The 56,322-nt window shown below is 40.1% G+C and overlaps 6 protein-coding genes across 6 annotated transcripts; 5 read left to right on the top strand and 1 right to left on the bottom strand.

Moving 5' to 3' along the window:
* Positions 1-3,241: 3,241 nt before the first annotated feature.
* On the top strand, positions 3,242-25,546 carry LOC310953970 (peroxisomal N(1)-acetyl-spermine/spermidine oxidase-like; the record flags this gene model as incomplete). The annotated part of the gene is made up of 10 exons (XM_083923240.1): positions 3,242-3,389; positions 3,813-3,989; positions 4,373-4,503; positions 4,640-4,827; positions 21,166-21,347; positions 21,692-21,861; positions 24,664-24,749; positions 24,862-24,974; positions 25,115-25,269; positions 25,373-25,546. The coding sequence occupies 10 exons, from the start codon at positions 3,242-3,244 to the stop codon at positions 25,544-25,546; spliced, it is 1,524 nt and encodes a 507-aa protein (XP_083779366.1).
* Positions 25,547-26,813: 1,267 nt separating this feature from the next.
* LOC310953577 (peroxisomal N(1)-acetyl-spermine/spermidine oxidase-like) lies at positions 26,814-32,615 on the top strand. Its single transcript, XM_083922652.1, has 10 exons — positions 26,814-27,043; positions 27,624-27,800; positions 28,332-28,462; positions 28,586-28,773; positions 30,019-30,200; positions 30,382-30,551; positions 31,369-31,454; positions 31,567-31,679; positions 31,820-31,974; positions 32,081-32,615. Exons 1-10 carry the CDS (start codon positions 26,872-26,874, stop codon positions 32,231-32,233), a joined length of 1,527 nt encoding a protein of 508 aa, XP_083778778.1. The 5' UTR covers positions 26,814-26,871; the 3' UTR covers positions 32,234-32,615.
* Positions 32,616-34,249: 1,634 nt separating this feature from the next.
* On the top strand, positions 34,250-39,255 carry mtg1 (mitochondrial ribosome-associated GTPase 1). Its single transcript, XM_083922397.1, has 12 exons — positions 34,250-34,275; positions 34,378-34,493; positions 34,652-34,718; positions 35,813-35,915; positions 35,997-36,083; positions 36,178-36,234; positions 37,168-37,258; positions 37,356-37,417; positions 37,488-37,584; positions 37,723-37,804; positions 37,891-38,003; positions 38,194-39,255. The coding sequence occupies exons 2-12, from the start codon at positions 34,391-34,393 to the stop codon at positions 38,289-38,291; spliced, it is 960 nt and encodes a 319-aa protein (XP_083778523.1). The 5' UTR covers positions 34,250-34,275; positions 34,378-34,390; the 3' UTR covers positions 38,292-39,255.
* A 430-nt stretch (positions 39,256-39,685) lies between these two features.
* sprn (shadow of prion protein) lies at positions 39,686-40,153 on the bottom strand (the record flags this gene model as incomplete). The annotated part of the gene is made up of 1 exon (XM_083922810.1): positions 39,686-40,153. One exon carries the CDS (start codon positions 40,151-40,153, stop codon positions 39,686-39,688), a length of 468 nt encoding a protein of 155 aa, XP_083778936.1.
* Positions 40,154-41,838: 1,685 nt separating this feature from the next.
* echs1 (enoyl CoA hydratase, short chain, 1, mitochondrial) lies at positions 41,839-48,097 on the top strand. The gene is made up of 8 exons (XM_083923554.1): positions 41,839-41,986; positions 44,647-44,844; positions 44,923-45,050; positions 45,784-45,883; positions 45,998-46,102; positions 47,232-47,351; positions 47,457-47,524; positions 47,622-48,097. The coding sequence occupies exons 1-8, from the start codon at positions 41,902-41,904 to the stop codon at positions 47,685-47,687; spliced, it is 870 nt and encodes a 289-aa protein (XP_083779680.1). The 5' UTR covers positions 41,839-41,901; the 3' UTR covers positions 47,688-48,097.
* A 2,363-nt stretch (positions 48,098-50,460) lies between these two features.
* fuom (fucose mutarotase) lies at positions 50,461-52,890 on the top strand. Its single transcript, XM_083922986.1, has 6 exons — positions 50,461-50,777; positions 51,008-51,076; positions 51,897-51,967; positions 52,073-52,171; positions 52,265-52,338; positions 52,575-52,890. Exons 1-6 carry the CDS (start codon positions 50,693-50,695, stop codon positions 52,639-52,641), a joined length of 465 nt encoding a protein of 154 aa, XP_083779112.1. The 5' UTR covers positions 50,461-50,692; the 3' UTR covers positions 52,642-52,890.
* The last annotated feature ends 3,432 nt before the right edge of the window (positions 52,891-56,322 follow it).

Below are 56,322 nucleotides of genomic sequence, written 5' to 3'. Positions count from 1 at the left end.
CATCCAATATACGGAACCGAACCACACCTTGCTTCACAGACAGACGTGAGGTTGTTGTGTCCAGGGCGGTAGGCTATTTGTGAGTATGGCTGTGAGTACGGACCCAGAGATAGTTATAAAAGGGTGAGGGTTATCAGGTATAGCAGCTACACGCCGGCTCCATAATGCTGGATTTCATCATGTGCGGATACTTGAAGCGACTGCAAGAAGCGGAGGGAGAATAAAAACGATAAAAACCGTCAGATTGGCTGGGTGACTTCATGTGCAATGAGCCTATAAGGGTTTTTCTTTCTTACAGTCTGTTAGGTGATCACAAAAATAAATGTTCTCACAACCTCTCACTGGTATTTATTTAGACGTGCAGATAACTCCCTGCACACTCTGCCCCTGCCTCCTACTGCGGTCAAGTGAGCCGTCACTTGTTTCTCCGAAGTCAAGCCAGCCGCACGTATACTCGTAGTGCGCCCGTATTGTGATATTTATGGTCAATTAATGGAAACTGCTCAGAGTGACTTCCGGTTTTCAGAATAAAGTTTGACACAACCAGGCTGCATACAATTCACCTAACTTATCACTGTGGAATATCAGAATCAGTATTTCATGTGGAGTAAAATATTACATTATCTTAAAAAAATAATTAAAATGACCTCCTCGAGTGCGCACTTTAGATTCGCTTCATTTTATTTCATGGAGGAAGAGCGAAAGAAAACAGTTGGGGGGTGGGAGGGGTGGTTACAAAAACTTCCGGGCAGTTAATTGCTTGTGTTTGGTTTTGCTATATATTTTATTTTTATTTATTTTTTAACTTTCACGTGGCAGTGATAAAGACAGGATGTTTACTGTTAACTGGACGGGACTCTCATCTCTCACACCACTTTTCACCGTAGCCCACTGCTTGCAATTGTAGCTGTAGCGTACAACATCTAAAACTACTTGCAATGCTTCACTTAACCCATCCAAACCCCTATACAGTAGTAAAAGAAGACCCATCTTTTTGCTATATCCTTTTTACAGAAAGGGGATTTGATTCCTGAAGTTTATACTTTCAATTAAAAAAGGTTCACATCTGTGGGTAGTCCTACACCTGCTGCCCAACTGTAGTTCTTTGTAGCTTTTAGTCTCTCGTGGGTGCACAGTGCTGCAGGCTTAAGCATCAGGCCGTAGTTATAGTGAACACCATCACCAGCCACGTTAGATTATAGGTGACCTACTTGAAAGTGTAGTAATTTTTGCCTTTTTGCATCAATGCTTAGTGGAGATGTCTTTATTTATGTAAAGGACAACACATTCCAGGCACAAGGTGAGAATTCAAACAAATGTAATACAATACAATATAGTAAGACTCTCAGACATCTTGTATTGTTTTCAAATATTTATGTTATCCCTGAGTCAACATATGTAGCCCATAGGCATGATTTACTCTAACTTATGTGTCACCTTAGCATCAATGATGCATTAATTCATTTAAAAAATATATATATATAAATCCATGGACTTGAATAATTCATATGTGTTATAGGAAGATTTAATTTATTATTATTATTATTATTATTATTATTATTATTATATTGAGATTTATGATCAAACATTTCTGCACGTTCAAAATATATTGCACAATTTAATGAAAATAAAGTCATGTGCCTTGTGATAGACTGGCATGTTGTGTGTACCCCGCGTCACGCCCGATCGTCTCTAGCCGCCCAATAGGGACAATCTGTTGAAGATGGATGGATGTAGTGCTTTCCCCAAAAATGTATTACGTTCATACTTCTCATCCAATGGATTTTAAAGGGGAACCCCACTGATTTTACACGTCAAAGTATGTTTACAGGCCTTGGATTATACTGTATAAGACAAGTTCCCTAAAGCTTTTTGTGAGTGGGAGCTGCACGATGTCTGATAAATTGAAAGTGATGTCTTTTGAGAGTGCAACGCTAAATCAGAGTAGCCTACGCTTTTAACTTTTACGCTTTTTTAAAATGGTCAAATTGGTAAAATGCTAACACAAAAATCAGCTAATTTGCAGAAAGTTGCATTTAATATATGCAATGATAACCTGTATATGTAGTGTAAGTTTTCAAGTGGTGAAAAATCATGCATTAAGGAAACAAGGGTAAAACAATCGTACAATATAAATGCTACAATTGCTAAAATGACTCAAATCCCAGATCATGTCTTTATGGTTGTTGTTCTTTTTTTAACTTTCAGGACAAATAATATTTCTTGGATAGGTTTAGGTAATGTGGTTAGGTTTAGCAAATGATCTTGGGTTGGGTTAAAATACTGACATGCGTGGCATTTATAAAGAATGTTACATAAGAAAGTAGACTATGTAGGCTAATCTTTTTTTTTAAAGTTCATGTAGACTTTTAGTTTAACACAGGACAAAACACTTGTATCCCTGTGTTTGCTTGACAAATTCACCACACTAACCTTAATCCTTATACAGAGTTTCAGCATTTTAATAGTCCCTGTACCATTGACCATTATCTTACACCACAGTTGAGCAGTTGAGAGCGATGCAGATGGGTGATCCAGCTTACCAACAGAAATAATAACATCGTTCACACTAACTAATAAGCAGGGACACATTTAAAATGTTGGTGTTTACAATAGTGAAATGGTCTATAACCATCTAAAACTTTAAAGCCATCTGGGTCTCATATGGCTCTAAGGAGCTTTCAATACAGTATTAATCTATTTCTTTCCTGATAATTATGTATTCAGTTTTTAACTCTAGAGCAAGCCCATAAATGAAGAGTCCGTGTCCTGTCTCCTGATTTACATGTGTCACATACAGTACTGTACAGACTGTCGGTAAGATCTGCTTGAGGTTTGTTTGTTGAAGAATGTTCTTGTTTTCTCATGTTAATCATGTTTGATGAATGAATTAACACTCAGGTAAGAATGTCATTGTTGATACTGATATACAGGTATTTGATAGCATGGAAATATATCTGTTCTGTTACATGAGCGAGTGGCGGTCACAAAACTCTCTGTATGAAGCACGGACTATATGTTGACAGGCGGGGATATACCTTACAGGTGTGGCCTTGTAACTGCTGTAGTTTAAAGTCTGTCAGCCCTTGGGTCTCCCTACTGGGATGGGGCCCCAAGCAGCTGCCTGCTGGGCGCAGCCACTCCCTCTGTCTCCCTCTGCACAGTTCCTCTCACAACAGTATTGACAGTTGTCGGCCTAGGAACCAGTAGTCTATGCAGTCGTGCTGAACCAGTTATGGCTATGAGTGTGAACGCTAAAATAGTTACAATAGGATGTGGGATATCAGGTATAGCAGCGGCACATCGGCTTTTAAACGCTGGATTTCATCATGTGCGGATACTTGAAGCAACTGCAAGAAGTGGAGGGAGAATAAAAACTGGCAGATTTGGTGAGAGTCAATTTGAAGCAACTATATCTACAACTAGAACTACTGCAATATGTCTTCACTGTATATTTTTTCCAACCATCATGCAGGAACTTTTGGTTTACATTACTCTTACTGTAACATATGTTTACGTTCCCTCATGTTGAGATCTGCAGGAGCATAAACGGGTGCTATTATAATGCAATGTATTAGTTGCAGCCTTTTATTTTCTAACAAAAACTATAAAGTGTATTCTTCTGTGGGGATTTCCTATCTTACAGATCCAAATATTTTCTCACCTAGCCCATGTTCCACATTTTTACTCTTTTCTAGTCCATGTGACTAACTGATAAATACAAGGATTATGCAAAGGGTATTCCTCTAAAATAACCCATCTTACTATCAATAACTATCCCTTTCTTTTCACTTACTATCTTGCATCTGCAGGTAATCATTTTGTTGAGATAGGTGCAAACTGGATCCATGGACCCTCCGAGGAGAACCCAGTGTTTCGTCTGGCCCGTCAGTACGGGCTGCTGGATCCAGAGGCCCTCACCCCAGAGAACCAGGCCATGGACGTGGGAGGACATCCCCCCTTGGTTCCTGGCATTTTCAGCAGTTCAGGTCACTAGATGTTTGGGGCAAAGGCTCCTTCCCTGCTTTCTACTCCATTACGTTCAGTTTGTTTCACATTTTGCCATGATGATACACACAGACACACAGACACACACACACACACACATACAGAATTGTGCTGAACTGCAGTAGTCATGTGTGTCCTCCCCCTGCAGGCATAAAAGATAATTAAAGCCGTCTACACAAGTCTTAATCAAGTCTTAAGTCAAAGTCACATATAAAGGAAGTTGAATATTGAGTGTTCCTAGGCTTGAGTTCCTAAGAGATATTTTAAGTGGCTTGTGCTAAACTGAAATGACAACAACAAATGAGTATGTAACCTGATGACATTTCCCTAAATCAGTATTCTGTGGCTTGTGTAACGTGTGCAGGTCAGAAGCTGAATACTGAGGACTTCTATCCTGCTCTGGAGATGTTTGCTGAGCTGATGTATGAAAGTTCAGAATTTGGGAGTGAAAGAGCAGAGCCCTGGGCCTGCGTGGGAAATTTTGTACGGTCTGAGGTACATCTCTCTCATGGACTAATACAATAATACTGACAGTGTGTTTGTCAGCAATATCTGAGACGTTCCTGCTCAGACACTAAACTGCATATTGCAATAATAAATAGTTTGTTTTGTTGATTGTTGTGTGGCGCAGGCTCAACAACGAGCAGCAGAGAAGTGGAAAGATCTTGATCCGACCACCAGATCTCTGCGACTGTGTATGATCAGTAACATGTTGAAGGTGGAGTGCTGTGTTAATGGGGCTCACAGCATGGATGAGGTGGGCCTGGAGGCCTTTGGCCTATACAAAACTCTGCCTGGACTGGACTGTACATTGCCAGGGTTCGTACTACAATACTGCATACATATAGTACAGAAATTATATATAATAATATAGATTTATTTTAGATTTGTATAATACATTTCTTTAGAGCATTATTTCTCTACATTTACATATAGTACCTAAGTACATTATTCAGTTGTTATTAACAGATTGTTTCAGCACACATGTGCGTGTCTGATTGACTGAAACACCTCTTTCTTTCAGTGGGTATGAAGGTCTAATCAAGAACTTGATGTCGGAGCTCCCCAGGGGTTTAGTGACCTACAATCAGCCCGTTCGCTGTGTCCACTGGAGCAACACAGAGAAGAGAGAAAACCCTGTGATGATTGAGTGTGATGACGGGGAGAGGATCGCTGCTGATCATGTTATTGTCACAGTACCTCTAGGTAACCTTTGACCTTTAACATTTTCAAACAGTTAGTGTTGCCAAGAATATTATGATGTTTATAATTATATACTGTATATAATATTATATATGAAGTTATTGTAAATTTGCTCATACAAAATACTATAGTTAAGTTTCTGTTTCTAATATAAACATTGAATAACTGAATCCTGGCCTGTTTTCTTTCAAATTTCTCTAATTCTGCACATTAATCATAGTTAAACATAATACCACAGATGTGATGAATGATAAAAATGTGAATTTCTGGTGTAGTTTTAATGAGGGATAAGATTCTTGATAGTCAGCATTGAACAACACTTGTTCTGGTTTGCTCTGTTTCATCAGGATACCTAAAGAAGCACCATTCAGCCCTGTTCCACCCTCCTCTCCCTCTACACAAGCTGCACTCAGTCCAGAGACTAGGTTTTGGAACAAACAATAAAATATTTGTGGAGTTTGATTCACCGTGGTGGGACTCTGACTGTGAGGTCATCTACTTTGTGTGGGAAGATGAGGTAAGACATGCAGTTAATGTATAAAGCTGTCCATTTACTGTAAAGTGTACATGGACTCAATTTGATAAAATACTTAAACCTGCGTTTGGATTGTCATGATTCAGGATGTCATGGTGGACCAGGTGCCAGATATACAGAGATCCTGGATAAAGAAGTTGTTTGGCTTCACTGTGCTCAAACCCACTGAAAGGTCGACAACCACACATGCTGATGTTTTCCTGCCTTGTTTTTGTTGTATTTAATGGAAATAAATTGGTGAATTAATTGATTTAATGCTGTCCTGTCTGTTGTTTAACTTTCAGATACGGCCATGTTTTGTGTGGCTGGATTGCGGGACACGAGTCAGAGTATATGGAGACACTGTCTGAACAAGAGGTGACACACACCATCACACAACTCATCCACAGATTTACAGGTCAGTTTAAATGAGTCACAAGGATTGGACAACAGTACTTTATTACATTGCCATAACTTTTTTTCTCCATTCAAATAAACCATCATCTTCTTAGCCAAGGCAGAGTCGAAGGAGATGTGTTTTTAGCCTGCAGCTGAAGATCTTTCAATTTTCGGCTGTCCATGATCAGAATCTGAAGCTCGTTCCACCATTTGGGAGCCCGGACAGCAAACAGTGGTGACTTAGACCCTCGCAGTGAGGAAGGAGCAAGCAGAGTGGAGGTCTTGGGTGGGAGAGACCTTCCCCTGACGGAAAAGTAACCCAGTCTTATCTAGGTTGAATTTCAGGTGGTGTACAGAAATCCACTGAGAGATGTCACTCAAGCCAAGCAGGGATGTGAGATGTGTTTTGGACTGGGGAAAAGAGAGAATAAGTTGGGTGTCATCTGCATAGCTGTTCAATTATGTGAGTGAATAACAGAACTGAGAGAGTTGATTTACAGAGAAAAGAGGAGAGGACCCAGGATAGAACTTGAGGGACCTCAGTAGTAAGAGGACAAGGTTCTGACACAGATTCTCTCCAGAGCCTGAGAGTGTTTTTACACTTGACAGTACAATGTAAATTTGGCTGCCTTTTTTGCAGCTTGGTCCGCAAATTCAGACAGACCAAGGTATATTGCAGGCCTGATTTAGCTTGCTAATGTGATGGCTCGGACACTACACATATTGGCAGCTCAATTTCCATGTAAATAGAGTTGATGTGGCATGGCGTGACTTGGGCGGGGGTGTCGATGAAGTGAACTGTTGTATGTCCCCACAGCCAGGAGTTTTAAAAGCAGGAAACAGTTGATCACAGAGACAAGAGACTGCAAAATATCGACCATTGTGATAAGCACCTGAAAAGCTTGTGAGATGCAGGAAAGACGTGAATTATCGGATCACAGGGCCAACTTCTTGCGACACATACAGTAAGCCCAACTTTGTGCTTAACATCATGTCACATGTTTACAGCCATCTTTTGGGAAAGGAAGGAATATTACGCCTCGGATTCACATACACAGGACGTCAAATTGTATATATATGTTTGTATTATATAAACCCCTTGAGTCACCTCAAACCTGAAGGGATCTGGTGGTTAACCGTGTCATACGCTGCAGAAAGGTCTAAAAGGACTGAGGCTGCCTTAGCATTGTGAAGTCGCTCAGTTACAGCCATTCTAAAAATGTCTAAAATGTAATTTTAGGATAATCTCTGTCAGCATTCGCAGACTAACTGTGTGTGTTTTTAGGAAACCCTACAATTACCCCAAGGAGAGTTCTGCGCTCCCAGTGGTTTCATGACCCCTGGACATGTGGATCTTACACTTCCGCAGCAGTAGGTTGTTCAGCGCAGGACCTGGAGAACATGATGGAGCCTCTTCCTTCGAAGGGATCCCAATCAGAAGTACCTACATGTTCATACTCAAACACAAAAGTGTTAAAGGTTTAAGACTCTTTATTCTAACTATTGTTCTGTTTCAGCCCCTGCAGGTGTTGTTTGCTGGAGAGGCGACTCATCCCTGCTACTTCTCCACCGTCCACGGAGCTGTTCTCACTGGGTGGAGGGAAGCTGACAGACTCATCTCTCACTACTCAACCATCAGTTTGCCTGAGCCGACCAAGTCTTCCAACTTATCCACATTTTAAGCGTCATGGATGAAATCATGTACGAAGGAGGATTGTGTGGAAGAAAGGTGTCGCTTGCTGGTGAAAACATTTGGGGTTGTAGCCATAAAGTTGAGTCCTTTTAAGATAAGGGTTTGCCTTTACCACCCTGCTCGCCAGACGTAACATTCTCCTTAAATGGAAACATGTTCCTCCACCGACTCATAATAGCTGGATCTGTGAAATTTTACAGTGTATCTGGTTGGAGAGGTTGAGGTTTTCACAGAGGGGATCTTTGGAGGCATACCTGTTGCTGTGTTAAGGTCTGCAAAAATCAATAACACACACACACACACACACACACACACACACACACACACACACACACACACAAAATCGGGCCGATGAACATGCGATGTGACGTGACGTAGTTTGACAAGGAAAGAAAAGATCAATAGTCATGTCTGACTGAGTAGTTTAATGTTTACCTTAATGATAGGAAAGTGCATCACATACACAAGCAGCTAGAATGAGACATTAGAATAGTCTGTAGCCAATAAACACTGTCATGCACCTACCCGATGTTAAGTGGACCAGGTTGAATTCACTGCTTGTCTCTTGAAATTTTTACGGTTTTCTCCCCCGACCGACAAGTAAGTCTGCTTTTAAGTTGTGTAAGTAAGTTATGTGGTGGCAATTACAATTTACATGTCTTGGGTTTTAAAACACAGGACAAAACACATTCTTTATCTCCTTGTGATGCAGAAGTTCTCTATCTGAGTATACAATGTTCAGCTCTGTGTATCTTGCAAGATAAATTCCTATCCTGTGATACAAGTACGACAAAGGTTATTGCCTGTAATGTGACTAATGATAATGCCTTAAATGCTGATTTAGTGTTCATGTTTGGTATAAAATGACAACTGCCTTTCAGCCCGGGGTCTGTGTTTGTGTATGCGGAGCACAGTCCTTTTCTGCAGAAAATGCTTAGAGACATAAAACCATTGAGAAGAGTCTCTAATCTTTGTTGATGGATTTTTCCCTAACAGTTATCACTTGTCAGTGTGTGGACCATAGACTGCATAAAAAATGGATGTAGCCTGTACGTCGAGGTCCATTCTCTCAACTTGATCCAGTCGTCCTCTCATATGGAAATCTTCACGATCGTGTCAGACTTTGACTCCACCTCATTTCCTCTTACCAAAAAAGGGCATTGATGTGAAATTGGGGGGAGGGAGATACATCCATCTGGCTGACAGCCAGACTGACTAGCCTTCAAAGAGAAGTGAGGGCCAGTGGCTAGCCCCATGTTGGGCTAAATAAAGTAATTCTGATTCTGATAACCACCCAAGAGGCTGCGCCCCTAATTATTCATAAATGTTAACCTCCAATAAAATAAAAACTAGCCTGGTACAAAAAAAAGTATCCCCCTCAGTGTTGCCATGAAAGTATGACCTAAACATACATAATAGAATGTTTTTTGTTTTTTTTACCAGGCCTTAAATAGGTAATGATTCTGTGAAACTGCTCTATCATGAAACCTGCGCCTAGGGGCCACTCAGCGAACTTCCGTATTGGATCAACCAGGAAATTGCTGTGATTGTTTCCCTGTGCGGACACGTCAGGATTTTTTGGCTACAATGGTGGTAATGCAGCCAAATAAAAGCCTATTGTTAGGGGCTATTTTAATCAATATTCTGTTTTTTTTATTATTATTTGTCGGCACTGAGTTCCAGGGCTATAGCCCTGGATGCCTAGGTCTAACAATATGCCTGTGTGGGAGCCCTAAAGCCTGGAGCCCTTAAAATCAGATACCAACAATTTTGTAAGTTGCCTTAGTGACCATATGCTGTTCAATGCAAGGGCGATATATATCGTCACCGTAGCTCCCTCACTACAGTGACGCAGCGGCCAAAGAGGCTGGAGGAGGAAAAGGCGCAGCTGAGCCGTCATCTCCTGCTCCTTGTCGCCGCCAAGCAGAAGGGAGAGGTCAAGCTGCCTCGCCGCCACACTACGGCGTGAGAGAGTGCTGCCTGCGAAGAGGCCTCTCCGTGACAGATTTCCAAAAAAACTGGGCTTCAGACCCATCCTGGATCTCTGTTCCCTGAACACGTGTATCGGTCGCAAAGCGTTCCGTATGCTAACTATAAAGAGGCTGCTGGAAATCATCCAACCAGACGACTGGTTCTCAACCCTCAACTTGAAGGACGCTTATTTTCACGTCGAGGTGCCACCAAAACACAGGAAGTTCCTGCGTTTTGCGTTCCAGGGAACAGCCTACGAATACAACAGGCTCCCATTTGGCTATTCCCTGGCCCCTCGTATGTTCAGCAAATGTGTGGATGCAGCGCTACAACCGCTGGACAGCCAGGGGATGAGGGTTTTCTTTTATCTGGATGACCTCATTGTGATGGCTGGGTCCAAACAATGGGCCATTTTTCACACAGCTCAGTTTATATACTTCACCTGACCAAGTTGGGATTTGCCATCAACTGGACGAAGAGCACCCCCCCAACCAAGCCAGGGATTGTAGTTGATTCTGGTAGCCTGAGGGGCCGTTCTGTCGGAGTCCAGACAGATGGCTCTACAGCAAGAGATTTTCAAGCTGCAACAGGGTCCTCGTGTGCAGGCATTGGGACACATGGCTGCAGTTCCACTAGGACTGCTGCACATGCGTCGCCTGCAGAGATGGTTTCGGCTGCTGACAGTCCTCATATAGGTCGGTTTTCATGAAGGGGGTGGGGGGGGGCACCTGTCTGGGGAGGGCGATAGGTGGTGTGTGGCCTCGTCACATCAACCTCCTCGAGTTACAGGCATTGTTCCTGGTTCTCCATCACTTCAGTCACCTATTAAAGGGGAGACACGTGTTGGTGAGGACCAACAATTGCACCACAGTCGCTTACATAAACAGACAGGGCGGTGTACATTCCGAAGCCCTGTTAGCGATGGCAGAGAACCTGTGGTCATGTGCTTCAGAGCACCTGCAATCTCTGAGAGCCGTCCACGTTCCAGGAATCGAGAACGGTGGGCCGACCTCATGTCAAGGGGCAGCCCCCTGGAAGATGAGTGGAGACTGCAAGTGGTACAGCAGATCTGGACACGATTCGGGAAGGCAACCGTGGACCTGTTTGCCAACAGGTCGAACACCTACTGTCCCCACTGGATCTCCCTGAGCCCGCAGGACCACCCACCCTTGGGGGTGGACGCGTTTGCACATGCACCATGGCCAAGAAGGCTACTCTATGCCTTTGCCCCCCTCCATCTCATCCCCCAGCTACTGGAGAGAGTGAGAGTGGAGCAGCTAAGGGTCATTCTGGTGTCTCCCGACCGGCAATCGGCTCTATGATGGCAGCTCCACCATGGCCCATCCCGCATTTCCGGTGGGCACTGTCACAGGAGGCAGGCGCTATACAGGCACTGCCGATCCTTGGCCAGCCACCTCAAGTGTGGCCCCTGAAAGGGACAGGCAAATGCGAGCTGGGCTTACTGCGGAGGTGAAAACCATCCAAGCGGCTAGGGCTGGATCCACCATTGCCTGTTACAAGGCTAAGTGGTTGGGTTTCCAGCACTGGTGCGAAGAGAGGGAAGTGGACCCACTGACATGTTGGGTGGGGGACACTCTTTCCTTTCTACAGCTTTTGGTTGATAGAGGGCTGTCTCACACGGCTGTTAAGGATTACGCTGCAGCCATCTCATCATGCCACGAGGGGTTGGGCGGAGGTCCAGTCTTCGCCCGTCCTCTTGTAAAACAGTTCCTGCAGGGGGTCAGAAGGCTACGACCAGTGGCACACACTTCTGTACCACAGTGGGAATAGCCATTGGTGGCCAAAGCTCTCACGAGGGAGACCCTTATGATCCTTTGGAACGCTCCTCCTTAAAGGTGTTGTCGTCCGAGACAGTGTTGCTGCTCGCTCTGGTGTCAGCCAAGAGAGTGAGCGATTTGTGTGCCCTGTCAGTCCACCCGAGTTGTTTACTCCTTAGCAGGGACCGCAGTCGTGCCATCCTTAAACAGAACCCCTCCTTTGTTCCTAAGAACATAAGAGACTAATTTCGGTCCAGAATCATCCAACTGGAGGCTTTTCACCCTCCCCCTCATGAGGATTCAAGGGAGGCGAAACTGCATCTCCTATGCCCTGTCAATGCGTTGACATATTATGTCAACCGAACGGCCACTGTCAGGAACACTGACCAGTTGTTTGTGTGTTATCATTAAGGGACGGCTGGCAGAGCCCTGTCCAAGAAACGCTTGGCGAGGTGGCTGTGTGAATGTATCTTCTCAGCCTACAGTCAAGGGGATCAGAGTCGCCCACTATAGTCCTGGAGCACTCCACAAGAAGTGTGGCCACCTCTACGGCCTTGTTCAGCGGTGCAAGTGTTGAGGACATACGTAGGATGGCATCGTGGTCTTTACCCTACCTGTTCATAAGGTTCTATCTCATGGACGTGTCAGGATCATTCTCCATCTATGCTCACTGTAGGGTCACAGGACCTGTGAGTGGACGGATGTGTCAAATGCTTTATACTTGATCACCACGGGGTGTCATGCATCGCATTGGACTGTGCTCTGCTGGATGCGGTCAATGAGATAGTCTACGGTTTAGACCCCTGCAAGGTTAGACCACAACATTAAACTTGAACTTGATGTGCTTCTATGACTGTAAATATTTTAAGTATTTTCTTCAGATAGTAGCACACTTTAACAGTAGGCTACAAAATTCAGTCAGAAATTACATTTGAAGTTAATTTGAAAAATTACAGAGCCTGTGAAGGAACAGGTACTGTGCCCTAAAAAACTGGGAGCAGGTAGGTTGAAAAGTAAGGGTTTTATTCACCCAAAAATATTTACAGTATTTAAGATGGGTAACAAAACCAAGCTTAAGCATAAAATAAGATAACTGTATATACTTAACAAAAGTCCAACCAGAACAGAACATAGTAACAGTCGGTTAAATCAAAAAAATGTTTTTTCTTGCAAAGCTTCAAACATCATGAAGGAATTTTTCTTTTAACTTTACTCCTCATATGGTTGATATCCCTCAGGTTGATATCTGACAGGTACGTAAACAAATAATATTGTAATTCAATGTATTAGTTACAGCCTTTTATTTCATTACTACTTCTACTCTACTTCTACTTATCACTGTCTTCTATTCTTTTATTTTCTAACAACAACTATTAAGTGTATTCTTCCGTGGGGATTTCCTTTCTTACAGATCCAAATATTTTCTCACCTATCTAATGTTTTACATGTTTTGATCTTTCTAGTTCTATGTCTGTTGTAGACAATGTACTTACTGATAAATACAAGAATTAGCCTATGCAAAGGGTAGCCTGAACTGTTAACTGATTAACCACCTGAAGTTTGTTTGTTGAACAAAGTTAGTTGTTTATAATGTACATAGTGTTTGCTGTGAGCCAACATTGGCACCACAACCTCCTGAAAACAACCCAGTGTTGGGATCAGGATGTAGAGTCACACCTCTGCGCTCCCTGTGGAGCACTTTTCAGCTCAGTATCCAATAAAAATCGCTGTGTGCCTCACGGTCATCTAAATTAATTAAATAAAAAATTAACAGAAGAGGAGCTACACAGCAAAACTTGATACAAATCAACACCAAATCTGCAATAATGCAACAAAATCAGAAAATGAAATGTCGACTTTTAAACATAAGATCTCTGACATCTAAAGCTGTATTAGTAAATGACAATAACTATATTGATTTACTCTGTCTGACTGAAATATGCCTGTGTCATGAGGAATATGTTAGCCTAAATGAATCCACTCCTCCCAGTTATATTAATACTCATATTCCTCGAGGCAGTGGCCGAGGAGGAGGTGTTGCAGCTATTTTTGACTCAGGCTTATTAATCAATACTAAACCTAAACTAAATTATAATTCATTTGAAAGTCTTGTTCTTTGTCTTTCACATTCAACCTGGAAAACCGTGCAGCCAATAATACTTGTTATAGTGCACCGTGCTGCTGGTCTGTACTCTGAATTTCTATCTGAATTCTCAGAATTCTCAATTTAGTCCTAAAAAATCTGATTAAGTAATCATTGTAGGAGATTTTAATATTCACATGGACGTTGATGATAATAGCCTTAGTACTGCGTTTATCTCTCTATTAGATGTCCATCCTCCATAGAGCTGGGTCTGTCTGACGTTCCTGCCTGTAATAAGGAAGGTTTTCGTTGCCACCGTACTCTACGGGCGAATTGTTGGGTCTATGTAAATCATAAATAAGTCATAGAGTGTGGCCTTTACCTGCTCTGTTAAGTGTCCTGAGATAACTTTTGTTATGATTTTATTTAATTAACACTCAGACAAGAATGGCGATGTTAATAGCAAACAAAAAGGCCATATGTTTGCAATGTTTTTTATGTGAAATCATGTGTAATTGAATTATTTACAGGTATAAGAATATGTAGGCCTATTTGCTGAACTGTAAGGTAATTCATTGCTCTCTCTTAAAGAGTTTATTCTGTATTAGATAGCCATTGTTTTTTTCAGATTATTTATACCATCAAGTGATCCTATAATGAGAAGCGAACAGCTCTGTATGTTGTAAAGTAATTTGTTTGTGCTATTTTTTGAAGCAAACCTGATAGCGGTCTACTTTTATCTTGTTTGCATCGCAGAATGTGCCCTGGGGTCTAGTTGAAAATAAGAGAGAACAAAAGTGTTTGGGTTTTGTCCAGCAATGGTGTTTCTTTTTCATTTTGGGTAACCAGCCGAGCTCTCAAGGTTGTTAGGGCTTACTGATGTCCCTAGTGGTGGTTTAAAGGGAGCAACAAAACATCTGTTGCTGTGCGCCATCTAGTGGGGTGTACTACATAGCCCGATTAGTGTGTTAGCTAGGTATGTTGCGCTCAAAGCCTGGGTTAACTGTGTCACAAAAAGTTGTTCTCTTTTAGCGTTGCTGTATCCCCATGGTAACTTGTGCTCTCAACCGAGTCGGGTTAGGGGGAGGTTTTCAGCTAAAACTTAGAGCTGAAAGAGACGTAGAAGTTTGTGTTAGATCGGCATCTTAAAGCTAAGAGCAGCTACCTAGACTTCCTTTAGGAGAGATACAGGTTCTCATCAGAGGGTATTCAATATTTGATCGTCCTTGTTGGACCTCATGTTGGCAACGCTACACAAAGGAGCCGTGCACTGTGTTGTGCAGTGTCTGTTTCACTGTGATCCTTTGCCACGGGTACATATTATCATGCATGCAGTTGGTGATGCCGATAATCTGAGCAAAAATACGGTGTGCTGTGCTATCAGCGAAGTTGTAGCAGCGCTCAATATGTTTATGGTGTTTCCATTTATGTGTAGTTTTTAAAAATCCAATTCTTATATCATTTAGAAAACTTATATACTAAACATTATGGAATTATGGCAAGTGTGATGTATAACACATTTGCATTTATGACATTCTACAGTTCTCCGATCCATTTATTGGATTTGACAAACTCAGGTGCAGCTGTACGCTTCATAATGTTCCCCACATCTAGATAGGGTAAAAGACCAGATAAAAAACAGGCGGGAGTTTAACCCCAGCCTCTGACACTTGAGTCCAACAGTAATCCAGAACCCCACCATCTGTCTGTTACTGAACACACACTTTCTCAGCGACCCAGCATTTTTAAGGTGGAGTGTTTTCTTTCATGTTGCTTGTACGTGAGTTGACGTCGTGAAGGTCTTGAATCATATGAGCCACCTTAAATAAACAACAACAACATATGTAACCCAAAGCAATTTCAGTCAAAAACAACTGGACTGGTTGTTTGTCTAGGAAGACGTTTCACCTCTCATCCAAGAGGCTTCATCAGTTCATGTACGCATCTGACCAGGCTGGGACTGGTCCAACTAACTGGTGTGGAGATCCAGGTATTTAACCTCTCACAAGGCCGATGATGTCACTTGTGAGAGGTTAAATACCTGGATCTCCACACCAGTTAGTTGGACCAGTCCCAGCCTGGTCAGATGCGTACATGAACTGATGAAGCCTCTTGGATGAGAGGTGAAACGTCTTCCTAGACAAACAACCAGTCCAGTTGTTTTTGACTGAAATTGCTTTGAGGATAACGATGACCTGGACGAATGAGAACATTCACAGGAACATATGTAACCCCAGTCCCATGTAGCTAGGAAATATTGACTGACAAATAATTGGGGTGTTGTAGTACTGTGGGATGGGGCCTGAGTACGTCTGGAGATGGCGCTACCTGTGATAACTGAGATAGTAAAAAGTAAAAGTTCACTTTAACGTATCTTATATTTATCTAAAAAGTATCAGCCTTGTAATTACAACACAGGATTTGGTTGAAAAAACAAAACTTATTTATTACTACATTATGAATTGGATTTGCAAGTTCACTGTTGATCTTTAAATATGCATTAACAGTATTGAAAAACTCTCATATAATACTCTGGAAGGTTTGATACACAAATGACCCCCGATGGACCCAATGGGAGAATCTTAAATCAAATTGACCAGGAAAACTCAAATGTCCACAGCCCACACTCACAAACACATTCACACAGGGCTATTAAAGTGCACTTTTGCCGTAAAATCATCCTATGGTCCTTTCGTATATAAACTATTAACAGAGAAATCCCGGAGAGTCACTAACAGTCGCTAACACCCGGACATGGCTAACACTGATTAGCTTGGGGCATTACGGTGACTTCATGAGCTGCTATTTATAAACAACATAAACATTTTAATGCCTGTATTTGAATAAAGTTAAGGACCATAAGGCTACACACACATTTTAATAATGGTGCGATCTTGAAGTGTGCATAAAATAAACTCAAGCGAGCCGTGTGATGTTCAAGTTAAAACTGTTCAGACTAAAGAAAATCTCCAAGATCTCCCAGACCGCACATAGGTGGAGTCCAACAACTATAATAACACTTGTTGTGTCTCTACATCTCACTCATGGCTGCTACAGTGTCACACTCTCATTAATCCAGCCTACTGATTTTTGTTTAGCCTCCTATCTTGAACTTATAATTCTTATTCAGACGTTACATAACTTTCATGACCACAAATATAAAATGGCCAGGGATTGAATTGTTTTTTTTGTTCGTAAATTAATGTAGAATGGTTGGAGCAAAGTCTCATAGGAAATGGGAACTGCGTATCGCTCCAATGATCGCTCCGTGTTTATCCAATGAACGAATGGGGATGAATGAGCGTCTGTCAGACGGAGAGAAAGGGGTAAGGTTGAGGTAGTGGATTTTTTTACAGTCGAAAAGGAATCGGATTTACGTGTTTGATTTGCTCAGTTACACCTGATGGAGGGCAAGAAGAGAAAGGAGAAAGGAGGGGCTGAAAAGGACAGGATGAAGAAGAAGCTGATGCTGGAGGAGAGTGCATCAAAATGGTCAAAAATCACAGATTTATTACGAAACAACATGGCGTCAACTAGTGATGCAGGTGATTCGACAGGAAAACGGTTAGCTCAACCTTTGACATTGTTGAGAATCAGCAAAACATTTGAGCTGAGTTCTTCATAGTTCTGCGAGCTTTACACACACAAACACACACACACACACACACACACACACACACACACACACACACGCACAAACACACACACACGCACACACAGACGCACACAAACAAACAAACAAACAAACAGAGAGAGAGGTCATTTAACCCGCGTCAGAATAACAGCAGTCTCAGTACAGATCAGTGCGCTCTCGTGTGTGCAGTCCAAATTGCCCTGGTGGATTTTCGTGTCCCATCCCGCGTCTGGACGTGAGGTCCTACTCTCCATCAGCACTTCTGACGCCGACGGATCAGCATCCGGCACACAGTTAATCTCAACAGTATTTGCAGCTGTCAGCGTCACAAGTGCTGAACCAGTTATGGCTATGAGTGTGAACGCTAAAATAATTATAATAGGATGCGGAATATCAGGTATAGCAGCGGCCAACCGGCTTTTAAACGCTGGATTTCATCATGTGCGGATACTTGAAGCGACTGCGAGAAGCGGAGGGAGAATAAAAACCGGCAGATTGGGTGAGAGTCAATGTGAAGCAACTAGAACTACTGCAGTTTGTCTTTCAGTCTGTTGAATTACAAAAGTGATTTGTCTTCACTTATATTTTTTCCAACCATCATGCAGGAAGCTTTGGTTTAACTACTTTAACATTTGTTTACATTCCCTCATGTTGAGATCTACAGGGGCTTAAACGTATGTTATTATAATGCAATGTATTAGTTACAGCCTAGTTACAGCTAGTGTATTCTTCTGTGGGGATTTCTTACCAATCCAAATGTTTTCTCACTTAGACCCCAATTGATCTATTATTATTTTTATCATCATCATTACTATTATTATTATTAATATTATTATTATCTTACTATCAATAACTATCCGTTTCTGCTCTGCAACCACATGCTATCTTTCATCTGCAGCTGATAATATTGTTGAGTTAGGGGCACAATGGATCCATGGTTGCTCCGAGGAGAACCCAGTGTTCCGTCTGGCCCGTCAGTACGGGCTGCTGGATCCAGAGGCCCTCACCCCAGAGAACCAGGCCACGGACGTCGGAGAACATCCTCCCAGCATTTTCAGCAGTTCAGGTCACCAGATATTTTAATATTTTAAAAAGTAATATATAACATATAACACCAGCTGTTATGTCAAATTGGCCCCTTCCCTACTTTCTACTCCATTACGTCCATGCAGCCCCCTTGCTCAGACCCATGGAAGGATGGGCCCCTTGGCACAGACATGTTTTGCATCTCTTTTTTTTCTTTTCGCACTTCTGTGTCTTCATTTTGTGGTTGTTTTTATAGTTGTTTTGCATCTCTGTGATTTCTCTGCACCTTTTTAATTCGTTTTGCGTGCTTCTGGTTGTTTGTAGACATTTTGTGTATGTTTTTGATCGATTTGTTTTAATCGTTTAGCTTGTCCTCTTGCTCATTTTGCACCTCTTGGCTTTATTTGTGGTAAGTTTGCGTCTATTTTTGATCGATTTGGGTTTGTAGTTTTTTTACATTTTGTGGCCCATTAAGTAATATATCCTTGCTCAGACCTCAACCATTTTAACTCTGCCTTCATTTTGATCACAACTGCACACCTGTAATGTTTTGTGACCGTATCTTGCACAGTTGGGACGCTATCACAGTGACAGACATATAAATACCTAAATATACGAAAAATAAAATTGCCACTATGGTAGTTCCCACAACAGAAGGTGTCTCCAGAATACCATTTTGCCATGATGACACACTAGTCCCGCCCCCGTTACCCACAGAAGACATTATCTTTATCATACTATTTTTCTTGTGTCCTTTGACGTAACATGTTGTAGCCAGAGCTTCTGTCCAGCTCTAGACAGACAAACAGGCAAAGTGTACATTTTAGTCCATCATGAGTGAGCAACAGTCCCGTTTGGCTGCCTGTCATGTCTTTTCTTTTAATCATCCCTCTCTTCTGTAGCTTTCTCTGCGCTTAGCTTTGCCATGTTGTTCCCGAAGCTATAGTTCTTAAGAGATATTTTAAGTGCCTTATGTATAGACCAATGCTTATTTAAAAGTAAACAAATACAACAACTACAAACATTTTGTTAATGGCAAGCGCAGTAATTGATAATTTACTGTAGTGTGTGTGTGTTTGTGTGTGTGTGTGTGTGTGTGTGTGTGTGTGTGTGTGTGTGTGAGTGTGTGTGTGTGTGTGTGTGTGTGTGTGTGTGTGTGTGTGTGTGTGTGTGTGTGTGTGTGTGTGTGTGTGTGTGTGTGTGTGTGTGAGAGAGTGTAACCTGATGACATATCATTTATATTCTGTGGCTTGTGTAACGTGTGCAGGTCAGAAGCTGAATGCTGAGGACTTCTATCCTGCTCTGGAGATGTTTGCTGAGCTGATTTATGAAAGTTCAGAATTTGGGAGTGAAGAGGGACAGCAGTGGACCTGCTTGAGAGATTTTGTACAGTCTGAGGTACATCTCTCTCATGGACTAAAACAATAACACTGACAGTGTGTTTGTCAGCAATATCAGATGTTCCTGCTCAGAAGTTCTTGACACTGAACTGCATATTGCAATAATAAATTGTTTGTTTTGTTACTTGTTGTGTGGCGCAGGCTCAACAACGAGCAGCAGAGAAGTGGAAAGATGTAGATGCGACCACCAGATCTCTGCGACTGTGTATGATCAGTAGTATATGGAAGGATGGGCTCTGTCTTAGTGGGGCCAACAATGTGAATGAGGTGGACCTAAGGGGAAAAAGCATATACAAGATTCTACCTGGACTGGACTGGACTCTTCCAGGGTTTGTACTCCACTATTGCATATATATATATATATATATATATATATATATATATAATATATCATTGGAATGCAGCAATTCATTATTTCTAAAAAAATATTTCCTTTTATAACCTTTATTTGCCTACATTTACATATAATCCTGAAGTACATTATTAGGGGCAGTGTCAGTATTGTTATTTTTCTTCCTAAGAAATCCATTTTCTCATGTATGTAAAATCGCCAAACTCAACACAGTCCAAAACCTGTGCCAAACTTCATCAATCTGCTTTGTATACGAATCGCCCTGATGGTGGCGCTACAGAAACTATTTAAAATGAAAAACTTCAAAAACTCATAACAAATTAACCATACATGGAAAACTTTGCAACTTACATCAAACTGTAGCTCCAATAGGGCAGAAATATGTTGTATGTACATTTAAATAATTAAATGTTTTTATTTAGTTTGGACAGTTATGTTTATAGTATATATATATATATATATATATATATATATATATATATATATATATATATATATATATAAATTTGTCTCCTCTTCCTTTGCTCAAAAAACCCTGTCTGCACACTTCTCCATAGTTCCAATTGTCTTAGCCTTTATAGTTTGTCATTGAGGCTTCCAGGATGGCAGGATGTCCTCGAGGAAAGATGGGGTCAACCGGTAACTATGTCGCTGGTGGGGTTGTAAAAATAGCAGCTGGAGGGTGACTGGTATTACATATATGGTGCCCACCATCTCTGCCACTGTATCGTTGAGTAAGATACCCTGAATTGCTCCAATTGGCTTAGCCTTTATAAATAGTTTGACCTTTGGTCTTCTGCAGACCAGGTTTTCCTTGATTATTTTACAAATGTTTTGCAGTTTTCTTCACCCTCCATTAGCTTGAAAGTGTGCTCCCTTTCCTCCTTAAAATGCTTGGCCCAGATCCATGGCTGCAAAGCAGCTATAATTCAGTTTGTTATTAACAGATAGTTTCAGCACGTGTGTGTGTGTTTGTTTGTTTGTTTGTGTGTGTGTGTGTGTGTGTGTGTGTGTGTGTGTGTGTGTGTGTGTGTGTGTGTGTGTGTGTGTGTGTGTGTGTGTGTGTGTGTGAGTGTGATTGACTGAAACATCTTTTTCTTTCAGTGGGTATGAAGGTCTGATCAAAAACTTGATGTCGGAGCTCCCCAGGGGTTTAGTGACCTACAATCAGCCCGTTCGCTGTGTCCACTGGAGCAACACAGAGAAGAGAGAAAACCCTGTGATGATTGAGTGTGATGACGGGGAGAGGATCGCTGCTGATCATGTTATTGTCACAGTACCTCTAGGTAACCTTTGACCTTTAACATTTTCAAACAGTTACTGTTGCCAAGAATATTATGATGTTTATAATTATATACTGTATATAATATTATATATGAAGTTATTGTAAATTTGCTCATACAAAATACTATAGTTAAGTTTCTGTTTCTAATATAAACATTGAATAACTAAATCCTGGCCTGTTATCATTCAATTTTTTCTAATTCTGCCCATTAATCATAGTTAAACATAATACTACAGATGTGATGAATGATAAAAATGTGAATTTCTGGTGTAGTTTTAATGAGGGATAAGATTCTTGATAGTCAGCATTGAACAACACTTGTTCTGGTTTGCTCTGTTTCATCAGGATACCTAAAGAAGCACCATTCAGCCCTGTTCCACCCTCCTCTCCCTCTACACAAGCTGTACTCAGTCCAGAGACTAGGTTTTGGAACAAACAATAAAATATTTGTGGAGTTTGATTCACCGTGGTGGGACTCTGACTGTGAGGTCATCTACTTTGTGTGGGAAGATGAGGTGAGACATGAAAGCACACACACACGCACACACACACACACACACACACACACACACACACAGTCTCTTTTTGGTGTTAAATTACTTATTTTAACATATATAAACAGGTAAGTAATGCATATATTCAAATGACATAAAAACAATAAAATAACAGATCAGTAATACCACATTACTTCAGATTAAATAATCTATGAACTTGTCCTATTACTGCTTTTACTGTTTTAAACTTTAATGAATTATGCTTATTAACTGAATTACCTATCTTAACTAGTCTTGACCCGCAGCCAGTTACTGTATTATTTTCACATCAATTACAATTAAAGTTTTAAGCACTGACTACCGCACATGACTTATCAAAACCTTGTGTAATGCTCCTTTAACTGTCATGGCTGCGGCAGCATAGGCTCAGGTTGTGACATTAGCTTTTACCAGCAATTGGTTCGCAGCAAGATGGCGGAGAGAGCAGACGTGCCATAAACAGCTCCGGGTAGAGGGACCTTGAAATTGAAATTATCGGAAGAGCCTGTGAATGTTCTCATTTGTCCAGGTCATCGTTATGCCCAAAGCAATTTCAGTCAAATGCAAATGGACACGGTTATTTGTCCTAGACCATTAAGGACGAATAACAAAGTCCTTATTCGGAGATGTTATTCCCTGAGTCTTATTCAGTTATTTGTCCTAGACAAATAACCAAGTCCAGTTGCTTTTGACGGAAATTGCTTTGGGGATTATCTGAACAACAACTCACAAGAACTTATCTCTGTTAGTTTTAAATTGGCCGGAAGTACTGAGGATCAATTGATGACTTCAGCTAAATCACTTTCTAAAAGCCGCACTTCAAACCTTAACATGGCTAAAGCTAGTGCTAAAGCTAGAGCTATGGTTCTCATAACACATAACTATTGCGGACATGAGAACATGGAGACAAGCGCCAAAGGAACAAAAAACTTACATTCTCCTTCCAAGCCACCAGTACCTCAGAAAAATTCAAAAGGAGTGGAGGTCCCTTTTGGAGGAAGCCGTGCCGGAGGAACCACCAACAGTGCAATTCTAGCTGCGATTAGCGCCTTTCGAGACATGATGGAGGACTTCAAAGGGGAGCTAAAGAAGTCGACGCTAACCATATTCAACATCGCCAAAGAGGTCGAGTTCATCTCGGGTGAAATCAAAAATGTAAGGAAAAGAACAAAGAATTAGAAAAAGAAATGAAGCAACTAAAAGAGATGAATACAGAGCTGGAACACAGAGCTACAGAGACTGAAAAGAGAGCCGCAGAGCTGGAGCGTTATAAAAGAAGGTGGAATCTGAGATTAAATGGTCTCAGAGCAGAGACAGACACAAGACATCATTGGAACGCAAACTGCAGGCGGTCCTGGGTGTGTTGTACCTGGGGTCTGAGGAGGCTGAGGGAGGGATTGACAAGAGTGACATGTTGGTCCACCTCTTGCGCACACCTTTGAGAACCAAGAGATGGTACATGCACGCCATTGATGTCAGCCTCACCGATGCCTGGATAATGTACAGGCATGACAGCAAGGCTCTTGGTGTGAATGATGGCCTGTCACTAAAGAGTACCATGAAGCCGTTGCCTAAGCTGTCTATGTTCTTATAGTTATTATACATACACTTTTTAAAAAACAAAACAAAATGTGTTTTATTTTTAACCATGATCCTCGTGGATGCTGATATTCTATCTGTTCTTTAGAATTATTTGTATTCATCAAGTAGTTATGATTGATTTCATTTTTCATATGATCAGATATGGTGCATTTAGTTTTCAGTCAAACATTAAGATAATTTTTAGAAATGCTATTCAAATAACAATAATCTCAATATTTAACTAAACTATTCAACCAAATAATATGTGAGTTACATCAACTTACCATGTTTAGTTATGCTCTTATTACTATATCTGTGGGAGGAGCCAGGTTCAAAAATGCAATATTTATGATTTCTGTAAGAGGGCTGTGTTTGAAGGACTCCAGGCCACTGCTGATTGGTCAGATGCCAATGATGTCACTATCTGTCAGTTAGCTTGATCTCCCCAGATTGGCTGAGAGAAACAACATGACTCCACAACTCGCTACAGGAACTATTTAAAATGAAAAACTCATAACAAATATACCATACATGGAAAACTTTGCAACTTACATCATCACACTATAGTAGTGTAAACAAATACTGCAAATTCTTGCAAACTAAATCTCTGATGTTCATGAAGCAAATTTTAGCTGACAATGTTGGGTGGAGTTGGGCTGCCAGAAAGGGCTCCATACGGAGCATCCACCCCATAGCGTGCTCATGTATCTCTTCAAAAACCATGTTAACCTACTAAAATAGGGGTCATGCTAGAATATATGTTAACTTTCCACAAGTTGATGATTTCTTAAAAAAACACAAAAAAAACCCCACCAGGAAAGGCTGTCTTCTGAGCCACTTAGCTTGATAAAATTTCTTTCCTTTGCCGTGATGGTGGGCCAAGTGACACAATCCCCCTTTACTCCGGACAGGAGCGTAAAATCGCCAAACTTAACACACAAGTCCAGAAGAGTCTATCAGTCTCTCACAGGAGAGAATAAAGGAGGAAATATCTCATCATCCTCATCTGTCACCAAAAATTGCTTGCTCATTGACTGTTCCTCCTTCTCCTCTTCATAATGTAGAGTGATGGATTATTTGACTAGAGGGTTTTACACATCTAGTGTCAAGCCCCAGTGTTGAATCACCATCTCAAGATTGTTCTTACCGACCACGTCAGCACAACTCTTTTGTCTTCTTCTTCTCCACCCCACCCCCCTTCAGGATGTTGTGGTGGACCAGGTGCCAGATATACAGAGATCCTGGATAAAGAAGTTGTTTGGCTTCACTGTGCTCAAACCCACTGAAAGGTCGACAACCACACATGCTGATGTTTTCCTGCCTTGTTTATGTTGTTTTGATTGGAAATTAATTGGTGATTTAATTGATTTAATGCTGTCCTGTCTGTTGTTTAATTTTCAGGAGTGGCCATGTTTTGTGTGGCTGGATTGCGGGACACGAGTCAGAGTATATGGAGACACTGTCTGAACAAGAGGTCACACACACCATCACACAACTCATCCGCAGATTTACAGGTCAGTCTAAATGAGTCACAAGGATTGGACAACAGTACTCCGTTCAAAGTGCATTACTTCCTCAGCGGGATCTTTATATTTTCCAATAATGTTTGCAAGAATATTGTCTGTCAGCACTCGCAGACTAACTGTGTGTTTAGGAAACCCTACCATCACTCCGAGGAGAGTTCTGCGCTCCCAGTGGTTTCATGACCCCTGGACATGTGGATCTTACAGTTACCCAGCAGTAGGCTGTTCAGTGCAGGACCTGGAGAACATGATGGAGCCTCTGCCTTCGAAGGGATCACAGTCAGAAGTACCTACATGTTCATACTCAAACACAAATGTGTGCACATGCAGAGCATACACACCAACTCCCATATTTAAGTCCAACATTGTTTTTATTTGTTCTGTTTCAGCCCCTGCAGGTGTTGTTTGCTGGAGAGGCGACTCATCCCTGCTACTTCTCCACCGTCCACGGAGCTGTTCTCACTGGGTGGAGGGAAGCTGACAGACTCATCTCTCACTACTCATCCATCAGTTCGCCTGAGCCGCCCAAGTCTTTCAACTTCACCACATTTGAGGCGTCATGAATTAAGTTATGTACAAACTATGACAGCAGAGTTCATCTGGAGGATTGTGTGGGAGTCTATTGTTTCTTTAAATCAGATTCAAACAAAAATGTAAGGTGTCTTTGTTACCATATGCTGATCATTGTATTTAAATCCAATGGACTTTGTTGATATTGTCAACCAAAAAAGGCAATCCATGCAATGTATCGAGTAATGATATTTTAATTTAACAGCTTGGCCGATTAATCTGGGACGATTTTTGCTAAATATTATTATTATTAATATATTTTTGCTCATCACATGTCTGCACACGTAGAGCGTACAATATGAGTAAACAAAGTTGTTATTATTATGATTCCTATTATTTCTCTTCAATCACTTAGATTACAGCCATTTGTCTTGTGACAGTGTCACAAACAAAAAAACCATGCTTCAGGACAGTTTGGGAACTATGAACTACAAACAATAAACTATCATGTATCTTATGCTACCAAAAACAACCATGTGTTTTTTTTGTTCAGATATATTAGATTGCAATGGAATTATAGAATAAAAAACTTATAAAATACTAAAGAAATCTTATCCTTTATTTTTTTCGTTTTGTTATTAAAATGTTACATTTTATCAGATGGGGGGGGGGCTCAAAACAACCAACATCCTATATCAGCCACCGGATGCCCTGATTTCTAGAAAAACACATATTGGTCGACCTCTAATAAAGGTTTCATTAAAGCAAAGAATTAAGGAGTGGACTTTGATATGACACACGTAGCAGCTTAATAACAATGTAGTTATAAGAATAAGTAATTTTGCAGCTCCAGTGTCAGTGCCATGGTCGCATTTCTAACTGTGGGGATGGGGAGCATTTTCATTATAAGCCTTCGGCAATCCATCTGTGAAGAGAGGTCTGGGTCTAACGAAAAAGTATGTAATCTATGACCCTTTAAGACTTCCGTACTAAGGAGACTACAATTTTGACATATTGTAAGTCAACTTCTGTAGCTCTTAAACTCATAGACATAACTCCCCTATATTTATGATTCCAACCAACCATGTAGTATCGCGTTTTATTTTGAAACTCTTAACCGGAAAATGTTTTTTTAATACGATAACCCGGGTTTTGCAAAAGTCTCGCGAGATGGTTACGGTATGTCATTAATTTCTAATGGTTGAGTGATTGGAAGTGACTTTGGAAATTGAGTCTCGCGAGAGTTTTTGCACATTTTCGCAAAACTAGGGTTACCTTCTCACCACCCTTATCTCTGTTCTCTAGCAGGGGCATGGCCTGGCTGGCTACAGTAATCGGGAAGTAAAGGGCAGTTAACTTGAGTCCATCGTATTATTGCATGAGTGCAGAACCAGTTATGGGTAAGAGTGTGAACGCACAAATAGTTATAATAGGATGCGGGGTATCAGGTATAGCAGCGGCACACCGGCTCCATAACGCTGGATTTCATGGCATACGGATACTTGAAGCGACTGCGAGAAGCGGAGGGAGAATAAAAACCGGCAGATTGGGTGAGCGCCAAACAGCTGTTACTACTACTGCTGTTTATCTTTCAGTCAATTTTACCAAATCATGAACACATTTTCTTGTTGGATTTCAAAGTCAACACTGTATTGGTAAAGTTCCGGTGTTGTGCCGTATTCAGCACCCCTGTCGTGAAATGTATAAAAGCTACTCGTATAGGTGGAAACAACAGCCTTCTGATCCAGAGTATCACCTATAATGCCAGGGGGTGCATTTCACAGCAGGGATGCTGACTACGTCACAACACCGGAACTTTACCCATAATAGAGAAAGCATGAGCCCTGCAGGAGCATACAGATGTGTTGTCTATTCTGCTTTTAAATGTCTTGCAATAACTATTTTCTGTTTTAATGTTTCTGTGGAAAACCAGATTCCATGCTATCGTACAGATCCAAGTATTGTGTTGTTCTTTCTTTACGCCTGCTGTAAATCACGTGACTAGCTGATTTAAAAAAAAATGATTATGCAAGGTTTATACAATCAAATTGCAGCGACGGAATAAAAAAAACACAGATTAATAATTATCCCTTTATTGTAATGCAACCACATACTATCTTGCATCTGCAGGTGATAATATTGTTGAGATAGGTGCCAACTGGATCCATGGACCCTCCGAGGAGAACCCAGTGTTTCGTCTGGCCCGTCAGTACGGGCTGCTGGATCCAGAGGCCCTCACCCCAGAGAACCAGGCCATGGACGTGGGAGGACATCCCCCCTGGGTTCCTGGCGTTTTCAGCAGCTCAGGTCACCAGATGTTTTAAAATAGTTCATTTTAAGCAATAATATGAAAGTGTACCATGGAGTTAAATCAAACTTTCTGCCACTCAATAATCACAATTGTGTGTGTGTGTGTGTGTGTGTGTGTGTGTGTGTGTGTGTGTGTGTGTGTGTGTGTGTGTGTGTGTGTGTGTGTGTGTGTGTGTGTGTGTGTGTGTGTGTGTGTGTGTGTGTGTGTGTGTGTGTGTGTGTGTGTGTGTGTGTGTGTGTGTGTGTGTGTGTGTGTGTGTGTGTGTGTGGACAAAGTCCATGGTGGAGTTCAGACTTATGTTTTATAGCAGTCTGCTACAAAAGTCACAGATAAAGGAAGTTAAATATTGAGTGTTGTTCCGAAGCTTGAGTTCCTACGAGATATTTTGAGTGTCTTATGCATAGATCAATGCTTATAAATATTTAATTAATGACAAGCGCAGTAATTGCTCATTTACTTTAGTGTGTGAGTGTAACCTGATGACATTTCCCTAAATCAGTATGCTGTGGCTTGTGTAACGTGTGCAGGTCAGAAGCTGAATGCTGAGGACTTCTATCCTGCTCTGGAGATGTTTGCTGAGCTGATGTATGAAAGTTCAGAATTTGGGAGTGAAAGAGCAGAGCCCTGGGCCTGCGTGGGAAATTTTGTACGGTCTGAGGTACATCTCTCTCATGGACTAAAACAATAACACTGACAGTGTGTTTGTTAGCAATATATGAAACGTTCCCACTGCATATTGCAATAAATAATAGTTTGTTTTGTTGATTGTTGTGTGGCGCAGGCTCAACAACGAGCAGCAGAGAAGTGGAAAGATCTTGATCCGACCACCAGATCTCTGCGACTGTGTATGATCAGTAACATGTTGAAGGTGGAGTGCTGTGTTAATGGGACTCACAGCATGGATGAGGTGGGCCTGGAGGCCTTTGGCCTATACAAAACTCTGCCTGGACTGGACTGTACATTCCCAGGGTTCGTACTACAATACTGCATACATATAGTGCAGCAACCAACAATTATTTAGATAATCAGTTTAATTGAGTTATTATTTCCTATGTTTGATTATTATTCAGTAAGGCTAAATAAGGATACTCCAAGTATTTATTTTATAGTAACATGAAATAAAAGGTCCACACAGCCATCAATCCATACATTTTCCTCAGCTTCCCTGAGGCAGCAGCAGGCCAATAGTCAAGGAGGAGAAACGCTGGAAAATTGATGTCACAGCCCAAACCTCCACATACTTTGTCCAGTACCATGAAACGATAGCCTGATGTCTGATAATCATTTTTAGGTATGATTTAAGTTAGTCTGGGTGGGACATCAGCGTCCTAAGGGCTAATTTGCACTTATCGTCACATAAAATATCACAACTCTTGTTTTAATAGAAAACTGCAGAAAATACAGCCGGGAATTTACCAATTTTATAAGATATATATACAGTATAACCCCTCCAGCAAAGATACCATGTATAGTTAGGAATCACCCTAAGCTCAAACATGGTGCTTGTTATGGCCTATCCAACACTGGCACAAAAGTCCAACAATGAAACATCACTGGGGTTAAGATCAGGCAGGTGGTTCCTCCCCATCACCCCCCTGCAGGTTTCTCCATTGTCGCACACATGAAAGTCCCCCAGCAGAACTTTAGTCCATAACCGGTATCCTGTCTAGGACGCTACCCAGACACTCCAAGAATCCTGGTACTCTGAGTTGCTGGTTAGGCTATAAGCACAATAGTCAGAGATTTCCTTTAAGAGGCGACGCCTTCTGTTCCCCGAGATGAACTCCAGCACAGTGGCGCTCAGCCAGGGGCCTGTGAGTTTTCCCACACGGCTCGGCCCCTCCAAGAGTTTGGTTCCAGACCCAGTGCTGTGTGTAGAAGTTAGCCCAATTATATTTAGCAGGTACCCGCTCTGGTTCCCTCCCAGCCAGAGAGACGCCATTCCACGTCCCTAGAACCAGTCTGCAGTGCCAGGCGTCAGCACACCTAGGTCCCCACCTTGGCCATCCTTCTGGCTTACAATGCACCTGATCCCATTAACCCGACCACCAGATGCACGCCAGTGAGCTTCCCTCCCAGGTCTGACTCCAGTAGGGAGGTTTCATCTGAACATACAGGACCTTATTCAGCATTAGCAGTATATTATTCAGTCTGGTACTGAACAGATTGTTTTAGCACGCGTGTGTGTGTGTCTGAAACATCTCTTTCTTTCAGTGGGTATGAAGGTCTAATCAAGAACTTGATGTCGGAGCTCCCCAGGGGTTTAGTGACCTACAATCAGCCCGTTCGCTGTGTCCACTGGAGCAACACAGAGAAGAGAGAAAACCCTGTGATGATCGAGTGTGATGACGGGAAGAGGATCGCTGCTGATCATGTTATTGTCACAGTACCTCTAGGTAACCTTTGACCTTTAACATTTTCAAACAGTTACTTTTGCAAACAACATTATGTCATCAAGCATTTCATTTGTCAACAAATACTTTAATACGTAAATTTGCTCGTTAAAATGCTTAAGACTTTTAGTTTCTGTTTAGAGCATAAACATTTAATTTGTTCTGGTTTGCTCTGTTTCATCAGGATACCTAAAGAAGCACCATTCAGCCCTGTTCCACCCTCCTCTCCCTCTACACAAGCTGTACTCAGTCCAGAGACTAGGTTTTGGAACAAACAATAAAATATTTGTGGAGTTTGATTCACCGTGGTGGGACTCTGACTGTGAGGTCATCTACTTTGTGTGGGAAGATGAGGTATGAATAAAGCTGTCCATTTACTGGAAAACGTACATACTGGACTCAGTTACACTAAATTTGTGCTCGGTGCTATAGGCTTTGTCTTGCTGCCGACTCCTACTTCCATCATTTCATTAGCTTCTTCCTCTCTCCCTTTTTCTCATGGCCCTCTCCTGTGCTGGTAAAGTACAAGCATGAGGTGAATTCTATTTGGCAAATATGGCTCCTCTGTCTTAAATGTGATTATCATATTCTTCACCTTAATCCACACCTAGTGCCAAGCCTCAGTGTTGAATCACTGGTTCCAAATTACTCTCCCCAAACACGATAGAGTAACCATAACGTCTTATTCTCAACCCACACATTGAAAGGTGTGATGTTTATGACACCAATTACAGGGTTCGTACGGGTGCTGGAAATCCTTTAACATGCTGGAATTTTAATGTTGTTTTCAAGGTTTGGAAAGTGCTTGAAAATGCTTGAAGTTGTAGCTGCATTTCTTTCACAACATATAGCTATAGAATATAAATGGAATTACATTTCTTATTCTTCTGGTATTACGAAAACCCAGTTTTAGTTGTTTATAGCATAATTCCATCTCTTTAAACGTGATTTAAAAAAGTAAAATAATAATTTTCAATATGTATGTATTTGTAGTAATATGGAATTTACCACAGCTTTAAGGTGCTGAAAAAGCTTGAAAATGGACCTTGAAAATGATTGAAAAGTGCTTGAATTTGACCTTGGAAAAGGGGTACGAACCTTGTAGTTAGCAAAAAAAATCAAACATATACGTGCAGTTGAACTGTCTGTTTCATCTCTTGTCATGATTCAGGATGTCGTGGTGGACCAGGTGCCAGATATACAGAGATCCTGGATAAAGAAGTTGTTTGGCTTCACTGTGCTCAAACCCACTGAAAGGTCGACAACCACACTTGCTGATGTTTTCCTGCCTTGATTTTGTTGTTTTGATTGGAAATTAATTGGTGAATTAATTGATTTAATGCTGTCCTGTCTGTTGTTTAACTTTCAGATACGGCCATGTTTTGTGTGGCTGGATTGCGGGACACGAGTCAGAGTATATGGAGACACTGTCTGAACAAGAGGTCACACACACCATCACACAACTCATCCGCAGATTTACAGGTCAGTCTAAATGAGTCACAAGGATTGAACAACAGTACTCCGTTCAAAGTGCATTACTTTCTCAGCGGGATCTTTATATTTTCCAATAATGTTTGCAAGAATAATGTCTGTCAGCACTCACAGACTAACTGTGTGTTTAGGAAACCCTACCATCACTCCGAGGAGAGTTCTGCGCTCCCAGTGGTTTCATGACCCCTGGACATGTGGATCTTACACTTACCCAGCAGTAGGCTGTTCAGTGCAGGACCTGGAGAACATGATGGAGCCTCTGCCTTCGAAGGGATCACAGTCAGAAGTACCTACATGTTCATACTCAAACACAAATGTGTGCACATGCAGAGCATACACACCAACTCACATTTAACCAAAGTGTAAGATTGTTTGTATTTGTTCTGTTTCAGCCCCTGCAGGTGTTGTTTGCTGGAGAGGCGACTCATCCCTGCTACTTCTCCACCGTCCACGGAGCTGTTCTCACTGGGTGGAGGGAAGCTGACAGACTCATCTCTCACTACTCATCCGTCAGTTTGCCTGAGCAGCCCAAGTCTAAGCTTTAAAAGAACAATGCCACTTTAGATTGCCAAATTAGATTTACCAGATTCATGGCTAAATGCTGCAACTTCTTCAAACTATGATCTCAGAGTTGATTTGGAGGATTGTGTGGGAGCCTGCTGTTTATTTAAATCTGTCAGTTGAACATTTAGAAAGTGAAGTGTGTCTCTGCCGACTTTACACTGTTCAGAGCATTCAAATACAAATGGACTCCAAAAGAACAAAAGTGATCGATACAGTAATGATATTTTCATTAAATACATTTAGGATACAGTTTTAAATAACTGATGAAAGACCTCTGTATATTTTTAGTAAAGAAAAATCTAACTTGGAACAACTGTTTATGAATCAATCAATTAATAACTATGCAGTTGTAAGAATGAGTTGGGATTTTGTAACTATATTGTTTTGAATGCTGATTGAATTCCATGAAGTTTACAACTTGCTGGTATAATCATCATCATGTAATTATTAGATTCTATTGATAAATGAAACATTGTACAATAAATTATTTTAACAGTTCTGTCCTGAGTCAATAAGTAAATGAATCCACACATTTATCCGACACACAATTTAAGTTAAGTTTCACTTGTTTAAAAATGTTATTTTACAATTGTTTTTATTGTCATACGTTACCTTTACCTTTTGCGCTTCCAGAATCCTGGTTCTCACATGATTCATTTTGAATATTGTGAAACATCTCTGGCCAGAGAAAATGTGCTTGGATTAGAGACTATTAAATAATTACTGTCTTAATTATTATGTATTTTTTTAACTTTACACAATATGCAAATGAACTCTAACGACAATTATAGTAATTACCTGTTTTTGTTTCTTCAGATGACATTTATTACATAACTAATAATGTTTTGAAAAAAACCACTTCACATTTTTGCTATAATGGTTGTTTATGTGATTGATTGAGATGTTTATTTCAAATGTGTAAATAAAATTAAAACAAACCACAAACAATAAAATAATAATAAAGCAAAATGAGCGTACCATTGCAGGAAGACAAAAAGATAAAACAAAAAATAGAAAAACATTCAAAAATAATTTAAGGAAAAAAAATTGAATTCACAAAGTATGGCTTGTCTGATCCCACCCCTTCTCCATAATTTGTAGTATTTAATTATTTATAGTATATATAGTAATTATAATTTATAATCAATCAATCACCAATTATCTTTACTTTATAAAATATATTTATTTCAGCATATTTATGTCTAATTTATAATTTAATAATCATCGCTTATCTTTATTACATAAAAATATATAAATTAATTTCAGCATATTTATTCATAATTTCTAATATATTAACCACCACTTATATTTTACTTCGTAAGATAAACATTAATCATAATAAAAAAGATATGTATTTAAGCATGTTTATTTATAATACTGTATATAATATATGAATCACCACTTATCTTTACTTCATAAGATAAACATTAATCATAATAAAAAAGATATATATTTTAGCATGTTTATTTATAATACTGTATATAATACATGAATCACCACTTGTCTTTTCTTCCTGACAAGAAAAAATATATATTTCAGAATATTTATTCATAACTTTTAATACATTAATCCCCACCTATCTTTACTGAATAAAAAGATACAAATTAGTTTCAGCATATGTTTTCATAATTTCTAATATATGAATCACCACTTATATTTACTTTATAATAAGATGTAAATTAATTTCACTATATTTATCCTACATCTTGGTCTTTTCTCTTAATCAACTATAACTCAATGTGTCCTATATTCAATATATGATCCCTTCAATTTAACAGTAATAAGATAAATAAAAAATAACCAGTAACTGAATAAATTAACAGTAAATAAGTCAACATAACTACACAAATAAACAGTAACCGCAGAAGTTTCAGCCGTTTGTTGTGACAGTGAAGTGTTTCCTTGTGTATCCTGCAGAGGGCAGTGACGCGCTAATTGGACTGTAGTCTGCAAATAAAGACAGCGTAGAAGAAGAAAAGGTCAATACACCGGAACAAAGTTGTTCGACGGCAGTTTGTAGTCGGTACGTAAACACAGAGGCACATCATCAATATGTCCAGTGCAGTGACATGCCTTTTAGCGTAGTCGGCCAAGAACCCTTTCGTTAACACAAATTAATATTTAGACGAAGAGCAGCCATGAAACTGTACCACACGCTCCGTAATGTTGGCAAGTTTAGGACCGTTTTCGACTTCGGTGGACGGGAGGTGGCTCACTGGTTCCCCGGACACATGGCTAAAGGTGACAGCGCTGCTAAAAGTCATCTCCAGAATATATCAGCTGTATGCTTTTGGGATAAACATGTTTGTCCCTTGTGTAAAGGCAGCAGTCCTGCGTGTTTTATAAAAGGCATAATAACTGCTGTGATGACAATAATGGTTTGACGTGACTGTTCGCAGGACTCAAGCAGATGAGAGCCAGCCTCAAGAGTGTGGACTGCATCGTAGAAATACATGATGCCAGAATATCCTTTATTGTTTACTGTAGATCTTCAACGGGAGCCTCTGAGTTATTGAAATGTATTCATATGATGTGATAAACCTGTACAAACTCGTTTTCGAGGGGGTCCCACACAAAACAGATAAACACAAGACAGACAGAGCAGTAAAGATACAACGATGATAAAACAGACAAACATAATATTGACTAATAATCATAATTTAAAAAAGGGATCAATGAGTAAAAGGTAGACCTACATATAAGAATAAACATAAACATTGCCATGGTATGATGAGTTACTGAAAACAATGAGATTTAATGTGAGAAGTCAAATTTTTTAAAACCTTTAAAATAATGAAAGCAAACGCATGTCTATGGGTGACTGGTTTCAGTCTGAGAAACCCGTAAACATAAGAGCTTTTTTACCAAATTGTTTTAAGTGTATGGGACTGTAAAAAGGGGGGGTCCGCCAAATCTTTCCAAAGTTTTTTTTAAATATGTCTAAAATATACATTAAAATTAATGCAACATATTATTAGTAAAGATACATTTGTGAAAAAATAAATAAATACATCTACACAACCTTTATGATAGGCTAACTGGCTTTTAAATATAATTCCATTGCTAGGCAGCAGCCTTAGTCCTTGGTAACTTCCTGTCAGCTGATGTCATTCACATTCACTGCACAACATCTTTGGAAAGGTCTATAGGCACTAAGCTGAATTATTCCATGTCCCTTCCAAATGTATGTTTAACATCAAATTATGATGTATAAACATATTAATGTGTTAATAATGACCATTGTAATATCTTAGTATTTTATGCACCATTAAAAAGCTGTGTATAGGCTTTGTAGTACTGGTTCCTGCTTCGTCCCTCTTTCAGCTAAGGGGTCCATGGCTTGAAAAAGTTGAAGACCCCTGGTTTACTGCATTAACATCAGGATGAAGTCTGGTTATGTAATCATCAACATTAGTGCCACATTAGGGACATATGTGAATGAATTATCGTTATCTTTTTCTGCACTTCAGTTAAAAATCCTTGCATTTCAGTAATCAAACGTCTTTTCGCTGCAGAGGTCAAATGAGAGCTTTTTGATTTTTCTTTAACATTGAGGACATCCCCTTCTCTGGAAGAAACCCTATGTTTCAGGAGACTCTGGATGTCAAACCCCACCTGCTCATTCTCAACAAGATGGACCTCGCTGATCTGTCCAACAAGGAGGTCAAAAGTCTTGCTGCTATTTTACGCAGAGTTGCATGTCGTCAAGCCTTTAAAAATTACTTAAACAAAATGTGCCTGCAGACGATCCCGAAGAAGCTGGAAAGAAAAGGGGTGAGGAATGTTCTCTTCACAGACTGTTTAAAGCAGAGCGATGACAACGTCAAAAAGGTAAAGGTCATCTTCACTGGATACTAAACATTTGACTGTTTTCACAAGTATGTCCTCAGCTAAATCAATTCCTTTTGTTTAACTTTCTTTGTAGTTGGTGCCAATGGTGGTGGAAATTATTGAGAGCAACCCGCGCTTTAACAGAGACGAGGTATGCTTACCTATACAAATAATCTGCAATAAGTTACGTGGGATATAAGACGTATTTAAAAATTACAAAGATATAAACAATCAGATTGAAATATATGATCAGTGCTTTCTAAAATACAGTTTCGATGTGACATTAAAGAAATAATCTGTAAGATTTTGATCTAGTTAATTGTCTGTAAGTTACTATCTACCAAAGAGTGAGTTAAAACAATGGTGATTGATCATATGACCCAGTAATTAAAGCACTTGTACCGAGTATTCCAATCTGAGTGTCTGTGGAGACATTTCATCCCTAGATGCAAACACGCTGCCATGCTAGTAACGCTGCTGACGGCCATTCTGCAGGTGGTGGTCATGCTGCCTCCACTTGTAATCGGAAATCAGGAACTTCCAGCCTCTGAGTCAGGGCAGAAGTGTAATAGGATCGTGTGTGTGTGTGTGTGTGTGTGTGTGTGTGTGTGTGTGTGTGTGTGTGTGTGTGTGTGTGTGTGTGTGTGTGTGTGTGTGTGTGTGTGTGTGTGTGTGTGTGTGTGTGTGTGTGTGTGTGTGTGTGTGTGTGTGTGTGTGTGTGTGTGTGTGTGTGTGTGTGTGTGTGTGTGTGTGTGTGTGTGTGTGTCCAATTTAAGAGGGTAACATAAAGGGGACGGATGGGAAGTAGAGAGGTGAATTTATGTCAGTAAATTTTACAAAAGAGCTTAAAAAAATTGTCAACAAACATTGTGATAAGATGGAGGGCTCTGAAAGAACCTGCAATTACATCTTACCGACAAAGAGGCTGCTAGAAACAAGGTGTCTCAGAACTTTAAACTGTTTTCTGTTGCTTTTGTAGATCTCAAAACACACTGGACCATTTATTTCCATTTTTATGTACATCATATTTTTCTTACTGTATTTATGTAATGTATATGTATATACTCTCACGTAAATCTTTCAGAATACAAATTACTGCCTGATGGTGATTGGAGTGCCCAACGTGGGGAAGTCATCTCTTATTAACTCATTGAGAAGGACAAACTTGAAAAAAGGTTTGTATAATAAAGTAGTTAATAGTTGTTGGACATTGAATCAGTCCCATCACCGCGTCAGTAATAACTACTTGGTGTAATTATTCATCGATTCCAGGTCGTGCATCTCGAGTAGGTGGGGAGCCAGGTATAACTAGAGCGGTTCTGACTAAAATTCAGGTGGGTGCAGAAGACATGCGCATATATTTGTGTTCACTTGTACAGTATTTGTAGCTGTCTTTGTCCTCAGGTGTGTCAACGACCCATAATCCACCTGTTGGACACACCAGGAGTCTTGCCTCCTAAGATTGAGAGTGTTGAAACGGGCATGAAGCTGGCTTTATGTGGTGAGCAGAACAGGAGTTTACCCCCCCCCCCCCTCCCCCCCAACAAATCAGTGTACTGTATTCAGAAGAATTGTGTTCACATCTGTCTGTGAAATATATTAGAATGTAAAAATATTTGAATATTTGTTTCTTCTTCAGGAACTATTCTGGATCATTTAGTGGGCGAAGACATCATCGCTGACTACTTACTCTATTCTCTGAACAGGCTAGGGAAGTTCAGGTATGATTGAGTGAGCTGTGATATGTGAAATGTATTCCATCTGCTCCGCATTAATGTGAGTGTTGACTGTATGTGTTTATGTGCAGTTATGTGGAGAAATACAACCTCCAAGAGCCAAGCGATAACATCCAGCACGTCCTCAAACACATTGCTGTAAAACTTGGAAAGACTCAACGGGTCAAAGCCATTACCGGAGTGGGTAAGAAAGTGCTAATCCTACAGATACTTCTGCCACACACAGTATTATTATGAGTTACCTTTGATTAAGTTAAGGGAATAGTGCGACATTTTGGGAAATTCACCTATTTGCTTTTTTTGAGAGTGTGACGCTGTGAGTGTATTAGCGTCTTAAAGGTTAGTCCCATAATGAAAATGTTTGTCTCCCTCAGGGAACATTACCATCAGGCTCCCAAACTACACAGCAGCAGCTTACGATTTCATAAGATCCTTCAGGAAAGGAGAACTGGGACATGTAGTGCTGGACTGACCCGACCAGAGACTGTTTCTGGGCTGTACTGGTCCGCCCTCAACCTGGAACGTTTTATATTTAGTCCACCTGTGACCTCATGCCTTTGACATTTTGGGGACATGATGCGATCTGTCTTGTTTATGTAAGACATGAAAGGTCACCAAAGCACTGTATCCTCTGAGAAGAAAAATAACTTGAGTTGATTCAGGTACAACCTAGTTTTTATAGAATACACAAGGCAGATATGTGACGTGGTGTAAACAGGATATTTATTAGCATAAAGACAGTGATTACAAACTCTTTATGTATTATACAATAGAGTGCACTTATCGATATGGAACAGTCTGTTGCTCCTGAGTGTCTGCTGTGGGTAAAAAGTTCTTCTGGGTTGAGGGACAGACCTGAACGGTGAGAACAGTTTGTTTTCTAGGGTCCCTCCCAGCCATGTTGTGGTTCGTATACAGGTCTGAGAAATTAGGAGTATGCAGTTTAGCTTTCCCAATGTACAGTACTTTAGTTTGCCCTGTTCTGTTGTAAAGATTCATCTTTACCACACCAGTAACTACAAGTACAGTTGAAAATAACCAACCTGTTGTATGCTGTACACATTGTAAAGCCCCCTGAGGCAAATTTGTGATATTGGATTCTATAAGTAATCTTGACATGGCTACCTCCATGAATGGGTCTTAAATCCATTTTTGAATGCTTATCTGTGGGCGGGTCGCTGGGACAGCAGGCTAAGCAAGGTACTCTAGACGTTCCTCTCCTCTCGCTGCAAAGGACCGTTTCCCTTTCTAAAAACAAAAAGTCAAAGTAAAGAATTTTAACATTTACAGATGGCAGTTTTCATTTCAGGGGCAGGATAATGCTGGTGCCAACTTGTTGCTTTGAGAATGAGGGGAAAATGTATAGAATGACACAAGTTTTATACATAAACTCCAGTCATGTCATTGCACTTTTTGTGCATATTATGAAAATAAAGATTGTTTTAAAATACAGTTGATTTGGGCAGCTCACGGTTTGATTTAACTCTTTATGAAGGTTATTGATTTTTTATTATTTTTTGTATCAAGCTTTAGTGAAAAAAGCGGTTTCTTGAGTTTGACCCGTGTTTTCTGTCACACACACTGACATAAGCTGATAAAGGCTCACTCTTTTAAAGGTGAAATGTCACATTGAACACTGTGTTAGTAATATACATTTGTCTGGTGGTATAGATGATTATATGTGTAAAAACATACAGTACAGTGATTTTTTTTTTAATAACTTGCATCCTTCCACCACTGTGTTGCACCTCTAACTGGTCGTTCCAGTGCAGGTTCCGGCCAGTCCTGCACACTAAAGTTAAATCCAGGGCAGAGGCTCAATTCAGTCAGGAGTCAGGAATGTATCCTAAAAAATAAGATGGAAATCTACAGTATACTGTCCAGTAAGAGTCCATATTTTGGGGAAAATGTCGCAATAATGATAGAAAACAGCTGAGAGAGAGAAGATCCATTTTGAGTTGAACCTGACATTATTGCATCAAAGTAAATGCTCCTGTTGTAGTAATCCAGCTCGTCGTCTGGGCTGTCGGCGTTGCTTCGGCGGTAGGCAGAGGCGTACCATTTATCTGCAGATAACGCCACTGCTGCCCCTGCCGCCGCTGCAGCCGCTACCCTCACCGGGGACGACCGCCCCGCCGCTCTGTAGCGAGAGCGGGTCCCACCGTAGGCGCCTCCTCTCCGGTAACTCCCTGCTGTGGAGCTGCGGGAGTGGGAGCCTCTGGAGGAGCCCCGGGACCCTCCACGACCGCCCTTGGACAGCACCGGTTCACACAGGAAAGCGGAGAGCAGTAGGCAAGTCCAGCATGTTGCAACCACCTGGTTCATTCCTAACATCTACGGGAAGAATACACAGTGGAGCAAAGGGGCACATTTTAGACCGACCTGTGGTGGTTGCACTGCACCTTTATAATGTGAATTGGAGAAATTCCAAAACCCTGCTGCCAATGTTTTGTATTTTATAAAAATAATATGTCAACAGCACTGAAGAATTTCACCACTGATGAACAAAAGAGAGGTGTCCTTGTAGTGTTCAGTGTTGTTGAATATAGTCCTCATAAAGACATTTCTGTGTGGCCCCTCTACATTGAAGGAGGTCGGTATAAAAATAAATATGCTCACCACAGAACATTGCTGTTGGCTCTCAGCCTTCATATACATGAAATAACATTCCGTCTATGGATGATCATGAAAAAGGCAAAAGATGGCATCATCATCATCATAAAACGGGCAATTATTTGAAATCCACAAAAATATTGTCATTATTGTCCGTACGATGGCAACAATACAACGTTTTGCAAATGCATGTATTATGTTCACCTCACTGCGCTCATAAATTAGCCTTCACGCCACTGTAGCAGCCTGAAGGAATCACACCGCCATTTCAAAAGAAATTCATTACACACACACACACACACCTCTATATATAAGCCAGTGTATTCTAATGGTTGTGCTTACCTTACGTCCGTGTGTTTGTTCCTGGCTTATATCGTGGCACTCGGAGGTAAAATGAAAGGGGGTTGTCACGAAAGATGGAGGCTCGTTCACGCAGATGATTGCGAGAACGCGCAGCTCGCTCATACAGGCGCGTCTGAAGAGCATCAAATACTGCGATACTGTTAAGAAAAAGTAGTAGTTTTGAGTAGTCAAAATCTTCTCATCTTATTTTGGAGTCGTTGATGTACTATTTTCTGATGTACCGACTGTCTTTCGCATGTCCTGCGGCAACCAGGTTAACTTGTTTTGGGGGTGTTTGGTTTGGTTTCTCTCGGAAATTGAAAAGGGAGGCGTGTTGATGAACATTATTAAAGTTATTAATATATGACCTCTTTTAAGAACCTTCTCACACTGAGAGTTTGTTTAATGCTTATTTTACCAAATATAGTCCTTGTATCTGTTTATCTTTTCGTGTAACAATAACAGAGATTCTTACACAACATTTTTTTTTTTGATTGATGGACTGATTGCAATGTTTGCAAAAATGAATCGCACCATAGGCAGACAAAAAAACACATAGAAAATAAATTCATTTAATCTCACTATGTATACATTTTGTAAATTTTACCAGGATGTATATTCTACAAATACATATAACACTGTAACAGCATGAATGAAAATGGTATAATAAATATTAGGCTGGCTAATAATTATTATTAATGTATATGTAAACTCTGAATAATAAATCCTCGTGTAAATAATAAAATAGCGCAGTCACCATGTGGATCGATTCAATTCAATTTTTATTTATAGTGCCAAATCATAACAAAAGTTATCTCAAGACACGTTACATATAGAATAGGTCTAGACTACACTTTGTGACTTATTTATGATTTAGAGATCCAGCAATTCCTCCATGAGCAGCAGCAAGTCGCTATCTGTAATAATAATAATAATATTCATAATGATAAATAAAAATAAAAACTTTGACGAAGGTAAATACACTCTACAGACACCAGGTGGCGGTAACGTTTGTTTGTTTAACTTCAAAAAACACTAACAAAGAAGAAGACGGAACCGGAAGGAGAGGTGAAGGAGTTTTTCCAGACATTTTTGGAGAGAGTTCATTGACAACAGCTGCTGTCATCATGGCTTTCCTCTGCAGAAGTGCTGCCTCTCTCCTGAAGTCCTCCAGAGCAGCTCCGGTCGCGGCTGCCCGCCTCTACAGCTCAGGTGGGTCTAGGCAACATGGCACAGGGACTTTATTGTGGCTGCAGCCTGCCACAATGTCAAGAAACCTGCGTCGATGACTGTGCGACTCATGTGGAGCAGACTGCTTCCGTAGTTTACGCTTTTATTTATCTGTGTTTAGTGTTATTCACGACACAAAACGACCGAGAGATCATTTCTCAGCATGTTGACACGAGGAGGACGCTGTACCGTGCTAAATGAAATCCCACCCTAAAAATGGAAATTACAGCTGTCACTTCTGCAGCATTGTAGCCTACCTTACAGCCCAGATATTACTTACATGGTCCCAAACTATAATATCCTGAAAACCAAAATGACATCACCACGAATTAAATAGGAGGAACAACCTGTGTATCGCCACCAAGGGTAATTTAATGGTGGAATTAAACATGTTGATAGGGAGAAATTAATTTTCCCTGGACAGTTTGTGTTAATGTTAATCCTCGTTAGTACAGTGGGCTTAGATTACTTCTGTGTCAGGCTACCCTGAAAACTCCCTGGAGCCTGGCCTTCAATCTGACTCTGCAGGCTGCAAGATACAGCTGCAGAGTTAAATGATAACACTCACCTTCACTTCCCTAATGTCGTGTTTATGCATTAGAGCCAATGAGATGAAAGCACGTCTCCTCTTGCTATAAGAATCTGATCATTGCTGTTTGAGCCTCAGAATTGAGGTGGCTACACGCGCTACTTTGTGTTGACAACTCTTCTGTTTCTCCTTGGTCAATTAATTAAACTTAGACATACAGGACTGGCATTTTGTCTTCTTTCTGGCACCACAACAAATTCTTCCCTAACATGTGATTGAAAATGTCATTATGAAACATAGAGTGTACAGAAGACAAATCACTGAGCTGCTCCTGGAGATGTAGCTGAATAACAGTGTTACAGCAGCTCCAGTGGTTTTTACAGAGATGTGGGCAGATGTGATTTATTGCTTTAAGATCTTCTGAGAGACAGGAGAGACTTTTTCATCGATCTGTATACAATCCAGTACATAGGGGAATGGTAATACCATGTATCGCAAGATTGTGATACACTAAATTGGTCATAACGAGCACATACTAATTTAAAAAAAGTTAAGTTAGAAAATCTGATGTGAAATATTTTGTGCTTATATTTTGCACTAAAGTTCTTCATAAAATGAGAAAATACTCAATATTTTTTATTCGTTATGTTAAATTCACCCAGGAGTATTCAAAAATAGGCTTTAGTATGTGGTTATTGTATGTAGATTATTTATAAATGTACTAAACTAACAGAAAACATGCTATATCGTGATTCTCAAGATGAGGAAATGACTTATTATAGCAGATTTTGGCCATATCTTCCAGTCCTACTCAGAGCAAATTCTGTTCTTTGGGTGGATATTCTCTTCTTCACTTGCATAAAGGCTGGTGTTTTATAACTTTGCTCCTCAGGGTGTATCAGGGGCCTCCAAGGTCTCTGTCCGGCCTTGACACAATCCTTCACCTTGTCTTAAATGATTAACCAGGACTCTTGCTTGCTATTGGCAGTAATGTTGGTGGCTACAGTAGCTTGGAGGCTCATCATCTCATAATGGTAAAGTGTTGCATTTTTGTCATGTATGTTAGGGAAATACTGAGGGGAAAAAAGACATATAATAAATATTTTTAGGCCATATCATCCCGCGCTGGTTTTCCATCATTCTTTCATACTTTCATACTGCTACTAAAACTATATATAAATTAATGTCAGCACATTTATCCTACATCTTATTCTTTTTTCTTATATCAACTATAACACAATATTATTTTATATTCAACTCAATATTATTTTATAATATATGATCCCTTAATTTGACACTAACAAAACGTTATAGAAATAATCTCTATACATTTTGTCAATTTTACCAGGATGTATATTCTACAAATACATATAACACTGTAACAGCATGAATGAAAATGGTAGAGTAAATATTAGGCTGGCTAATAATTATTATTAATGTATATGTAAACTCTGAATAATAAATCCTTGTGTAAATAATAAAATAGCGTATGCCCCATGTGAATCAATTCAATTCAATTTTATTTATAGTGCCAAATCATAGTTATCTCAATACACGTTACATATAGAATAGGTCTAGACTACACTTTGTGACTTATTTATGATTTAGAGACCCAGCAATTCCTCCATGAGCAGCAGCAAGTCGCTATCTGTAATAATAATAATAATAATACTAATAATAATAATAAAAAACGTATCATCCCTCGCTGGTTTTCCATCATTCTCTCTTACTTGTGCTACTAAAAAGCTCAGAAAATTTTAAATCTACCTCTACGAACTCCGCAGAAACCCTTGATACTAAATGCACCTCTTATCTAGGGCCAATGCTGATACCGATTTTTTTAATCGGCCTTAACCGATGACCGATACAGAGCGCCGATCTGCTTGAGCTAATATTTGGAGCTGATACTACTTTTAATATCTCAATTTACATCATAAAATTTACACAATTTAAAAAAACACAACATTTATTGAACTTAAAAAAGGCGTCTCCAGCAACACAGCCTGTGCGTGCCTGTCTGTTAATAATGCCGTGAAAAAACTATTGACAAACGCAGCAACCTGCAATACAGAGACATGAAAAAAATGTCTGTGTTGGTTTTCTCTTCATGCAGGTGGTCAGTACGAGTATATTTTGGTGGAAAAGCGAGGTGCGAAGAGTGATGTGGGTCTCATCCAGTTGAACCGGCCCAAGGCTCTCAACGCTCTGTGTGACGGGCTGATGAGGGAGGTGGGACAGGCGCTGGAGGTCTTTGAAGCTGACGGCGACGTCGGAGCTATCGTCATCACCGGCAGCGACAGAGCCTTTGCTGGTGAGGGAACGCAAGTGTCTTTTCTGGGTTTGTTTACAACGACGGATCCGTACTGAGCTCAACTTTTGTGTTTTACAGCGGGGGCGGACATTAAAGAGATGCAGAATCGAACTTTCCAGGAGTGTTACGGTGGAAACTTCCTGGCTCACTGGAACAGAGTGTCCACAGTGAAGAAGCCCGTGATTGCAGCTGTCAATGGATTTGCTGTGAGTGTCTTCTTTTTAATTTTATTTACACAAGTTTTTTTTTTTTTTTAAAGTAGGACAGGTTAACAGACAAATATTACATCAAAGTGACAAAAAAAAGCTTTATAAAATATGGAAAGAAAAAGAACGCTCACCAGAAACAAACCAAAACAATAAAATAGAGTAATCAAGCACATGAGTAGATACAAAAGAATGATATTAAATTATATTTTTCACTGTATACTATTTATTCTCCAAGGACCAGGTTGTCTTTCCCCTTTTAACTCTCAAAGTGTGTTTTTTTTAAACTTTAAACTTTAAATATTTAACATGTTGCTCTTTCAGTTCCCCTTCTCCTCTATTTTCTCCTTCTCGTATCTCTCACTCTTGATTTTTTCTTACTTTTCCCTCCCTCCTTTGGCTTAATCCTTAAACTAAATCTGGTCTCATTTTAAGTCTGAGACTCCAGTTATACTTTTCCTTTTTAAGCATAATTTAGCCACGTAATGTCTAGATATGATTTAACAAGGTCTTCTTACTTTTGGCCACATTGGTACACCTTCATTACCCTGACTGAAAGCATTGCAAACGACAAAAACAACTCCAGATCAAAAAGACAGGGTTGTCCACACATTTTTGGCCATATGGTGATCATTTCAGGATGCCCAAGATGTAAATGCTATTTGAAAAGAGAGTAAAGAGTGAGACTAGTAAGTGTACAATAGTTTGTGTTGACCACGTTCTACTGTTTCAGCTGGGCGGAGGCTGTGAGCTGGCGATGATGTGTGACATCATCTACGCCGGAGAGAAGGCGCAGTTCGGCCAACCAGAGATCCTCTTGGGGACCATTCCTGGTAAAGACTCATTAGTATCTCCTTTCTTTCCTGTTCAGATTTGACTTCCTTATACAAAGGTTATCGGTGTCTCGCTTTTGGAGCAGCTTGTTCATGACGTCTGTCTACCTGCAGGGGCGGGCGGCACGCAGCGGCTGACCCGTGCTGTGGGCAAATCCCTGGCTATGGAGCTGGTGCTTACAGGAGATAAAATTAATGCGCAAGATGCCAAGCAATCAGGTAACAGCTATATAAGTACTGCACTTGTAGTAAATTTGAGTATTTCCATTTTATCCTACTTTATACTTATTAATATGTTGTATTTCTTACTCCACATTTATTTGAGTGGTGTAATTACATAAAAACAAATATGCTAAGCGTATAGAATACAGTGCATTGTTAAAGATCATGCAGCTTGTTTGCTGTGTGACCTCTTGGGGTCAGATTTTAGATATCTATGAGTTGTCAGGAGTTCCACCAAAAAGGGATTTGCCCTGTAAACTTCTTGGATGGTTTTATTTAATTCTTTTATTAAGGTCCAAAGAAGTAAAATCACCTAGTACCTCACCAAAAAAAGCTGAGATCAGAGCAAAGTCCAGACAAATCATCTAGATTTATGTTGCAGAACTTTGTTGTTTGTCCTTTCCTGCCCCGTTAATCATCTCATGACCCCTCACATTTATGCTGTGACTCACTGGAGGGGGCCCCACTCCCATGTTGGGAGCCACTGCTGGACTCAATTACCTGTGTATAAAGTCATTAAACATACCGTAGCTCCACCTGGATAATGTATAACAGTTCCTTGAACACTGGAAGACCAGTAACAATCTTATGTCATTTATTTCAGTCACAGGGGGCATTTTCCTCCTAAATGAATATGTTTACATTTTATATATTAAGTAAACGTTACTTATACTACTACTGTACTACTGGACTTTTACTTGTAGTGAATTCTTAGATTATCATACCGGTACGCTTAGTCAAGTTAAGGATCTGAATACGTCTTCCACCACTGGTTAACAGAGAGGCTAAGCATTTTACAGCGTGCATTAGCACTGGACTAACAGCTAGGTCAACCGTCCCATGTCAAAGTGAAACTTAATTACATAACAGACGTTCTTATTTTGACCCAAATCACAGTCTTTTCCTAAATCTAACCATGTAGTTTGATGCCTAAACCTAAGTAGCGTTAATAATTCTTCTTTAAATTCACAACATTTATCATGAGTTTAAAACTGCGACTGCGGAGCATCATAAAGTGTCGGAATGATATGCGCTTCTTATATTAAACTGTACCAGTGTAACTTATAAACTAACATGTCTCCACATAATTATTCTACTTGATTCGGTAGCTTTTTGTGTTTCCCAGGTTTGGTGAGTAAAATTTATCCGGTGGACCAGTTGGTCTCTGAAGCTGTTAAATGCGGCGAGAAAATTGCTGCAAACTCCAAACTGGTCTCTGCTATGGCTAAAGAGGCTGTTAACGCAGGTGTGTAAAAAGTTTGTTTGTACTCCTTTTTAAAAAGTTGAATGTCCTTAAACCTACTAAATTAAATAGATTCAAACTCTGATTTGTTTCTCCTTGCCATTGCAGCTTTTGAACTGACATTGGCTGAGGGCAATCGCTTGGAAAAGCGCTTATTCCACGCTACCTTTGCCACAGTGAGTAGGAGATCCCATCGGAGAGTGAGCAAATGGGGTTAACTCTGATATTGACAGCCCAGCCATGAAACGTTCGTCTGTGTTTTTACCCCCGCAGGATGATCGGAAAGAAGGCATGACAGCATTCGTGGAGAAGAGAAAGGCCAGTTTCCAGGACAACTAGAAAAAAAGCAAACCAGCTCAACTCAAATCGACAACACAAAGTTCCTGATATCTACACACCATTTCCTTATTGGCAACAAGTTGCACACTGCAAAAATCCTGGTTGTATTGAAACATGCAAGATGTTTTAATTAGGATTTGGCCCTGAGTGATTGCACAAGAGTGTTTTATCACGGTGAAGCTTACCTGCTGAGGTTTGGTATCAAGATCACATGCAGCCTGAGTGCAGTGGGGGTTGTATGTGATGCTTTAATAACTGTGCCAGTTTGTAACAAGAGGAGGTCGCTCTTGATGACTTGTACTGACTTTGCCTTTTTCATTTTCACTATCAAATGTTTGTCTGCATTTTTGTAGACAACTTTTCTCTCTGTACATTTTACAAATAAATCTCTATAGAGTGGTTTTCATGAAGAGAAATAGAAAATATGTATTTTTTAATACTGTTAAAGACATTGGGGAGGTTTCCTTCCCTCACATCTATAATATTAGGTGATACAGAATCATTGCATATAAATACAGTGTAACTAATATCTTGCTTTCAGGGGGAAGTGTATGCTTTACACCACTAGATGGGGCTGCTACACAAAGACAAACTGGACAGACTATTCAGGGTGTTGTGCAGATAAGCCATAATTTGGTGCAAATGAGTGTAAAGTGACAGTTATAAATTCAAGTCATTAGAATACTGGTTCGGCACCTAAATGCTTACATGTCCGCACAGAGTGAAATAAGATTTGAACATATTTTTCATCAGGTTACCAAAGGAAAATATGACTTATTTACTTGATAAAATGGGCCCGAATGTTGTCACATGTCAGGTTTGTTCAGCAACAAATAACCAAAGGGCTCAGTTTTAAGGTGTTGGCTGCAATAGTCTTGTAATGTGATTGCATATCATTATATATAGGATTTAACTTCTGGTTTAAATGGATTTATCATACACTCTCAGCAGTAAATAGCCTTGCAGACGTGTATGTTAAGTTCCAGGCCTCTCCTGTTGAAAATATTCGACACATAAAACAATCATTTTGATTTCAAAGAAAACACCAGAACAAATGTGGTTAGTGCGCGCTTTCTGTTGCCGCTCCAGTCGTCACAAAGTACCTTTTTTCTCTCTGATCTTCACACGGCGGCGCCCATATCTTCACAAGGCCATGGCCTAATTGATTTTTATTTTCATTCAATATTCCCCTGGAGCTTGCTTTCTTGTCAGGTCCCCCCCTGGAACAAAACATTAAAAAGGAGGAGGAGAGGGAGCGAGAAAAAACTCGTCGTCTCACTCCGCGGGGAAGCACAAAAGTCCCGAAAAGAAGCTCCTCTTTGAGGCTACCGAAAGGTCAAAATAATAAATGTAGACTCGATTGAGGCTCTCTCCACACAGACAAAAGGGGCAAAACGTTACATTTTGGCAGCGCAGACCCTCATAGCGTGATAAACTCATTTAAAGAAGCCGAAATAAAGAGGGAGCAGCATGGGTCCAGAGAGGGAGAAAAGGGGCTTTCAGACTGGCAGACAGGCCTGGCTCCTGCGAGGGCCTTTTCTCCTGCAGCAGCCTCCCGTCCCTCTCCAAAAACCACTCTCATACTCTTAAACTGCACTGCATCGGTGTCATTCAGGCATGCTGGTGAATTATTCTAGGTTTTGCATCCGTTATATACTTTTAATTCTCATTGCATGTAGTCTTAAAATTAGGCATAACTCCAAACATAAAGCATCTTCATAAATAGGGATATTTCCCATAGGGGACTGAATAGTAAACGTGTAGTTTCCTAATGATTTGATTAGATTTATTCTTGCTTATACCTTCTATAGGGAAATATTAGCTACCAAATTACAGGGATAACGCAAAACACATTGTAGGTCTGGAATGCAGGAATATAATAAACATGCATAGCTAATATTTACAGGTTAAAACATGCAATAAAGTAGGTTATTCTGTTCATTATTAACAGCAGCTGTGTGAGGATTGTAAATTCAGTATCTAAGCCCAAGCCTGCAATGCTGCAGTGACTTGACTTCTATGAAAGTCTTTTTATACGCAGATGTTTTATTTCATTTTTTTTTTTACAAAACCAAGATCTGCGGTCATAGAAAGGATTCCTCAGCATTTTTTGCCATCCAGCTGAGAGTTCCTCTGGCTCAGATGAAACAGGTCGGCTGGGGTGGTTTTCATCTGACAAATATTTTGATTATCTCACATTCTTGGCACCAGACCGTGTCGGAATAACACGGTTGCCGGTGTGTCTGCTTTGAATTATGCCCACCCAAGGGTGTCAGAAACCACATACACCGAAGATCAACCGACAGTGCAGTTTGTCGGACTGTACACTGACCGATTGTAAGCCTTAAGCTTCATGTACCGTTCATTAGATAACCTTTACTTAGTTGCAAAAGTGACTGCACATTGTTTGGGAATACTTAATTGAACACAACCCAAATAAAAATATTTAATATTAATTAAGGAATGAAAACTGCACATATCTTTTTTTTTTGCCAAACCACACAATGTAAACTACATAGATAATAAAAAGTAATTTTTTATGCCATAAACCATAAACATCCGAATTCAGACCGATGATTCGAGCATATAATAACAATATTATTATTATTATTATTATTATTAATAATAATAATAATAATAATAATAATAATAATAATAATAATAATAATAATGTCAAGTTTGTAAAAGACGTGCTCGGCCTTCTAACCAATCGCATTAGGGTCGCTGGTCACATGACGCGCTGCTTTGCGTCTACCAAAGATGAGTGGTAATATCAAGATCGTTACATGGCCTACAAAAGTCTCCGTTCTGGCAAACCGAAACATAAAACAACGTGACTTGTGACTTGACGACTCACATGGGACACCATCGTGACACACACGGGACTAGTAACTCGTTAATTGCTTTTGTTTTGGTTAAAAGGCTGCTTTTGTCGGCGCACGTAAACGAAACCGGAAGTAAGCTGGAGTGACTGCTCTGCTCTGCTCTTCTCTGCGGATTCCAACATGGTAGTCCTGAGAGGAATACCTGCTGTTTTATCACCTGAACTGCTGTATGCCCTCGCTAAAATGGGTCACGGGGATGAACTGGGTATGATATTTAATAATGTACACACAGGTCGCCTTATCGTGGGCTGTGCTAGCAGTGCTAGCTTTTGTATCTTGTGTACAGCGCTGGAGTATGAGGCAGTAGGCTAATCCGAATTAAAGTTAACACCACACAGGATCATTAACCCCCAGACTGGCAAAGACCACACATGTATCAAGTTGTAACTTACAGACTGTGTTTGAATTCGAGTGGTTTTTGTTGTGTTTTTTCAGTTCTTGCTGATGCAAACTTTCCAGCATCTTCCATTTGTGCTTGTGGTCCAAAAGAGATCAGAGCTGATGGTATGTAAATTAAATAATTTGTAGCCTAAATCAAAATGTTGGGTGAGTGTGTTTTTCAGGGTTCCTACACCTTTTTCCAAAGTCAAATTCAAGCCTGTTTCAAGCATTTCAAGGTGCGTTTTCCAGCTTCTTACAGCTGTGGTAAACTGCATATTTATATACAGTACAAATATAGTAAAATGACAGTTGCGATTCTTCATCGCATTAAATTAGATGTTATTGTGCTATAAACAACCAAAATTAAGTTTTGTGACATCATTCTACAGAAAGGTGACACATTGGCACCCTATATCCTAAATTCCAAGTGTTTTCTAACACTTTCTTTAAAATCCAAGCACTATTCAAACCTTAGAACATCACCTGTGAATGTTCTCATTTGTCCAGGTCATTTTTGAAGACGTTTCACCTGGCTTCATCAGTTCATTTACGCATCTGACCAGGCTGGGACTGGTTAAAAGGTCTGGTGTTGAGATCCAGGTATTTAACCTCTAGTGGGGGCGTGCACAAGGCCAATGATGTCACTGGAACCCACATTGGGATATACAGAAAACCCACTCCCAACATCGGCCTTGTGAAGGGTTAAATAACTTGATCTCTACACCAGTTAGTTGGACCAGTCCCAGCCTGGTCAGATGTGTACATGAACTGATGACGCCTCTTGATGAGAGGTGAAACATTTTCCAAGACAAACAACCAAGTCCAGTTTCTTTTTTACTTAAATTTCTTTGGGGACTTAAAACATCACATTAAAAGTGCTTTCGAGAATTTCCAATACCCGTAAGAACCCTGGTTTTTATAACTGTGTCTGATCTTTATGTAGGTTTGGGAATCCCACAGCTTTTGGAGGCCATTTTGAAGCTGTTGCCCCTGGATACCTATGTCCCCTCTCCGGTACAGCATCAGTGATGTCTATTCAATGGTCATAACAAGTACATTTTAAATAGGCTGCTTTTTATTATCTTTTCATTTGTTAAATCTGTGCTTTTGTTTCCACAGGCTGCAGTCATGGACCTGGTAGACAGTGACAAGCAGAGATGTTTAGCTGTCCCTGTGTGGGACACCTACACACAGCTCCTGGGTCAGGCTGGGTCTCAGGTAAAACAGCCAGTTCACCTGATGGTTAACAACTTCACAAAATAACATTGTGTTCCTGTGACTCTTTGTGCCTTGATTTCTGTTTACATATAGACTCCTCTTGAAAAGGTGGAAAGGTTTGCTTTCTATGAACGAGCCAAGAAAGCCTACGCTGTTGTGGCAACAGGGTGTGTGTTTTCTCTGTCTTCATGTGAACATTGTAGCATGAATTTTGATGACACAGAAATTTCATTCTTCAAAAGCATGTGGTCTGGCTATTTTTTGTTCACAATAATAAACATTTTAATAATTGGAGATTATGGTTTGCACAACAGAATGCCTTGAAATCACAGCAAACGCTATTTCAAACATATCTTGAAAAAAATGCAGCTGAAAAACATTTCCCTCTGCTTTGTCTACACAGGGAATCAGCTCTGTATGGGAACCTGATTCTGACCAAGGGGGTCATTCCTGCTGAGCTTTTACAGTGACACACACACAAACACACACGCTGAAGTTATGGTAATCTAATGATTTCAGTCACACTTCTTATTCTCTAATTGTAAAATCAGGTCGAGGTAAATATTTTTGCACAATGCATGAATGTGTAATTAGTACTGTAAAAATGATCTTATATATGTCCAGTTCACATGGAGCAGAAATTATTTGGTATTTTTGTAACCCAACGTGTGTTTTGTACACACAGCTCAATAAATAAAACGCATGCAGTCTCTCGATGAGTGTGCATCAGATTAAGATATTTATTTTTATTGACAACAGTTCAATGGCACTTTTGATTTATTGAGCTGTGCATCAGCTATGTTTGTGTCTGCTCTGAAATGAGAAGGATGTACACAGGGTGAGTTAAAGAAGGATCAGCGGTGGTAGAGATCGTCCAGATCTTCCTCTGGTTCGCTGTGCTTCCTCTGAGACGGCAAATAAACCGGAGCGGCAGCCTTATCTCGGTAAGGGATGAACTCCGGAGGATCTTTGTGGTACAGGTCGTCCATGTCCTCCTCTGGTTGAAGGTGAACTCTGGCCTCACTTTCACCCATGACCTCACTGCTCAGCTGCTCCATCTGCACAGGTGAAGCCGGGTCGTCATGGTGATACAGCTCGTCCTCATCCTTCTCTGGTTCAGAGTATACAACACGGATCTCTGTGTCAGCTTTGTATTCGGCTACTAGTGGAGCCAGATATCCACCCAGCTCCTCGCTCGCTTTGTGGTACACTTCATCCCAGTCCAGCTCAGGTTCGTCTGAGGCCGCGTCACTGAAACCAGGGTGGTCGATGTCATCTTTATCATCCTCTGGTTCCCGATTGTACTTCATGCTGGCTACTTCCTGCCAGGGCTCTGCCTGGATATCAGAAGCAGGCAGAACATCCAGGTTTGGGATCTGAACTTTGAGGAGATCAGCCATTGAAGGATGGTACAGCTCATCCAAGTCTTCTTCTGCATTCAGGGGCCGTTTGTCCCGCCCACCGCCCGTTATGCTCTTCCAGATCATCATACTCGGGTCGATGTCATAGTGAGTCTCATCCATGTCCTCTGGAGGCTCCACTTCCACTCCCCAGGGCATCTTTCCTTTGTCATCCACGGACCTGAGATATATGAGATAATATGAGAAAATCATGCAATCTCAGTCTGCATTTCCTCAGTCCAAGAGAGCAACTATTAACTTTAGGTTTAGTGCAAGGAAATGACAACTTACATAACGGTGTCCTGGAATGCTTCATCTGTGAGTTTATTCTGAGAAAAGAGCATGTGTTATGTGACTGCTGTGCAAAAACAAACATGTCTGTCATTTTAAATTCATCAGGAATCATTTGTCATATGATTTGAAGCTGTAGACTCAAAAACCTTCAGATGATAATTCTCAAGTGTACTAATTTCGACAGCAAGGAGCAATGAACTGTACATACCCAGGGTTTATATGGTTTTGCTGTGATGCCAAATGTCAGAGAAACACAGACTATTAGAGAAAACCTACAAGTGAAGAGATTTTAGATTAATGTCCATATTTCAAGTGTTTGACAGACTTTATTACACAACAGATTCTTGTGCGGCCAAAGAAACAAACTATGCCATCTATACACTGTCAAACATCAAAAACAGGCTAAAAACACACTAAAAAACACAATAAAATCAGAGATTTAGAAACCTTTTAAAGAGATTTAGTTTTCTTACCTCAACATGTTTGTTTTCAGCTCAACGTTTTGGATCTGATCAAGAAATTTTCACTTCACCTTCTGTGAAAATAAAGGACCAAAGTTCCACCAATAAACCAGTTATATTATCTTGACCTTTGTATCTTCAGAATACAGGAACGTCAGCTGGAAGTAATTCATTGCCATATGCAACATTTTTTCAACATAATAGTATCTGCTGCGCCAATGGCTGGTGCCGGCTAAAGTCATCATTCTAAGTCTAATAAGTGTGAATGTGCAGTATATTTATCTGCCCTCAAAAAGGTTGTTACTTTTGGTTTAGTTCACCTTTATTATTGAACTGTGTTTTTTTATTAAAAGATTATGATTTTCCTTGTCAGCATTCAGTGATCACAATGTTGTAACACCCTCTGGCCTTAAAGCTGAGATCAAGATATTTCATCATGCGACACTTAATTTTACTGTAGCCTAATAGTTTCTCCAATCTCCTTAATCAGTCATTAATTCATTAATGACTACACGACCAAGGGCTGTAGTGTTCAATATAACTACAATGCAATATAAAGTCGCACAGCTGTTTTTATATTTGACGCCTCTATTTACTATTTATTGTTAATATATTGAATAAATAGTTTATAACCCACTATGTAGCTGTAAGCAGTATTTTTAAGGGTTTATTAATGTACAGTATTTGTCAGCAACTATAACTGCTGCTATCCATACATGTTTATATTATTACAACTGTGTTTTACTATATTTTCAGTTATTACAGTTATTACTGCTTACACCTTTAGTTTACTGTGTGTTATAAACCATTTATTCAATGTGTATATACTGCGTATAAAGGCAAAATACTTTATTTATTTACTATTATTTATTATATGTTTTATTTTATAGATTAATGTATATATCAGCATATTTTTAAGTTAATAATTTATTTTTTACTTTATATACTGGTCTATACAGTATGAATATATTTTACTTTTCTATTTTTCAGTTCTGTTGTTTTTGGGCTGTCCCATGTGCCACCCAGGGTGGGGAAAGGGAGTAGGGAGACTTGAGGGCCAAATAAGAGTATACATTAATATGGATAAACAAGAACATCATCGTTCTAAACTTATGTTAAAATGATCCATTTCCAGTATGACGGATGAATATCGGTTGATGTTTTACTGTTATTGCAATAAACATTTGATCACAAAAAATCTTAAAAGGTGTTTATATTCATTTATCTCAAAGCTGTGCCTGAGTACAGCCTCACAGAGCTGCTATCATGGCTGGAGACTCTTGTTTTCCGTGTTCAAAGGTTAAAACAAAATCTCAATCTCAGGGGGATTAAATAAAGGTTATAATAATATAGCAATGACCTTCTTGACTTCCTGTTTTGTTTTTCCAGGAGTTACGACCTGACTATTGCAACTTCAGAGGCTCCGGAGGCTTTTTTTAAACCACACACAACATCATACAAGTTCTTCTTTACTGTTAAATAAATAGTAATAAACACTAACTGGTCAGTTATTTAGTCAGAATAAAGGAACAGTGTACATTTAAAAAAGTATAGTATTTAGAGTTGTATCAAAAGTCTTGTGTGTAATATTACCAACTTTTTACACTCTACTGTATTAACCTGGTACCTGAAATGTTATCGCGAGAATTCAGCGGCTGTGCAAGGTAACCTGCATCATTTAAAATGATTCATATTAATAACCCTTCACATACTCCCACTGCAGGAGGACAGATTGGAGGACCGACTGACCAGTCTGTGATCTTGGTGCCAACCACAACTCTTACTGAAGCAGCTGTTGAATGTGTCAGCTCTAATCTACGTCCATGCCAAGATACTGTCACACTGTGAAACTTACTGTTTCAGAATAAAACAGCTTCATGACTGATGTACGGAATAATAACTACATCTTACTCAATGAATCAATCCATTTTTTTTCTTTTCCTGCTGCCTCGAAAAAGCCCAGAGCATAATAAAAGATTCATCTCACCCTGTACAC

The sequence above is a fragment of the Echiichthys vipera genome (assembly GCF_963691815.1).
Source record: "Echiichthys vipera genome assembly, chromosome: 11".
NCBI classification, from domain to species: Eukaryota; Metazoa; Chordata; class Actinopteri; order Perciformes; family Trachinidae; genus Echiichthys; species Echiichthys vipera.
This window is presented reverse-complemented; position numbering and strand designations above follow the sequence as displayed.

Excerpts from the sequence above, each read along its gene's own strand:
- LOC310953577 (XM_083922652.1), top strand. The coding sequence starts at position 26,872 with ATGAGTGCAGAACCAGTTATGGGTAAGAGTGTGAACGCACAAATAGTT. Across the intron at positions 27,044-27,623 it reads AATAAAAACCGGCAGATTGG|GTGATAATATTGTTGAGATA; the intron begins GTGAGCGCCAAA and ends TTGCATCTGCAG. Across the intron at positions 27,801-28,331 it reads TGGCGTTTTCAGCAGCTCAG|GTCAGAAGCTGAATGCTGAG; the intron begins GTCACCAGATGT and ends TAACGTGTGCAG.
- mtg1 (XM_083922397.1), top strand. The coding sequence starts at position 34,391 with ATGAAACTGTACCACACGCTCCGTAATGTTGGCAAGTTTAGGACCGTT. Across the intron at positions 37,259-37,355 it reads AAGGACAAACTTGAAAAAAG|GTCGTGCATCTCGAGTAGGT; the intron begins GTTTGTATAATA and ends CATCGATTCCAG. Across the intron at positions 37,585-37,722 it reads CATGAAGCTGGCTTTATGTG|GAACTATTCTGGATCATTTA; the intron begins GTGAGCAGAACA and ends TTTCTTCTTCAG.
- echs1 (XM_083923554.1), top strand. The coding sequence starts at position 41,902 with ATGGCTTTCCTCTGCAGAAGTGCTGCCTCTCTCCTGAAGTCCTCCAGA. Across the intron at positions 45,884-45,997 it reads CCTCTTGGGGACCATTCCTG|GGGCGGGCGGCACGCAGCGG; the intron begins GTAAAGACTCAT and ends GTCTACCTGCAG. Across the intron at positions 46,103-47,231 it reads GCAAGATGCCAAGCAATCAG|GTTTGGTGAGTAAAATTTAT; the intron begins GTAACAGCTATA and ends TGTGTTTCCCAG.
- fuom (XM_083922986.1), top strand. The coding sequence starts at position 50,693 with ATGGTAGTCCTGAGAGGAATACCTGCTGTTTTATCACCTGAACTGCTG. Across the intron at positions 50,778-51,007 it reads GGGTCACGGGGATGAACTGG|TTCTTGCTGATGCAAACTTT; the intron begins GTATGATATTTA and ends GTGTTTTTTCAG. Across the intron at positions 51,077-51,896 it reads AAAAGAGATCAGAGCTGATG|GTTTGGGAATCCCACAGCTT; the intron begins GTATGTAAATTA and ends ATCTTTATGTAG.